Source organism: Kogia breviceps, chromosome 5, assembly GCF_026419965.1.
Source record: "Kogia breviceps isolate mKogBre1 chromosome 5, mKogBre1 haplotype 1, whole genome shotgun sequence".
Taxonomy (NCBI): domain Eukaryota; kingdom Metazoa; phylum Chordata; class Mammalia; order Artiodactyla; family Physeteridae; genus Kogia; species Kogia breviceps.
In genome coordinates this window covers 42,122,511-42,183,458 of record NC_081314.1, presented here as the reverse complement: position 1 = coordinate 42,183,458, position 60,948 = coordinate 42,122,511, and the positions used below count along the sequence as shown (strand labels likewise).

The window sequence follows — 60,948 nt, the reverse complement described above, 5'->3', positions numbered from 1 at the left end:
TTAAGGTGAGAATGATATGGAGAGAATTCAGAGACTACTAAGTAAAAGTCAAGAATTTCCAGGCTTTACAAATTGTATTGAGACAAAATCTTGATGTGTGCCTACTCACATATGGAATTTCCTAGAAGTAAGTATCTGAGTTTAAATCTACCATTTTACTGTTTGCTTCTTATTTGTTTAATCTGTTCTGTGTTTTTTTCTTTCCTTTCATGACTTCTTTTGAAGTATTTTAAATTCTATTCTCTCTCAACAATTAGGTTATTTGTTATACATTCTTTATTATTTTAGCAGTGTTTCAGTTATTTATTGCTGTGAACAAATGACCCCAAAACTTATGACTTAAAACAACAACTCTTGTTTGCTTATGATTCTGGATTCTCTGGCTCAGGAATTCAGTCAGGGCATAGTGCAGATGGCTCATCTCTGTTCCATGATATCTGGAGTCTCAGTTGGGGTGTCTCAGATGGCTGAGGCCTGGCTCAACTAGGGCCATATGTCTTGGGCCTCTGTTCTGGCCCTTGGCTGAATTCCCTGTTTTTTCTCTACAAGGCTTCTTCATGTGGCTAACTTGGGCTTCCTCACAGCATGGACCCCTCTCGGGGTTCCAAGAGGGAGCATTCCAAGAAAACAAACCTCAATATGCAAGCCTTTGCTTACATCATGCTTAATAATGTGTTATTGGCCAAAGCAAGTCACACTACCAGGCTCAGAGTCTATGTGGGAGGGGACTGCTTGAGGCCATGAATATTGGGAGATGCTTAGACTAAGAGCAGATCACCTTAATCCCCAATTAAGGATTAATAATTAAAAGTTACTCCCAGGATGTAGCTCTTTGGAATCCAACTTATTTTTCACCCTCCACTCCCCATTTACTCCCCTTGAGGCAATAGAGAACTCTAGCTAGTTCTCAACCTCTCCATTACTGCTTTCAGAGTGTCAATTGGCCCAAACGGAAAAATGGCACCAGATTCTGGACTCACCACTCTTGGATCTAGACTTCTCAGACTGCTAAAATTTTACTGCTCCAGAAAATGTATCTTCCACATTGTCTGCCTCAGATGTGATCCCTGGAATATAATGGTGTAGTAAGATCCTCCTAAAGAACAGAACCAGGAATTGACTGATTAAGCAAGGGCATGGAATCTTTGCTCTTTCCAACAGGATTTGAGATGTTCTATGGACCAGTGGCCACTGGGTGTTTCCATCTTTGCCTTTCTGAATAGGAGATTTACCAACATCATGTACCCTGTCTATCCATCATTACTTAATAGGAGTATTGAGGCAGATAACTTTTTAAAATTGGTGCCGGTGCATGAGGATCCACACACTTACTGGGGAGTACTCCACATCATTGGGACTCCTGAATCTTGGACTCTAAGCTCATTGCAGAGACTTTGGGATTTTTCTTTCTTTAAGGGAGGGGATGAGTATTCCTTACATGAGAAGAAGGGAAAGAAATTGCTTGTTACCTCTTTCTTATTAGAAAGATCCTGACACTTTATTTTTGAGGAGAAGGGCTTGCAATGTGCCTAGGCGCAAATGCTTTTCCCTAGATCCCATACACTTTTGGGTGGCCATGGGATATAGTTCTAGACACATGGTGAAGATGTCTAAAAAAGAATTTTTTTCCTAATGTTGAGATACCCCAATTCATTTCTTCCTTTTTTTTCTTCCTCCTAGAATACTAACATGAAGATGGAGATGGAACCTCATGACAAAAATGAAGGTGAACATGATGTGGAAAATATGAAGATGGAGTCCATAAGCTAAGGATCCTGGAGCAGAATGATAGGAGGAGCCTGGGTCATTCAGGACATCTTAAAGCTGCTGCAGCAGTCCTACAGTGGCTACCCCTGGACTTAGTAAGTCTGAAAAATAACCCCCAATTTGGTTAAACTGTTTTCTGTTATGTGTAGCTAAACATATTCTTAGCTAATACATAAACTGTCATAAGTTATCTTCTAACTAGTCTTCCTGCTTTCAGGCTCTACCAATTAGACAGCAGCAGCATGACCTAGTATGTCAGAAATATTAAGAGCTATCACAAAGCAATACATCAACTCCTATAGCATTTGCTGCCAATTGCAGATATGCCAAATTAGATGATTAAGAAATACGTGTTTATTAAAGAAAAAATAGAAAGTAGAGAGGAGACATAAGACTACCCATAGTTGAAACTTCTCAAGTCCCATTTTAACATTTTCCTATAGTTATGCTGTCTTATTTTAGTCACCAGTTTCTCACAGTAACATTACAGTGTATTCCTATTTTACCTAACACTACATTATAAGCAGTTTTCCATGTTAACACATGGAAACAAATAGCTTTTAAACAAATAGCTGTTTAACATTCCAAGTAACTATAAGTATTACCTAACTGGTTTCTTGTCACTGAACTTAATTCACTTCTAAAAAAAATCACTGGGCCTCCCTGGTGGCGCAGTGGTTGAGAATCCGCCTGCCGATGCAGGAGACACGGGTTCGTGCCCTGGTCCGGGAAGATCCCACATGCCGCGGAGCAACTAAGCCCGTGAGCCATGGCCGCTGGGCCTGCGCGTGCGGAGCCTCCGCAACGGGAGAGGCCACAACAGTGAGAGGCCCGCATACCGCCAAAAAAAAAAAAAAAAAAAAAAATCACTTATTCACTGAGTATCTACTACATTCAAGTCACTGGATTAAATATTATAAGTACATGTACATAAAGAAGTGGCTCCTATTTGAACGCTCTTCAAAACTACAAAAGACAAAACATAACATTCGACATACATAGCATATGCATGTGCACACTTTCGGTATGTGGCCCTAAGCCATTTAATTGCTTTTAAATATGCTTATAGGATTGAAATATTCTAATTACCTTTCCATGTACTCCTTTTATTGATAATTTCTGTTATCCTTGTCTGCTGGATTTGCTTTAGCGTGACTGATCAGTTCAGTATAGCACTTCCAATGCACAACTTACTCACGTAAAAGCTGAGACCACTTAAAATTTCAAGTGACCAAAGACCTCCTGTTTTCACTTTTATTAACAGAATACATGCTACAAAGTATTAATATCTCTTTCTTGCTTTCTGTTTTCACAATTATCAGTAATACTTAATTCCCCAACAACCTTCTGGTGGAAAGATAATCATTTCTGGTTACCACACCAAGAAGGAAACTGACTAGCATGACTCAGAGAGCACAATGAAAGACCTGAGATTTGAAAGCAGAGGCTTTGGCTCTTAGCAATGCTGTTCTGAGAACACAGCCAATTTGCATAAATGGCAGATTGACAATTCCTTATCTGTGAGTGCTAAGTCCAAGCTATAATTTTTTCTATGTACATAAGGACAACTTATTTCCTAACTCAAAGTGCATGTATGTACTATATTCAAAGTGAAAGAAAAGCCAAATTATTATGCAACTGAATTACTGATGTTTTAAAACATAAAACCTATTATTGAAAATTCTGTCTTGATGTTGTTACTAATGGGCCAACTCCTGGAATGTTTCTGAAGGAAGATTTCCTCGTTTCCTGAGAGGCAGTTCTGCACTCTTGGATCCTAGAGTAAGAAAAGATTTTGGCTGAAATGTATTTACCTCAAGTGGGTCTTAAATATGGTGTTGGTGGGAGAAGATTGGAAAAAGCTACTAGAGAATATGTCACAGCAACTAAAAGTAGAGAATTTCATCAGCATGAATGGTGAATTTAATTCAAAGCTCAGAGGTAGGCTGGTTTAGAGCTTGACATGAACATGCTTTAATAAATGTAAACTGAAGATTCATATTTTCATAAAGTGATAGAATATTCGCTTTGCAGACCATTTCCAAGTTTAAAACATATTTCTCATTTATAATCTTTTTCTTGAAACTCACTTCTTTTCTCCACCTCTGATGAGGCAACAAGGCACCTATGTCTAAGAAAAGTGAAGGCTTACTGGAAAATGATACAGATAAAATATGAATAGGCTGAATTCTAAAATGCTTGTGCCAGATCACCAGCTATTCTGTTTAGCCAAGATTTGTACTTGTAAACTGCCTAATCATCTGCTGGACTGTTCTTATCTTCACAGGATCCATGACAGCCAAGTGTGCTCTTTAATCCCCTTCATTTTGGACCTGTTGAGTGATTCACACAGCACATAATCAAAGTGCTTTCTGATGTAACTGGTTTTGGTCTATATGAAATAATTCCTACAGAGAAGTCCCACATTTTTTCCAGGCCATTCATTCAGTTTATTCATTTATTGGGTGTATATGTACCAGGTACTAGTTATGCAATGATGACTAAGATAATTCCTACTTTCTGTCAGTTGTTTGTGAACTGACCACCCAGATCACCTGGGAAAGTCGGCTGCAGATTCCCCAGCCCCACCCTAGACCTCCTGAATCAAAACCTCAGAGGGCAGAGGATTCTGCACTTTGAAGATGTTCTAGGCACTGCTGCTTTAAGAGTTCAGAGTTTAAAACACTCTGGGGTTGGGGAGGTGGACTTGGAGCAGGGGTAGGTAGTGCTGGGAGGGAAAGGAGATGTGGGGGGTATGGCCAAAGAGGAAAACAAATAAATACACTATAGTGTGGTAAGTGCTAAAATAGAGTTACACCTGCAAAGTGCTAAGAATATATAGTGAGGAAGAATTAAGCCTAACTATAAATTGTCAGAGGAGAGAATTAACAAGATTTCTTGAAGTATCTAGAATTATTATTCCTTAAGCAACTCAATTGTTTCTTCTTGAAGTACTCCTAAATTTAATAAGAAAAAAGTTTACTTTTTAAAAAAGTGAATTCCCAAGTAATTAAAGATGATCTTGAAAATTATATGCAGAGATCACCTGAGTTAACAGCATTTCTACTGTGTAAATTTATCCTAAGGATATAATTAGGGTTATGCACAGGTCTGATTACAAAGCTGTTTCCTGCAGCAAATAAACTGTGTCCAAGTCCTCATTTTCATCAAGTCCCAGAATCTGTTCTCCATGGACAACTTCCCTGTCCCTACTTTTTATATTGTCTTAAGACATTCTGGACCATAAATAGTTCCCAGTCTTGCTGTTTATTAGGCTCTGTAAAACCAGTACTCTATAGTAAACACTTTTTCCAGTGACAAAAACAGAATTTAGGAATTTAATTCATCAGTAGCCCTGGCCAGCCACATGGGCAAGATCATGTACAGAGCATAAATTTTAATGCTAATGTCCAAACTCAATATGGTGATTTTGGCAGATTGAACATCCTAGCCATTCACTGCAAAGAGATGGCTTTGAAGTGCACTTGCCTTTCACCTCTGACTCCTCTACAGGCATATAGCTCGTAGACCATAGGTTTGCAACTTGGCCTGTCTGTGAGAATCACTTGAGCCACTGACTATATATATGTGTACACACACACACACACAGCCCTATATGTATACATCTGTTTCCAGTCTCTACATAAGACTAGTCAAACCAGAGAATCTCTCAGGTGGGGCTGGTGCATTGAATATAGACTGTCTTATTTATCTTTTCCTCTATGGTTCCCAGGAGAGCACTTGACATTATCAGGTACTTAATGTCCTATTCACTCATTCATTCATTCAACACATTTACTGAGTATTTATGTTCTAGACATTTCTAAGTGCTAGGGATACTAGAGAATAGAACAAATGGTCAACTCTTATCAAATATTCTAATGGGAGGAGACAGGTGATATCAGGTAGTGATGAAAGCTGTAAAAATAAGACATGGTAAGGGTGGACAACCACATAATATGTCACACAAGGACACATTGGGAGTAATTATTAACAATTATGTTAAGACGATGCAAATAAAACCAGGACTGTCCTGGATAAATCTAGATGTATAGTCACTCTGGGTAAGATGGTGCTTTTTAAAATGATGTGCTGTTCAGGAAAGGCATTTCCTAAAGGGAAACATTTAAGTAGAAGTCTGAGGAAGGTAAAGGAGCTAGCCATGAGGATATTAGGGGAAGAGCATTCCGGGTAGATGGAATAGCATCTGAGGTAGAGGCAAGCTTGGCATATTAGAATAAAAATCAGAGAGGCCAGTTTGATTGGAGTGGAATGAATGAAAGGAAGTTCTGCTGAAGAGGTCAAAGGGGTGGCCAGAGACCAGATCTCATATCTTTTAGGCCCAGGGTAAGGACTTTGGACTCCACCTTGAGACAGAAATCTATATAATTTACATTTTTAAAGGATTACTCTGGCTACTGGGTGTAGAAGAGCCTTGTAGGATGGCAGTAGTAAAAGCAGAAAGATCATTTATTGATGTAGGCAAGAGATTATGGTAGCTTGGACCAGTGTACTAACCGTGGCAGTGGCGAGATGTGATTAGATTCTGGAAGCATGATGAGGGTAGAACTGAGAGGATTTGCTGTTGAATTGGACATAGTTTATGAGGGAAACTGAAGAACCAGGGATGATCCCTCAGTTTTCAGCTTAGCAATTAGGAGAACAGAATTATCATTTATTGAGATGGTGAAGATTGCAGAAGGCAGGCTTTTGGGAGCAAAGGGAAACAAGAGTGTAGTTTTGGACACATTAAGAGGAGATGGTTAGGGACTTCCCCGGTGGTCCAGTGGTAAAGAATCCACCTTCCAAGGCAGGGGACACGGGTTCGATCCCTGGTCAGGGAACTAAGATCCTACATGCCATGGGGCAACTAAGCCCATGCTCCACAACTATTGAGCTCACATGCCTCAACAAGAGAGCCCATGCACCACAACTACAGAGCTCACATGCCCTGGAGCCTGTGCGCCACAACTAGAAAGAGAAAACCCGCATGCCACAACTAGAGAGAAGCCTGCGCGCCACAACAAAAGATCCGGTAGGCCTCAGCAAAGATCCCGTGTGCCGCAACTAAGACCCAACACAGCAAAAAAAAAAATGAGGAGATGATTAGTAGACAGATAAGAAGACTAGAGTTTAGGAGAAAAGTTGGGACTGTTTGCTATCATATCTAAGAATTTCCCCATTTCTAAACCTACATGGTGAACACATTGGTTCCTCCATTTAACATAAAGGTTAATTAGGAGGGCCTAAATATGTGTCTTTTATTTTAAACTTAGGGACCCTGGTGGGACTAGGGCTAGCTTTTATTTTATTTTTAAAAATATTTACTTATTTATTTGGCTGTACTGGGTCTTAGTTGCAGCACATGGGATCTTCATTGTGGATATTGGATCTAGTTCCCTGACCAGGGATTGAACCTGGGCCCCCGGCATTGGGAGCACGGAGTCTTAACCACTGGACCACCAGGGAAGTCCCTAAATGTGTGTCTTTTAAAAAGAGTACTGGGCTGCATTCTTCATTCGTAGATGAGGGAAATTTATTTTCACAAAGCCTGAAAGTGAGGTGTTGCCCAGTGGTGTCCACTCATTACGTATTTCTCCAGCTGAGGCAGACTGTAATCCCTATAAATCTAAGCTAATTTACAGTTCCTATTACCTAACTTTGTCAATGAAGACACCATTCGGGGAAGCTGAGTAAGAAATTAGAGTCTAAAGAAACAGTTGACATTTGTATGTTCTGTGAGTTTACAGAAAGAAAAATATCCAAGTCCAAGTCAAGCATATTACAATATGAAAATTAACAATTGGTACAGGTGCATACAAGTTTCTAGCAATGTAAGCCTAAGTCTGGTTTTAAAACAGAAACCTATAGTATCAATTAGATTTCCCATTATTTATTGACTTCTTGCCCACAAACTTTAAAAAACAGCTGTCTTTTATTTTCAAATGCAAAACAGATGGAAATTTACTCTATCAGGGAAATCTATATTAAACAAAAGAAAATATGTGCAGCATTATTTGCTGTATTATTTTGACTTCATCATCTGCCCAAGACTCTTTTATTTTTCACTTTCTGAAGACGTAACTAAATTGGAAATCAAGGATCTGAACTGGCTTTTTCTCGATGATTATTGAAACACTGATGATTATTGAAATATAAAATTATTATGGAAAACTCTTGGTTTCAAAGTTTTGTAAAGTCGTCAACTGTGTCTTTGGTTAAAAATAATGTTCTATAGACATGAAATCAATGTGACCGTAAGAGAAATGGAAACTGAAACTGTTTTTTTTAATCAGACTTCAAAGTTAAAAACCAGGAAATTTTAGCTGCATCAACGAAACCCTACGTGAGGACCTGTTGGTAAAAATAAGTGGGCTAATTGCATAGATAAGTGACCCAGAAAAGGACTTGCTGATTGACAATTATTTTTATTCATTCTTCTATCTTATTGAATGCCTGCCACAAACAGTCGCTGAATGTGCAATGATGAGCAGAACAGATGTGATCCCTGCCTTCATATGGGATATGGAAGATGACAGGTATTACTTGAATAATCACTCAGAACCACCTAAAATTACAAACTTCACTAAGTTCTTTGCAGAAGAGCATGGTGCCATCACTGAGACCTACCTAAGCTGGGAGAGCCAGGGAAGGTTTCCTTGGTGAAGAAACATTTGACTGAGCTCTGATGATTAAGTAAGCATTAACTAGCTCAGAGGGAGATGGGTGGGAGAAATGAACAACGGTCAGGAGATGGGAACGCCAAGTGCAAAGCCAGAATTGTGAAGGTGTGGCATGCAAAAAAGAGCGAGTGGGTTTGGAAAGCAGAAAGTGAGAGGGAGAGTGGCTGGAGATGATTTGGGGATGTAGACTTTCAGGCCTAATTAAGAACTCTGCAGAAAGATAGGCAGTCACTGAAGTTTAAATTAGAAAGATGATGTGACCATACTTTATTTTTAAAAGTCAACTCTGGGGTCAGGTGAACTTCCACTTCTAGTAATGGATTAGGTAATTCAGGCTAGCACATTACCCAGAAAACCCACAAAAGCTGGAAAAAAAATACTTTAAAAATTACTCCAAGAGCTAACATAAAGATTTAAGGTAATAAGACCTGAGAGAAGAAAACTCAGAGGTGAGCAGAACATTTCAAGCCACTTTTTCCAAACAGGTGGCTAAGAAGCTGAACAGAACTTTTGATAGACTAGCAGGGATAGGGGTATAAAAACTGAAGTTCAGGGAAGGTCAAAGGAGTGACGCCAGGTTTTGGGTTGGGACCCAAAGGACTACATTGGGAGTGAGGGTAAACCAGAAATAGACCAGCCCTCCCAGCTTCAAATCCTCTCAGGTTCTCCAATTGGATTAAAATGATCTAGGATTGCTAGTGGCCTTAACCTCTTGCCAGAAGCAAACATAACTCCTCCTTGGAGAAAGATAATATTATTGTAGGCCTCAAACTATTTGTACAATTATCCAAATGCAATATCTGGCACTCAATTAAAAGCAACCAAATAAGCATTCCAAACTAATGGGATATGTCAAAAGACACAGAAGCCAGATTAAAGGTCCTCCTACTAGCCAAAACAGGGCAATCTGAAAGATAAAAATAATGATGGCAATTCATTATAACATATGGAATGAAAAAGGATCCATAAGTCAATTAAAATACTCAAAAAACAAGACAGGGGGTGGGGGTAGGGTGCAAGAGAGGAGGGAAAGCTCTTCTTTACAGAAAAATGCCAGGTAATAAATGCAGATGGATTGATGGGATTAGAAAATCTTCATTTTGTAACCTCCAAAATAATAACTGAGAAGGGAAGGATTATCAATGGATGTTAACACTACTGGGTGAAAGGCTGGAAAGTAAAATATTCACATAGTCTCTAAGTATCTCCTTATACAGTACTCATTAATAATTAAAGAAAAGAGGTAATCTGACAAAGAAATCTCACACACCACCTTAACCCAATGATAAAATGTAAATGACTACGAACAGACATTATATACCTTGTGATATGATGAACAAAAGAGGACAAACCATCATCTATGTAGTATTCTTGTCAAATGTATACATCTGTTGAACTTTGATTACAGGTAAGGCATGTGTGAGGAGTCGTGGGAGAATGAGACCTTAAGATATCATAACTTTGTTTTCTTTGAATTCAAGTTTATAAACTAGTTCATGAGACAAGCCATCCATGAAAATTTTATTACAAGAATTACATTGTTTGCCAAGAGTAAAACAACAATATTTCAAAGATTTTCTTCAAATGCCCACCTGGTCATCCAAGACTCTAGCCCTTCTATATGAATTTATCAGTAGAAAGAGTTACCACTGAAAGCAGTGCTTTAATGAAGACAGAGTTTGATATGGAAATCTCTAATTTGCCTGCTGAGCTATACGGCAATTTAATTCAACAAAAAATTAGAGTCTCTATTATGCCCTGGCAACTGGCTGAGCACTGGGCATATATCTCCACAGAACTTTGCTAAAAGGCAAATCTTCCCCTGGGAGATGTGCCTTTGTAAACTGCTGGTAGTCATTTCACTTTGAATGTAAGGGTTTTCAGTCTTTTCTTGAGAGTAGATTTTGATTGGGATATAGAATGTGCAGGCATTTGAGCACCCAAGGGGTGAAAAGAGAGACTCTCCTAGAAACAGAATGAAGGGAATGGATGATGGAATTTCAGTCATTCTTAAGAATGTGTGGCAGGGTTGAGGGAGTTACTTACAGAGTAGTTTGGTTTTGGTTTTTTGAGAGGATTGGTTGGTTACTTGGTTAAAGAGAGAGAAAGGAATAAAAAGGAGAGAAGGACATTACAGAAATTTCACCATACCTTACCATAGCTACCTGGGCACTGGTTGGGAAATGGGAGGAGGGCAAGTGAAGGAAACAAGTTCTAGAACATAAATATCTAGATCGAAGCATGAGAGAACAATCACACAAATCCAAATAGTGGGATACTCTACAGAACTCATTTAAGAATATCAATGTCAAGAAAAGAAAAGAAAAAAAAAAGCAGAACTATTCTAGGTTAAAGGCAACTAAAGGCTATGTTTGGCCTTTATGTAGCCATTGGATTTTAAAAAATGCTACAAAGGGTATTATTCAGACAGTTGGGAAAATTTGAATACATAATGAATATTAGATATGGTATCAATGTTAAAGTTCTTGAGAGTGGTAAGAGAGGTACTGTGACTACCTAGAAGAATGCCCTTGTTCTTAAGAGATAGAGATACATGTTGAAATATTTAGGGGATAAAGCATCATGATATCTGCAGAGTACTTTCAAATGGCTCAGGCAAAAAAAAAAAAAATGTATACCATATATGCAGTCCTCACTTTGCATGGTAGTACAGGACTCAAAAATGACTGTGTAAAGTGAAACTGTGCAAACTTATTTTTAATAATCAATGGGGAAAATTACCACTGTTGCATGACCTTTAAACAGTTTTGTCAAAACACTATGAACTCTTATGGTCAGTTATAAATGTAGGAAAATGAAATACTAGTAAAACTAATTTTTATTTAGTATACTGTAATTTAAACCATTAGAAACATTGCGGATTAAAATATTTTATTTCTTTGTAAAACACTGAGAGTAGTTTGAACAGTTCTTCTGATCATATAACCAACTATATAGAATCTTCTCTATGCCTTTGCAAATTGTCATACTCCTTTCTAAGTTTGGATCAGCTTGCATCCTTTTATCATTTGCACTTACAATGTTGTGAAATATCTCCAAAAGCTCCTTTAACGTGAAGTTTTTGCTAATGTCACTTCCCCCGGGACATCTTCATCCTTTTCATCACAACCACTTTCCTCATTAATCTTGATAGGTTTGCCTTCACTAAGTTCCTCTGGCTGCATATCTAGAGTGTTTCTAATGGTGGCAGTGTCAATATTCCCAGTTCTGTCTTCTACAACTCCATTTATGTTTGATTGGAATTTCACTTTTAGCATTATCACTTTTAATTTCTTTCCTACACTTTCATCTTTTTTGATCAATATCCATTTTTATAAAATGTCATGTGAGTTTATCACTGAGAGACACGGAGGCAACACAATTGCATGCTTTGCTGTCTGTGCATGAACTGAATAACAGATGTGCAGTGACCAATCTGACAGATTTTTGAAAGAAGTGTCGTGGTTGGTCACTGTCACTGATCATCATGAGCATCTGTTCATTATGTAGCTATTTGAAGCTCTGGCAGGGAAGTCTTTATGCAATTACAGTTAGTATACCATGGTAACTGAAATTTGAATCATGTCATTGTGTAACTGCCTCTGTGTGTGCGTTTGTGTGTGTGTATACACTATTTATGTGTGTGAATCTCAATACAGTGTATATAGGGGCCCACTGCACTATTCTTGCAGCTTTTCTGTAAATTTTGAATTTATCATAATAAAAGAGTGGGATGGGGGGAATAAGCAGGTCATGGAGGAGACAAGACAATGAAATAGAAAATCTGGAGAAACAATAGACAACAAAAACAGAACAACAGGGAATCCAGAGAATAGAAAAGGCTGTGGAACCAAACACCTTGGGTTTGAATCCCACTTTACTCATCAGCTGTGTGATCCTGGGCAAGTTATGTAATCTCTCTGAATCTGTTTCCTCTTTAAAAAATGGAGATAAAAATACTACCTACTTCACAGGGTAATATGATGATTAAATAATTTGCATATATGAAGAACTTAGCATAATAGTGATGCACAGTACTTTATAAGTGTAAGCTGTTACAGGTTTGTTAATCTAGGGGAGACTTTAGTATATTTAGACACCGATAGGAATCCAGATGGAAGAAGGGATAGTTAATGGTGTATGGTTCCTAAGAAGGTGAGAGGGAATGAGATCCAAAGAAGAAACAGAGGCATTAGTCTTGGACCAAAGGGGGAATCTCTATTTTAACAGGAGGGAAAGAGAATAGGATGGGTGCAGTTGAAGGTTGGGTGGCAGATTTGCTAGGGAGAAGGTGTTACAGTATAATGACTTCTGTGTTCTCCAAGAAATATAACAGAATTGTTGGCAGTAAGGGCCTAGAGCTAGTGGCCTTAAAATTATAGTCATATCAACTTGCCCTTTTGTGTTTCTTTTTTTTTTTTTTTTTTTTTTTTTTTTTTTTTTGTGGTACACGGGCCTCTCACCACTGTGGCCTCTCCCATCGCGGAGCACAGGCTCCGGACGCACAGGCTCAGCAGCCATGGCTCATGGGCCCAGCCGCTCCGCGGCATGTGGGATCCTCCCGGACTGGGGCACAAACCCATGTCCCCTGCATCGGCAGGTGGACTCTCAACCACTGCGCCACCAGGGAAGCCCCCCTTTTGTGTTTCTAAAGTGTGGTGCACAGCTGCCGAGGTGCAGGCATGGAGGCTGTAGGCTGTTGAGTTCATCCGGGATGGAGGTTTATCCAGATTGATGTGAGGAAAAGATAAGGAGACAAGGAAATTTATGGCATTGGCAAGAGGATTACTGAGAGTAGGAACCATGAAATCTAATCTGTGATGCAGGGAGGCGGGAGAAGGCTAGTGGTGAAAGTAAATGGGACCACGAATTAGGGAAGGGTCCCCTTAAGATCAAGGAATGGTCCTAGTGAAAACTGTTGAACAAACAAACTAGCCATTTCCTAAATTAGGGAGCAGTGTACTATGTAAACAGGACGTTCAGTTGGGGCTCTTTCTGTTTTAGTTTTGGCTGAAGCCCTAAAGACTGAGAAGAAAACAATAGGTGCTATAATGAGGGGCTATACCACCAATGCAGAACTTGTAAAGAGGGGTCAGACTGGTTTTGTGACCTTTAATCTACCCAACTGGAGTTTGTATAAGCACAAGAGTTGGAAAATTGAGAGAAGTTTTCTTTGGAGAATTGTTGGAATACCTTGGCTTCTTCCCCCCCCCCCCACCCCCCACCGCCCAACCCCGCTGCCAGCCCCCAGGTGAAGGGAATGGTTCTCCTCTCTTCTTAAACTAAGTGAGAGAGATACTTTAAGGAAGCAACCTGAAGAGCTTCAAATGTGCCTCCTTAAGTTTGAAAAGTGTAAGGACTGGTAAGAGAAGTTCTGACCAAAGGAGAGAGGGGGGAGCGGTAAGGCTGCATTGGGAGCACCCCTCCCAGCAGTGGGGTAGGGGTGGGTATTTCTCCTAGACCACATGGGGGCCTGTGGGAAGAGGCAGTCTGCAGCTATCTCAGATTTCAAGACGGGCTGGAGGGAGCCGCCACCAGATGGCCAGGGGCTGAGAAAGGAATTGTAGGAAGCCAGTAGGAGGCAAGAGACATTGCTTCTGCACATTAATGAGATAATGCCGGCAAGGTCCAGGGTGTGGCTGTGGACAGGCTGGATCTGAAGGAGTGAGTAGAAGGTCAGTGAGGGTGAAGAGGTCAAGAAATGAAAGGTCTGGTGCTGGCAGAGTCATGTTTGTCTCTGATGATGACGTACCCACGATGTTGGCAAAGGTTGGGGTAAAGACTGCAAGCCATGTGTCCAAGGCCAGTGGTTCTCAAACTTGAGGGAGCCTTAGAAGATACAGAGACAGGCTGGTTGAAGTAGGATAGGGCCTGGACTTCTGTGTATTTTTACCGAGTTCCCAGGTGATCTGGAATATCCAGAAGAGTTTGAGAACCACTGCCCAGTATTTACTGCGAAGAACAGAAGACTGTTCAGTATATAACAATATCTACCAGAAGAAAGGAAGACAGGGTGGTTTAGCCAAATAGCAGGGCCCCCTGGAAGCAATTGTTTGTTAGAAGAGGGTAGGGAAGTAGTGGTCTGGAAACAGTAATGGGGACAACTAGCCTTCCAACTCATTATCCATAACTATCACTTTTCTCCCTTTCCTCCCTCCCATCCCTTCCTTGATGTGAACATGAGTGTTATGGGCTGAATTGTGTCTCCTCAAAAAAAAAAAAAAAAAAAAAAAGATCGGTTGAAGTCCTTATCCCTAGTACTTTAGGCTGTGAACTTGATTGGAAATAGGGTCACAAAAATTTGGAAATGGACATAATTAGTTAAGATGAGGTCATACTGGAGCAGGGTGGGCCCTAATCCAACAAAATTAGTGTTCTTGAGAGAAGGCAGCCACATGCAGACACAGAATGCCACGTGATGATGAAGGCAGAGACTAGTTATGCAGCTGTAAACCAACAAACACCAAAGGTCACTGGCCAACCACCAGAAGCTAGAAAGAAGCAAAGAATACTTCTGCAGGTTTCAGGAGAAGGCATGGCCCTGCCAACACCTTGATTTGGGGCTCCTAGCCTTCAGAACTGGGAGACAATACATCTCTGTTGTTCTAAGCCACCCCTTTGTGGTACTTTGTTGCAGCCACCCTAGGACACTAATTCAATAATGAATACAATGAGATAGTCCTTTCTTGATGTACCATACATCATCTCTATTACATTCTACCCATGTTGTGTCCCTGTCCCCTTTGCATTGAACTTACAGTCTCTCTCAGGACACTGAGGACCCACATGTAAGTCAGTGGATGTCCTATGAACAAGGAAAAGTTCACTGCTCAACATGCTTAAGCTGAAATACAATACACTTTGTGCTTTTGATGGAGCATTCAACCTCCACACTGGCTTCTGCACTTGTTATTGACAAATGAGTCAGTTCATATAAGATGGGTGGCTTATTTGAGTAGGTGTATGTTAAAGTTATTTTGAAAAAAGGAAAAGGAGTCTGTAAAATATACCTGCATGCGACTCTCACAAGAAAGTGTTCCCATGAGGAATCTTAAAACAGCCTAAACCAAAGTGCTGAGAAAAGTTCTCAGTAATCATATATAATGGGTTCCACTTCCAAAAGTCCTCCCACCTCCTCTGATTTTCATAGCTATTTTCTCCTTCCCAACACTGAGAGAAAGTGTTGGGCCATGGAATGGCTCAAGAGACCACACTAACTGACCCAAGAAAGATGAAGTTCTTGATTTATTTAGCAAAGGCTACAGAAACCAAGCAGAAGTAAGGTACCACTCAGAGCAGGAACAGAGAGAGACAGCATATCTCATTCAGCTTTCTCCAACCTGCCACGGTCATGCCTCTGACATGTCAGATCAAGACATATCTTGTGGCCCAGAAATGCTACTTCTAGAAATTTTGCTTACAGAAAAAAACTGAAGGACCATGGAAAGGGCTAAGGTGGTTTGTAGATTCTAGAGAGAGGATGGAGTCAGTGGCTACTAGCTGAGGTGAGTAGTTCAAGCCTTATGTCTGGAAGAGAGGTTAGATGCTAAATCTTTTTTACATCAGGACCTTGATCAGGGACAGTACGAGGGGACCTGGTATGTTAAAAGGGCATCTGGGCCAGAGATGCCTGTCCCAGGTTTGGCTGCACATACATGGTTCCAAAGTTCTCAATTCATAATCCAGCCTCCTGTAAGATATTATCACTCAGATGTTCTGTAGCAACCTGAAGCTCACCGTACTTAAAAACTTAGTTCATTTCAGCCCCATCTCCCTTCCCCAGATCTCTTTTTTTTGAATTTCCTTTTTATATGCTATCCTAATCTCCCCAAAGACTTATCTGCTTGTACTGTCTCAAATTGCTTACCTCTGTCATGCTCTCCAAACTACCTGGTTAAGGCCTCCAGGGACCTTGGTGTTGTCCAATCTAATAGTCACTTTATTATCCTCACGCTCACTTCTCAGTAGCCTTCAAGCTGCACACTTCTCAGTTGACCATTCTCTTCTCTTGACCTCTGGTACATTACACATCCCAGTTTCCTTTCTATTTCCTTTCCCCGTTCCCTCTCTATCTTCTTACACTATCCTCTTCAATCTCTGAAATACGGAGTCCCGCTAACATATCTTTAAATACTATTTTAATTAAAAAAATATACATTGTATATAAATACTATATACGCTGATCAACCACATATCCAGTAGGCTCCAGATTGTAAACATAATTACTAACTTGCCATATCTCTCTCTGAATCTCTCTCAGGCATCTCAAACACAACATAGCCCCAGTCAAACTCTTGATTCTCTCTGAAAGTCTCCCAGCTCCACCTGTCCTCCCCCAGTCTTCCCAACTCAGGCAGTGGTATATTTAGTTTCATGCAATTGTGCAAGCAGCCAGAAACCTCTGCCTTTCCCTCATCTCCTATATCTAACTCATCTGTAAGCCCTATGGTTCTACCTTCACAAAAAATCTTAAATGTATTTCTCTTTATTCCTCTTCTACCACTTTGGTCTAAGCCAACACCTGGCCTCTGTGCTGATTTCTCTGATACACTTCTTCTCACCCTCACCCCAACCACAATCTCTTCACCCAAACAGAAAGTAAAATTTTAAGAACTTCATACCATGGCCTACCAGGCCATGCATGATGTGGCTTTTGCTAGCCTCTTCAAGCTCATCTCATTCCTTCGCCCACAGAGCTTAAACCTCTTGTCCTTTCAGTTCCTGGGACCAGCCCAGCTCTTTCCCCCCTCAGGGCTTTTGCATAAACTGTTCCCTTGTCCTTGAACACTTTCAGCCTACTCCTTTTATGTTTATTCCCTTTGCCTAATTACACTTGACATTGGGTACAGTAGTTGACACGTAGTAGTCTTTGAATCAGTATTCGCAGAACGAGGGCAACAAGTGGATCTGACTAGAAAATCCTACCAACAATCCATTGGTCAATGAGTAGGACAAGGGGAAACCACTTACTCTATGCCAGAAAATGCCTGCTAGAAAAACAGGATGAAGTTCATAAGGATATCTAAGACTGGTGCTTCTTTTCCTTAAGGATTCTATAATCTCATTGGACGTGTAAGAAAGTAACCAAAATATTGAAAGAACAATATTTAGCTAGCATGAGACAGTTTAAATTCTTTCAGAAAAATGTAAGGTATAAATCACAAATTAATAATACTCACTAAAGCAGCAGCAGTATAGAAAGATGACTAATTGCCAAATGACTAGTATAGATTTGTGGTTCCCAATGTTTTCATCACCACGTATTTGTTTCATTATGCTTTTCCCTCATTATTAAAAAAAAAAGTCTAGTAAACAAACTATATTTATCATATGCAATAATATACTTTTCCATTTTTAATCATATGTAATGCCTTAGTTAGACATATATAACCCCTAATTAGAGCACTTAATCAGCATGCTATTAAAAAAAAATGCAAGCCAAAAGTAGAGCCAGGGAGCTTTTATTATCGACTGAATTTTCATTGGGCTTTTTGAAATATTTAAAATATCTTGCAAAACTCCCTTCAGGTATTCCATTCAAAGCTTTAGCCTATGTATTTTGTAAACAAAATAATACACTTTATATCTAGCTCTTTTCTTCATAAAAGTTTCCCTGTGCTCTTTGCTGATTAATAACTGTAAAGTGAATCAGATTCTTTGAGGGAGAGAAACTCATCATTGTGGTATTTTGATAATAAGTTATTCAAGGTTTAGATAGTCTACCAGCCCCCAAATACGTAGCAGACGGCAAAGCATTGCTCTACACCATGGCAGATGCCACCACGGAATCTAACACGCCTCCTCTTTTCTTCAGTATTTGCCATGAAGCAGTAGAGAGAGGAATGGAGAAGAAAGAAATGAATAAAACTTTCCTTTTTAATGGAACTATTGGGTATCTTTTAATTCTGTCTTTATGATAGGAAGTAACACTACATGCTAGTCAAACTGATTTGACCACTAAAACTGTTTTTCTTCTGTATTTGTTATGTAACTTTAATCATCTTAGACACCAGGACATGAATTCTTAAGTAATTTCCACCAAGCAGAGGAAGAACATGTAAGTATTTTATATCCATAAAATGAACACTTCTCCATGTGCTTTAGAAGTGTCTAAAATGAACCAATGATATTTTTCAAGTGGTCATTTTGACAGCATTTCCTAAAGACTGACCACTTCAGCAAAATCAGAGTTTCTATAGAGGTGTTCAAGATATGCAAGCAAATCATATTACAAAATTTCTAAAAAGAGTAATGTTAATCATAAAATTATCAAGCAACTTAACACCGGAACTCAAGATGTTTCAATTCATAATTTTGCTAACAGGTGCTGATTCTTCTATATTTTTATAGCTTTTGTGTGGGAAGCAAGCTGTAGTTTAGTTGGTGGAAGTTTTATGTTACTAGACAAATGCTTGATAGATCAAGTTTTTTGGTTCTTAATGCACCCTATGATGGATCCAAATTTCCACTTTCTTCCTTCAATATGATCACAAACATCCCCATCTTCAGACCTTAAAGGCCTTTACAAATGAACATTTTCCTCCACATTTTAACCACAGACAAAACAACTGCAGCAACTCTTCTGAGGTTATTTGTAGCCTCTGCAAAGCTGGAATCCAAAGCTGTAGGTTCTTTTTCATTAGATATTTAAAATTTTTTCTTTTATTGTGGTAATGTCCATAACATAAAGTATGCCATTTTAACCATATAGTTCAGTGGCATTGACTACATTCACAATATTGGACAACCATCACCACTATCTATTTTCAAAACTTTTTCATTATTCTAAACAGAAACTCTGTATCACTAGGTATATTTTATGCAACATGTTGAATAAGTGCTTATTCATTAAATAAATAGTTCATCCACTAAAAAATATTTATCAAGTTTATCATCAGGTTTATCATCCCATGGTTGATGCTGGAGATGAACAATGAACACGGATGAAGAACAAAAGTGAACAATGGAGGGAGTGGCTCATTTTTGAATATTTGTACCTTTCTGTGGATCGTCCTGTGACCAATGAAAATATCAGTAATAATATTAATATTTGCTGTCTGATCTAAGTGCTTTCTGTATGTTAACTCATTTAATCCCTACAACAATCCTATGAGGTAGATACTATTATTATCATCCTGATGCTACAGATAATGAAACAGAGGCAAAGGGAGGTTAAATAACTTGACCAAAGTACATCACTAATAAGAGTTGGAGCTGGGTTTCCAACCCAGGCTGATAGGTTCAGTATGTGTGCCCTTGAAGCATGTGGGGCGCGGCAAAGCGTTGCCGCAAAGCAGGATAGAAAAAGCTGAATCATCCATCCTGTAGCCAGTGCGCATGCGTTGGAATATGCTAACAAGGTTTTGGAGCAGTAACCAGTCCGAAGGTGACGCGTGGCCATGCCTCCGATATGAACCAGTCAAAGACTTGCACAGTACCCCGAATCTTATATAGGCAGCTGCCGTTAAGGCTGCGGGGTCTTCCTTCCATCTTTCCATAACCAAGCTGTACTCCAATAAAGTGTGATACGAGAAGAATCTAGCGTGTGGTGACTGTTATTCTGCTGGTCAGACGCAGCTCGCCATAAGTGGTGCCGAAACCCGGGAACTCGTTGCACCTCGCATGGAGGACCGATTCAGAACTCGACACACGGAGTGAACCGTCGGAGTGAACCGTCGGTGAGTAGTCCAGTCAGGATCAGGACCCGATTTGGGTGCCGTCAAGATTGACACGGAGCGTGGAAGAGAAACTCGAAAGGGATGCCGAGTGTCGCACGGATGATGCAACAATGGATGATCATGCACTCAATAAAAGCAGAGTGATCGGAAGATTCCTAGCGGGAAATTGGTCCCGAGAGGCGGAACGGATGATACTGAAACGGAAGATTCAAATATTGCGGCTTAATGCTACCAAACTGGAGCCAGTTACTTTCGGGGACTTTACCTCTTGGCTCTCCTCTGCCTTCTCCTTTTTCAAAGAGTGGGTGGGAGTAGCTACGTTTTCAGCCTGCTGCCTGTTTGGGATTGTGCTATGTCTCTGGTTGGTCTGTCGAATTCGTATCCGAGCGCGTCGAGATAAGGTTCTGCTCACTCAGGCGCTTTTGGCTATCGGTGAAGGTGATTCCCCTGCAGCCTGGCTCTCTGCCCTGAATAATCCCAGATGACTGCCCTTGCACGGAGAGGCCTTGCTGCCATTGCACCTCCATAGGGAGCTCTGTTTTAGGTCTCGACAGCCCTAGCACCCTGCAGCCCTATGCTGGCATTGCACGCAGGAGGGTGTCGTAGATGTGCCATAGACAGCCCTTGCACCCTGCAGCCCTATGATGGCATTGCACGCAGGAGGGTGTCATAGATGTGCCAGTGAAAAACTGCCGTTGAACCGTGAGCACACCATGGTGTGAGCATGCGTACCAGCAAAACTTCACTGAGTGCTATAGTAAATAAATAAGGGGGAGATGTGGGGCGCGGCAAAGCGTTGCCGCAAAGCAGGATAGAAAAAGCTGAATCATCCATCCTGTAGCCAGTGCGCATGCGTTGGAATATGCTAACAAGGTTTTGGAGCAGTAACCAGTCCGAAGGTGACGCGTGGCCATGCCTCCGATATGAACCAGTCAAAGACTTGCACAGTACCCCGAATCTTATATAGGCAGCTGCCGTTAAGGCTGCGGGGTCTTCCTTCCATCTTTCCATAACCAAGCTGTACTCCAATAAAGTGTGATACGAGAAGAATCTAGCGTGTGGTGACTGTTATTCTGCTGGTCAGACGCAGCTCGCCATAGAAGCACTTCTGTAACTTTTTTAAAAAATAAGTTTTATTGGGGTATAATTTCCATAAAACAAAACTCACCCAATTTAAGTTATGGTTTAGTGAGTTTAAACAAGTGTATACAACCATACCACAACCACAGTCAAGAAACAGCACACTTTCATCACCCTAACTGTTCTCTTGTACCATTTTGCAGTCCATGCTTCCTAGACCCACAACCCTTAGTCTTAGGCAACCACTAGTGTGTTTTCTGTAACTAGATTAGATTTTTCCTTTCTAGAATTTCATATAAATAGAATCATACACTATGCACTCTTTTATGTCTAGTTTCTTTTGCTCAGCATACTATTTGAGATCATTGATACCGTTGTGTGCACTAGTAGTTCCTTTTAATAGCTGAGTGATATTCCACTGTATGGATTTTCCATAATTTGTTATTTCATCTGTTGATGGACATTTGATTTGCAGTTTGACTATTATGAATAAATCTGCTGCAAATATTCATGTATAGATATATATCCATACATATTTTCCTTTGTCTTGGGTAAATACTTACGAATGGCACTGGTGGATTGTATGGTAAGGGTATGTTTAACTTTTTGAGAAACTGTCCAATTATTTTTCAAAGTCATGGTAGCACTTTCTGTTTCCACCAGCAATGTGTGACAGCTCTAGGTGCTCAATATCCTTGCCAACAGTTGGTATTTTTGGTCTTTTTAATTTTAGCCTTTCCAATGGATATGTTGTGGTGACTCATTGTGGTTTTACTTTGCACTTCCCTGAAGACTTATGATATGAAGCATCTTTTCATGTGTTTACTGGCCACTCATATACCTGCTTTTGTGAAGTTCAAATCATTTGCCCCTTGTTTTATTGGATTGTTTTATCTTCATACTACTGAGCTATAGGACTACTTTGTATATTCTGGATTCTAGTCTTTCATCTAATGTGTATTTTGCAAATATTTTTTCCAGTCTGGGCTTGTCTGAGTTTGTCTAAGAGCAGAGGTTTTCCATTTTGACAAAGTTCAACTTTTTTTTTTTTTAATTTGTCCCTATCCTTGTTTTAAGAAATCTTTGCCTATCCCAACTTCAGAAAGACTTTCTCCCTTGTTTTCTCATCCAGTCTTTTACAATTAAGTATGGTGTTAGTTGCAGACTTTTGTAGAAGTTTTAGCTCAGGTTTAGGAAGTTTCTTTCTACTCCTGATTTGCTGAGATTTTGTCATAAATGAAACATTTGTCAAATGATTTTCTGTATCAAGATGATCATATTGTATTTTCCTTTATTTTGTTAATACGGTAAATAACATCAATCCATTTTTGAATTTCAAATCAATCTTATTTTCCTGAGATAAACCTCTCTGGACTGTGACAGCATCTCCTTTTAACACTGCTGGATTCAATTTGCTAATATTTTGCTAAGGATCTTTATATATACATTCATGAGGAATACTGGTCAGTGATCTTCTTATAATGTTTTTAACAAGTTTTGATATCAGTAATCCTGGATTCATAAAATGAGTTGGGAAATATGCTCCCCTCCTCTCTTTTGTGAGGGAGTTTATATAGAATTGATATTATTTTTCTTTAAATGTTTGGTGAAATTTACCAGTAAAGCTATTCACATCTAGAGTTAGGCACAGATTAGGGCCTAACTTGAATATTTTAAATAGATATTAGGATTCAATTTCTGTAATAGATATGAGGCTAAGCAGGTTTTCCATTTCTTCTCGAATCAATGTTGACTGAGTCTTTTAAGGAATTTGTTCATTTCATTCAAGTTGTCAAATTTATTGACAAAGGTATTCATATTAATTTATTAAGCTTTTGATATTTATAGAATCTGTAACTATGTCCCCTCTTCGGTTTCTAATATTCTTCTTTCTTCTTGTCTATTGATTTTATTAATCTTTTCAAAAAACTAGCTTTGGGTTTAACCGATTCTATTAATTTATGCTCTTATCCTTATTATGTCTTTCCTTCTGCTTACTTTGGTTTAAATTCTCTTCTTTTTGTAGCTTCTTAAGTTGAAAGTTTTGTTGATTTTGCACATTTCTACTTTTCTAATATAAGGCATTAAAGGTATAAATCTCCCCCTAAGCACTGCTTTTGCTGCATCTCACAAATTTTGATATGTTATGCTTTCATTTTCATTCTATTCAAGATGTTTTCTAATTTCCTTGTGTTTCTTCTTTGATGCATAGGTTTAGATGTGTGTAGTGTAATTTCCAAATATTTAGGGATTTTCCAGATATCTGTTACTGATTTATAATTAATTTACCTTGTAGTCAGAGAATATCCTCTGAATGATTTGAATTGAGAGTTGTTTAATGGCCTAGAATACAATGTATCTTGATGATTGTTTTGTGTGCACTTGAAAAGAATGTGTATTCTGCTAGTATTGGGTGGAATAGTCTATAAATGTCAATCAGGTCAAGTTGGTTGTTGTTCAAGTATTCTATGCCCTTGATTTTCTGTCTACTTATTCAGTAGATTGTTGAGATAGTAGTATTGCAATCTCTGACCATAACTGTGGATTTGTCTATTTTGCCTTGCCATTCTGTTAATTTTCACTTCATGTATTTTGAAGCTTTGTTACTAGGTGTCATCAAGGACACTCCACTCTAGCTGGACTCAGATGTCTTCCAGGCCTATGTGAGCACTGGAATTGGTTTACAGCTCCCCAGTCATTATATGAGCTCTTACAATAAGCCAGATACTGTGTTCATCAATGAGCATGGTCTAGATTATTTTCTGATAACAGGCAACCCCCAAAGCTCAGTGGCTTATAACTTACAACAAAGCTTTCTTTCTTGCTCATGCTACATGTTCACTGCATGTTGGCTGCAACTATCTATTCTACATCTTCTTTGAGACTCAACGTGTTGGAGCAGTTGCTCTCTAGAACATTGTTGGGAAAAGAGAACATGGCAGGCAGTGTCCTGGCTCTTAAATCTTCTGCCTCAAAGTGTCATATGTCACCTCCATTCATATTTTATTGGCTAAATCAACCCTCATGGCCAAGGCTGATATCACTTGGATTGGGAAGTCTAATCCTCCCCCAGGAAGGAGCACCGAATGTTTGTGAACAATAAAATAGCCCACCATACTATGCTATGCACTCAAACACTTTCTCCTTTAATTTTCATAACAGCCTTCTAGAAATAGGTACTATTATTGTCTCCATTTTACAGATGAGGAAACAGAGGCTCAGAGAGTAACCCGGCAAAAGTCAAACAAGAATCAAATTGCAGGGCCTGGACCCAGCTTGTTTGACCCCAATATAATAGTGCTATCCTGCCATAAGAGAAAAGGATGATAAGGAGCGGGGGAGTCTGGGAAGAAATGTAGCAGAGAGGCAATGAAGGGAGACACCAAACATAATTGCAAACAACATCCTACGGAACTCCAATCCAGGGATCAAAAAGGGGTAAGGGGAAGGGAATGGGGAAGGCCAGAGACAGGAGAAAACTCTTCTCAGCTCAGTTCCTCCCAGTCCACCCCTCATCTTATGTCCATCCCCTTCCACATACCCCTATCTCACCAGCTCCTGAAAGCCCAGCTCCTGCCTCTCCACATTCCAAAAGGCCCTAACCCTATTACCTGCGTTGAGATTCCCCCAAATCCCAATCTATTTTTTTAAATTTATTTATTTATTTGGCCACGCAGCGCGGCATGCAGGATCTTAGTTCCCACGAACAGGGATCGAACCGGCATCCCCTGCAGTGGAAGCAAGGAATCTTAACCACTGGATGGCCAGGGAAGCCCCCAATATATTTTAACTGATTATTCTGTTTATGCGGTACCCACATCCCCCAAAATGAATTACTACATAATTCAGCATTTACCAAAGATATTTCCATTATTTATGCCTGGCATATTGTAAAAATCCCAACATTTGACACTTTCGTATTATTGTCCGTGGAAGCATGTACGTTAGTGATTTGTACCTGACCTTCTAACCAAAATCAATCTCCAAAGCTTTCTGCAGCAATTCTATGAGAATTGGAGGTGGACATAGCTCATGAGCACAACTTTAGAATTACATTAAAAAGAAAAACTGGAGGGCTTCCCTGGTGGCGCAGTGGTTGAGAGTCCGCCTGCCGATGCAGGGGACACGGGTTCGTGCCGTGGTCCGGGAAGATCCCATATGCCGCGGAGCGACTGGGCCCGTGAGCCATGGCCGCTGAGCCTGCGTGTCCGGAGAGGCCCGCGTACCACAAAAAAAAAAAAAAGAAAAACTGGAAAATATTATTAGCGTGTATTAAAGAGGCTTTAAATCTATGTTATATAGAATGCTCATAAAAAATATTAGGTCCTTATTATAGAATATAGGACCCATCTCAGAAAGAAACAGATGCTACATTCAAAAGGAAATAACTAGTAAATACATGGAAACATATTCAGTCTCACTAATGTAAAAGAAAGAAATGCAAATTAAAACAACAATGAGGAACATTTTACACTTATTAAAGGGGCATACAACTCTTAAAATGTCACTACTTGGTCATGGGGTTTTTTTCCCTTCAGTTAGACTGTTATAATCTTAAAGTGCTGGTAATCTTAAAGTGCTCCTTGTTTTGAACCATGTCATAACAACATATAACAAGCTCATATGGGTTAAAGGTCATAATATTTAAGCTATATTTTCCTGAAATGGACCCTGACCTTGTCCCAGCATTCTAGTGGGGGATGGCAGCTGCTTGATAAACCTCTGATGGAGTACTGTCCATCTCTAATGGAAAAGGTGGAGCCCATGGGCAGGGCTCTTAGAGCCCCTTGGTCACAGGGTGACATCAAAACCTCCTCACATCCAGTCTTCTGACCTTTTATCCTACCTCTTGGAATGTAGTCTGAAGAAACAACCCACAAGGAAAAAAAGTGAAATAAAGATTAGCTGCTACATTCATTATTATAGAAAAGATTACAAAATAGATGCCTGACAGCAGAGGAATAATTTAAAATATGGTATAGTAATTAAAATTTAAACTAGAAAGACTACACAGCAACACGGAACATGCTTCTGAGAGGGTATGAACTGAAAATGGGAGAATGAACTCACTGCAGTTTTTTCACAAGGGCTGGAAGGGAGCAGGGTCAAATGAAAAGTCAGCTCTGCTGAGGCAACAAGATTCTGAGCAAAAGTTCTCTTGCACTTATTTAGATTTATTGTGTAATACAGATAGAATATTTATGTAATAAGAAATCTATTTTTAGAGAAAAGGAGAAATAGGACACTATGACCCTTTTCTACTCTGCTTCTCATTGGAGGCTCCAGGATTTCATTAAAATGCAAAACTCAAAATCATCCTCGTTTCTGGCATATTCTGATAAATATATTATAAGCCTACTCTGAATTTGAATTGGTCATCCTCATGGGAGGGTTTGCATGTGGATAAATAGCTCTTGTATTAATCCAATTAGCTCGGAAGGCAATAAGGGAACATACACCTATTATATTGTCCACTTTTTAAGGTTTTTAAATTTCAGGGTGTGATGCTGAGTGTTTGTAAAGTCAGGAAGCATGGGAGAAACTGACCTTTTAGGGCATAGTCTTTACATTTTAAAAAAATGCTCAATATGGTTTTGTTTTCAACTACATACCAGGTGAGGAATCACTCCCTTTAAAACAGTGGGTTTAATTGTTAATCTGAAAAAAGTACAATAAATACAATTTTGTCTGCGTTTCCAGATTTTTGGATATGTCTGTAGTGTTTTTACTGCACTTTTCAGATTAACAGTTGGGCCTACAGCATTACATTTAAAGATGCTTCACCTGAGAAGGGGTTTGAAGGTTGAAGAAAAACATTCAGCATATTACATGGAAATGTAACTAAAATACTGTTTACAAACAAATTTGGCTGACATTTTGAGAACCTTGTGGTGTCTTACCCTTGGAATTGCATCTCATCAATGGCAGAAATAGAAAAGCCAGACACACAGTCTCCCAAACTGGGGGTGTGGGGGTGTGTAGGGAGGAGGGCCGGGGGAGAAGGAAGAGGTGTAGGGGTTTGTGGCTGTCTTGACGGAGGAAAATTAGGTTTGAACGGAAGTCTTGAAATTAATTATGGGCTTACTGATCAATGGGAATGAGATTGAGGGGAGTGAAGAGAGGAGGGGAAAAGAGCAACGTGCCCTCCATACTTCTGGGAATAGCTTTCTTAGTATCCCACAGTGAGACTGAGGTAAAGTCGCCAGGTAGATGAAGCTATAGATACTTCTCTCTTCTCAGTAGCTCTCCTAGCCCTCAGAGGTGACAGTGGGAAGTGTGTGTGTGTGTGTCTGTCTGTCTGTCTGTCTGTCTGTCTCTCTCTCTCTCTCTCTCTCTCTCTCTCTCGGGTGGGTGTGGAAGCTGAGGCAGTGGTATGAGGAAGGAGAAAAAAATTGCCGAGAAGATAATGAGGCTGCTGAGTGTGGGAGCCCAGAGCAGGAACTATCCTGGGGCTTCAGGGAACAGGAAGCCATGTGTATAAATGTGTGTGTGTCTCTCTCTTTTTAGATCCTTTCATTCAGGAGGCATCTCCCTGGAGACTGAGGAGATGGTAGGAGTCCCCTGGGGTGCTGTCAGCTCCATTTGCTGAACTTGTGGAGAAAGACTGACATGTGAGGTAAAGGAAGTGCCTCCAGCCAGCTACCAGGGAGAGGCAGGGCCGGGAGAAAGGAGTTGGGAGGTGAGAGGGACCTCTGACCTGGGTAAGTTGGACACATTTCCAGACGTGTTTGCCTGCTCCTTCTCCCAAACTCACTGCACTAGCCCCCTGGTCAGGAGGGAAAACTCTACTGTCCTGTGGTGCTCTCCGGCTCTAGGACAGCTGGAGGGATGCTCCCCTAACTTGTGTTCTCCCCCTCCTTACTTCTGGCCAAACCCCAAGGCCCCCAGCCTCAAAGGAGGGCCATTCCTAGGCCAGTGCTGAAGACAAGTCCAGGGAGAGTGGTTGGAGGGCCAACATCTTCCCTCCAGGGACTTCACAAACTCTATATCCTGTCAGACACTCTCCTCCACCAGCCCACCCCACCCTTCTGTCTGTCCTGGCTCCTCTCAAAGGCCTGACTCCCAGAGGTTTATTTCTGACCAGGAGCCACTAGGGCAGAGGAGGTTTGTGGGGTTGATGTGTCACACCATATATTTGTAACAGCCTTCTTGGCTACTCTTTTTCATTGCAAATGTAAAGTAATCCATCTGCAGTGTTGCTTCTGTGGTCCTATTTATATCCCCATTTCTGGGGAAAGTGTGCTCCATGTTGCAAGAAAAACAAAACCCTTATAAACAAACATTTGGAACACAGACTCTTTAAAGAATTTTGTCTCAAAGCCTCTGGAAATGCCACTTATTTACTACAACAAGCATGGTTTGTGTACCTTATGCCAGGTTGGGACACAAATGGGGCCATTGCCACTGGCGCTACGGGATGGTTTTAGGTTGTACACGGACCAGGCAGCAAATGCCACTGGCTCACATAGTGAGAAAGTTATTACCACTTGAATTCTCTTTCTTTCTGATTACACCAAGGAGGAGGTCTTAGTTGGGAGCTCATAGATCTTTAACACCATACTAACACTTGCTTATTGCTATTATTACTATTTTCACAGGTGTAGGCTCAGAGCTTTTGGCTGGTTTGCTTGGTACAGAGGGCAGAATTCCAGTCTGTATCTCTGCAGCTGGATCCAGCCTGCAGACATGATTTGCACTGTACCAAATATTTTTTTAAGCCAACGTTTAAAAACCCAGGAAATTTTACATAAAAATTCAGATTTCTAGCTTCTGTTGAATAATGAGAACATCTGGCACTACCAGGCCCAAATTTCTTCATGGCAACAACTGGTTCTTCTCTTTAAAAAGCACACGTGCTCTCCAGTGTGCCAGTCTCCACCACTCCCTATTGTAGTATACATATTGTTCATTTCTATTACCTTCCCAGCCCCTCTAAGCACTTGAGTCTTAGGCCTATTTTAGGAATTTTATGGCTAAAAGGTAGATCATACTCAAATTTGAGTTGTAAGATGAGGTATTCGGTCTTCATTATATAGGAAATAGACAGCTATTCATTTTTTAGCAGGGTGGCCAAGCCCTTAAATCTACTCTTCCAAAAATGATTCTGTTATTTGACGTCACATCTGACAGAATGAGGGGAGGAAACTGGAGGGGGGTGTGAGGTGCTGGTGAAGAAGTGACTTCAAACCTCATTGCCTGGGGAGATGGGAGCTGGGGCCTCTTGAGTGGACCGAGGTGCTAGGAGCTGGGCCTAGGCGGCAAAGGGAGTGGGCCTGGCCTACGTGGCTTTTAGACTTTTACTTAAGAGCAGGGTTGGGAGCCTTGGGCAGTGCAGGGGCAAGCAGGGAGCCACAGCTGGGCTGGAGACGCAGTGAGGTGAGGCTGGTGGATCAGAGCTGGGGGCAACTCCTCGAAGCAGAGATATAAGGGAAGGGGGTCCTAAACAGAGGCCTGCAGCAGGAAGGGAATCACCAAAGAGGTCAAGCTGGTTCTGGCCAGTCAAGCAAAGGTCATAACAGAGTGGCTGCTGTGAGAATGGAAATAGCTGAAGAGACATAGAGCCACTTCAAAGGCAGATTCAATAGGACTGGTGACTAACAGGAAAGAGAGTCTGAAGGAGGAATGAAAAAAAGGACTCTAAGACTTCTTAACTTGGAAGCCAAGGAAACAGTGATGCTAGTAACACATATCGCGCAGAAAAGTGAGGAGGGGGAGGAAAATTTTAAGTATTGAATATATGAAATATGAGGGGCCGTCCTGTCTACTGGGCATTGGAAGAACTGGTGTTTATAGAGATCTAGCCTGAAAGTGAGCAGTAAGGTATCATCTGCACAGAGATAAGAGATGAAGATGGAGAAAAGCCAGAGGGAGTGAGAGGACAGTAAGCAGTGAATCTTGGGGCGTATTTATATTTAGGGAGCCTGTGAAAGTATTGGGAGCGGTCTGAGATGGAGGAGGAGAAACATTTAGCTCCATGCTGGTCAAGGGGCCAGGCCATGGTGCTCAGGTAAGTCAAAACCTTCAAGGACCAAAGTGAATGAGGGCCAAGAAACAGAAGCAGAGCCAAAGGAAAGTGTTTTCTAGACAGATCTCCACATTCATTCATTCTACAAATATTTGAGAACCTGGCCCTTATCCAGGCCCTGAGCAAACTGAGGTGGGCCAAACAGAGACCCCATCCTCATGGAGCTCACATCCTGCTGCTGGCGCAGATGGACACCACGCAGATACTGACGCCGTCTCCATTACAAAGAACAGTGAAGCAGGGTCCGTGGGGAAGAGAGTGACAGGGCAGCCCAAAAAGTCCTCTCTGAGGAGGTGGCATTCAGATAAAAGCCTAAAGCGAGGGAGTGGGCCATACCAGTATCTGAGGGAGAATATCCCAGGCAGAGGGGAGAGCAAGGGCCAAGCCTGAGTCTGGCACACGCGTGGCGGGTGTGAAAGCAGCAAGGAGGCCAGAGTGGTCTCCTTGGAGGGTTGAAGCAAGATAGTGACATAGTGTTACTTCACTGTGAAAAGGACCAATCCAGGTGTCTGTCTGCCTGTGGCTCAAAGGGCAGGGCCAGGGAGGGGGCAAGAGGGCAAAGAGGCAGTCGGGAGGCTCCAGCAGCTGTTGAGGTTTGGAGCAGAAGACGCATGGGATGGATGGTGGAGGGATGGAGCCATGGGAGAGGGAGACCTCGCAGGAGCTGTGGGCAGGGAGGGGACAGAACTGAGGGCACGGGTGGAGGAGGGAGGCTGTTACACGCAAGTGAAATCATCTACCCTCACGGCTGTTTAGAAGTTCTGAGGCACAAAGACAGGGTACTCTGGCCTCCATTTCAACTGCTTGTTTTTTTTTCTTGCAGATCCCTGTGGAGTGGCTGTGGGAATGGCTGTGGATATTAGGGAAAGATGACTTTGGCGGCTCCCTTGGGGAGGAAACTTGATTTTGTGTTTCTTGTGTATGACAGGAAAATGTTGGCCTCTCCAGACCTCAAATATAGGTCAGAACAGAGGGTGGCTCACCTCAGACTAACTAGAGTTTTTAAAATAACACCTCATAACATCTCCTCCTCAGCCTGACTCCAGAGTTTCCTGGACTCTGGGTACCACCATGTGGTGGCCCCATGTGGCCCATCCTGAGGGTCACCACTCTCTTGTCCTCTCTACAGTAGGCAGCTTGGTCTGTCTGTCTCTCCAGTCTGCACACTGGCCACTAACTCAATGTTCCCAACGTACTGCTTGGATCACATCAGGTTTTTTTCTCAAAAACCTTCTTACTTAGCAAGCTGAAGTAAGTGCCTCTTCTGAATGGCCCCAGCCTACAAATGTGTCCCAATGGTCTCCTATTCAGACCAGGATCCAGCTGAAATGTCTTTGCGTGTTTTTCTCCACGTGTACACACACACACACACACACACACACACACACACACACACACACACACACACACACACACACACACACACACACCGCTTTCCTACCTCCATGCTTTTGTTCCTGCTCTTCCCCTAATACTCTGCCCATCCTTTTCTGCCTCTGGAAGACCTACTTACCATTCAAGATGCATCTCTAATACCACACTTTCTTCTTCCTCTTTTTTTTTGGCCACGTCAAGCATCATGCGGGATCCTAGTTCCCCGACCAGGGATCGAACCCACACCCCCTGCAGTGGAAGCACAGAGTCTTAACCACTTGACCACCAGGGAAGTCCCCGTGCTTTCTCTATCAAGTCTTTTGTATGTGACTAACCTCCTTAAAATCCTTCCACAAGTCACAGGATTCCTGTGGTGCTGGCCAGGACCTTTGCATCGGGGTTATCTGTGTGCTTGTCTCAGTCTCTCCTCCCTCCCCACATCAGTCCGGTGCTTTAAGGGCAAGGGCTCCCTTTTCCTCTTGTTTGCCTCATCTGAGGTCAGTAGCACAAGACCTTGAACACATCAGACAGTCAACAAACACTGACTTGGACTGCTTTTCAGATGAGACAAGCAAGAATTCTGAGAGAACTCAGAATGGGGGGAGAGTGACTGGTGAGCAAACACGAACCAGTGTTGGAATGTGCCTCAGGCGAAAGTGGAGGGGCGCCGAAGAGACGGACGCGGGCATGGTGGGCAGCCAGTCCCCCTCTCCAGCCAGCGGTGATGGTGACGGAGGCGCACGCCTGGAGACAGGACTGCAAGGTCACCCTCCCACACGTGGCCCTGCTGTCTGGGCGGGCCACCCGGGGTCCCCTAGACAGCAGAAACTATGGGTGCTCTCACTGGAGACAGTTCGCTCTCCCACCCTAGGCTCTTGTAGTGGCTGGCTGAGGCCCTCTCACTGGGCATTTTTACACAGCAGCTGCAAGGGCAGAACAGCTGTTGACGCTACTCTCCACTCTTAATTTGTGTGTCTACCTCTGGCTATAAGGGCCTTGGTCAACCAGACTAGTTCAGACTCCCTCCTCCTCATTTATTATGGTTCTCTGTTTTTCACCATGAAATACCCCAAATCTGTGACCTGCAGCTAACCATCAAAATAAGTGGGCACAAAAGACTCCCAATCCTCCAAACAGCCATTTCGGCTGTTAGAGCAGGAAAGAACCTCTATTATTTAACTCAGTGCCTGCCCCCCCACCCCCAATAGGCTGCAATGCAGAATCGGCTGCATACATTTCCTGGGCTTCACCTCTGGAAATCCTGATTCAGGAAGTTATGGTGGGGCCCAGAATCTGAATTTTAACACTCCTCTGGGGCAGTTCTCACAGGGCTCTAGGAATGCTGATGTGACCTCACCTCTCATAAATAAGGACTCCGAGGCCAGAGCACTTGGCCACCTGGCCCAAGGTCATGCTGCTGCTGTTACTAACACTACCCTAACACTTCACAGCGTACCTTATTTCATGTGATCTTCCAAGAACCTGCGAGGGTGGTGTTATCACAGGATCAGCCTCAGTTCACAGAGGAAGGAAAGCAGCAGTGGGACAGGCAAGTGACTTATCTAAGGTCTCACGGTTAATGAACAGATCAAATTTGCACCCACATTTCTTGAGCCCCAGTCCTGCCATCTTTTCACTGAAAAATAAAGGTCCTGAGCCCAAGCAGAAGGCAGACGGGGCTGAGTAGCAAGGACATTCCAGATCAAATTCCACATAGTTCTGGCCCCTTATTGCTTGATGTCACCCAAAAGAAATGAGTAGTATACAAAAAATACATCAACTTACTGCAACGTTTACAATCTTTACAATGACAGTTTAACCTTTTAAACAGATTTTTAACTATGAAACTGTTCAAATATACAAACTCAGAAAGAATAGAATAATAAATTCCTATTTACCCAGACTCCAGACTCAACCACCATCATGATTTTGCCACAGTTGCTCTATCAAGACCCTTTTATTATTTTTCTTCTTTATTCTTTGCTGGAGTTCTTATATACTTTTAAAACAAATCCCAGGGCTTCCCTGGTGGCGCAGTGGTTGAGAATCCGCCTGCCGATGCAGGGGACACGGGTTCGTGCCCCGGTCCGGGAAGATTCCACATGCCGCAGAGCGGCTGGGCCCGTGAGCCATGGCCGCTGAGCCTGCGCGTCCAGAGCCTGTGCTCCACAACCGGAGAGGCCATGACAGTGAGAGGCCCTCATACCGCAAATAAATAAATAAATAAATTAAATAAAACAAATCCCAGACATCATGCCATTTCTTCCCTTCATACTTCTGGATGCATCTCAACAAAACACCTTGGCTTTGTGTTTGAAGGAGGGTGACTTTGCAAACAGCCAGCTGGGCCCTCACAGCACAGACTCCAGCGAGTGCTGCAGATCTGCCTGGGTACGCTGGCTGGGCTGGCTGCCCTCTGGCACCACGTGTGGTTTCTCAGTCATCCTGGCTAGCAAACACTTTTTTGGGCTCCCTCCAAACCCTCTGACACATTTAAGTTTTGATTTAATCCGGTCTCGGTTTGCCAGTGGCTGCTGAGTGCTACCTTGCCTGCTTCAAGACTGTCAGAAAAGGAAATAGGGAAGTAGCCTCGAGACAACAGTTACTCAATTCGTGGTTCACAGGTAGAATTTGTAACTAATCCCCTTCCACAGCGAGAGAGGACATCTAATCTTGCTGCCGTAAATCTGAGACAATCACACACAGAGAGGTCAGTCAGAGTCTCTAGCCTACATCAGACAGGAAAGTGTGGTCATTATTTTTAACAGGTAGCAACTGCTTGTTAAATATTTGCCTGATCGGTGCTGGGGTGCCCACCAGCCACACCAAGATGACAGGTAATCTAAGGCCACCTCTGCAGCAGGAGGGCAGTGTGACAAGAGGGCCCTTTTATAGTTCACTTGGTTAAGGCTGTCCTGCTACAAGCCTCCAGCTGTTGCCATCAGTACTATATCTATGAAATCAAAAGCCAGAGCCATGAAACGTGGAGTGAAACACGTGCATCTAAGCTTTAGTCTGGACCTTTGGCTCTGCCTCGACCAAAGTCATGTGCGACTTCCCTTAGTCTGCCTGGCCAGCTCCCCTACCTCCCTGCCGACCCTAACGAGGCATCCTTAGGAAGCTCCTGAATGTCAGGCCACTCAGACTCGTCACCATGCATTCTGCTGACGCACCATCCAACACAGGCTGCACACAGGAACCGCAACTTTGGGTTAAGTTACCCACACTTCTATTTCTGGGAGACTGCAGCCTATATGTGTCCTAAAATGCTTTCGGGAAACAGGAATAGCCAAGCTCAACACATATTTTTACAAACACCTACTAGTTTCCACTTTTAATTCGAGTAATGGATACTTGACTGCTTTGTAGCTACAGGAGGACCTCAGTCCTGGATTCTGCCACTAGCATGCTATCTGACACCCTTTGACTCACCTAATTAAATTCTTCTCTCACAAGATCACATATCTGTTTTCATGTGAGTGAACAGGGACTGAGACAATCAGTGCTGTAGTTATTTTTCAACTCAGAAGGGAACCGATGTCACCTGACACCAAGATGCAGACCCCAAACTGAAATTAAACTGTATGTGGCATAATTTATAAATAAATGTGTCTGTCTTTATGATGCTAGAACCACCACTGAAAAATTAGATAATTTAGTTGATTTAGCTAATTGTTTTTTATAAAGGATTATTTGGGGTTTCCTCTTAAAGACAGGCATCATCTGTTAAATGTACCTAATCTGAATCAGGGTGAGGCCAAATGACATGCCTAGGGCACAAAATTTAAGGAGGCACTCACTCTCAGGGGCTTGCAAGTGTAGGATCCACAGCTGCATGACACTGAGAGTGAGTGTCTCTTTAAAATTTGCCCTTAGGCTCCTAACTAGCCTCATGCTAGTCTCAGCCACACCTAGACTGGGGCCAGCAGGGAGCAAAAGTTACCTTGTTAAGTTGCAGTTTCCCAGTACAAATCTGGGCGATTCTAATTCAGAACATCTGGGGTGAGGTTCAGGAATCATTTAAAATAAGCTTCCTCATGTAGTACTGATATGTAGCCAGGTTTGGAGTCCACTCTTGCAATATTTAGTATACCACAATTAGAAGGTGACATTCCCTTAAAGTTAGCATTAACTCCAACTATAAATATTGGATCCAATTCTGAGTTTTCTCAGTGTAGAAAGTACTGGGAGATCTGATTCTCTATCAGTAAGGATAATGTTCTGCTGCAACCAACATAAAATCCTACTAACAGTGGCTTAAATAAGTAGGGATTTATTTTCCCCATAACTAGAAGTATGGAGGTAGGTTACTGATGGTATTGGTCAGCAGCATGCTATAATCAGGGTCAAGATCTCTGAGATTCTCTTGGGTTTGCTTGTCTCATGGCCCCGAGATGACAGCTATTTTTGAGGGGACTCCTACCTTCAAGATGGCGATGGAGGAAGAAGCAGAAGTGCACTGCGAGCCTTATCCCTTCTCCCGTTACAAGAAAGTAAAAGCCTTCCCAGAAACCGCGTCTTCCCAGATCTCTACCAGGTCTCATTGGCCAGAACTGGGTCACATGACCACCTTTTGTTGTAAGGGAGGCTGGGAAATCAGGGACCAGGCTCACTGTAATGGGCGTAGACTAGTGCTTCTCAAAGTTTAGCAGGCGCCGGAATCACTTGGAGGGCTTGTTAAAAGACCTCCAGAGGGCTCCTGGTGGCACAGTGGTTAAGAGTCCATCTGGCGATGCAGGGGACACGGGTTCATGCCCCAGTCTGGGAAGATCCCACATGCCGCGGAGCGGCTGGGCCCGTGAGCCATGGCGGCTGAGCCAGCGCGTCCGGAGCCTGTGCTCTGCAATGGGAGAGGCCACAACAGTGAGAGGCCCGCGTACAGCAAAAAAAAAAAAAAAAAACCACAAAAAACGAAAAAACCACCCCCAGAGATTCAGATTCAGTAGGCCTGATTAGAACCTGAGGATTTGTATTATTTAGAGTTCTCAGGTACAAATGTATGGATACCAAGGCGGGGAAGGGAGGGGTGGGATGAATTGGGAGATTGGGATTGACATATATACACTGCTATGTATAAAATAAATAATGAGAACCTACTGTATAGCACAAGGAACTCAGTGATCTGTGGTTCCCTAAATGGGAAGGAAATCCCCAAAAGAGGGGATGTATGTATACACATAGCTGATTCACTTTGCTGTACAGCAGAAACTAACAACATTGTAAAGCAACTATACTCCAATAAAAATTAATTAAAAAAACAAAGTTCTCAGGTGATGCTGATACTGCTGGTCTTAAGAAAACACTTTGAGAACCACTGACTTCTCACCAATGGCTCCCAACCCTGGTGGTGCATTAGAACTAACCTGGAGAGCATTTTTAACAGTATAAGTTCCCCGGTGCCACCCCCTACATGTTCTGATTTAATTTGTTGGTGGGGTCCAGGCATTTCTAATGTCAAAGCTCTACAGATAATTCTAACGGTACTCAGGGATGGGAACCACTTTTCCAGGTCAATTATGATCCCTAATCTGGGGCTGTTAATTAGGTTCTAGTAGCAAGGAGGAAGGAGGGGAGTGTGATAGGCCGGTAGCAGGTTCAGACAGGGGTTCGAAAACTTGTCCGCAATTTCAAATCACTTGGAAATCTTTTTAAAAGTCCAAAATTCAGAACATACCCCAGACAGTTAAATCACAATCTCTGGAGGTGGGACACAGGCACCAGTAGTTTTTTTTGAAGCTCTCCAGGTGATTCCAATGTGCAGACAAATTTGAGAATCTCACAAGTTTAAGAACCACAAGTTTAATCCCCCAAGTTTGAAAGCAATGTAATACGTAGGTGTGAAGAGAGGTTATTAGATCGGAAAAGAGAAACCTGAAGATGTATTTAATTACAGTTTCCAAGTATGTGAGAAAATTTCACAAAGGATGCTGTTGCCCATCTGAAGACCAGCAAGGAGGAAATAGGATTAACCTGGTTAGAGCCTTTGGCTTCGATGCAAAGAAAAATTTCCTAGCTGCAAATTATTTCAATTACAATTACAATTATTACAATGAAATGTGGTACAGGGAGAATGGGGTTGTGCAATCCTGTCATTTAAGAGCTATAAAAATAGTATAGATTCTCATCTGCTTGGAATGTTTTAGTGTCATTCTTTCTGAAGGGGAAGAGGTGGATGAAATGACCTGTCTAGATTTCTTCTTTGAAAATTTTCCATTTTACTCCTCTTCTCCTCCTTTCACACCTCAACTTAGAAAACAGGCTTCCACATTAACAATTCAAAGAAACATAACCTTTGCCCACCTAACTGCTTGAATGGATAAAATATCTGACAGCTAGTAATGGTTTGAGATGCCACTAGCTCAGGCTGTTTGGATCTCTGAAGTGCTGTTTTGAGCTTCTAGATGACAAACATACCGCCAAATAGAGAGGGTCATCTGAATTTGATTTGAATGAGTTCTTGTGTTTGAAATATAAATGGTCAAGGATGATGCACCGTCATATCTGAGCCCTGCCACACACACACACACACACACACACACACACACACACACACACACACGAGACCAGAATAGTTACTTTCATGCCACACAGAAATAATACGTGTGTTTAAATATAGCTACAATAAAAATGTGTTTTCCTCTGTATGTGAAAATGGCACTGGCTATTGTCAAGAGGACATGCCCTCTGAATTGTCTTTTGCAGGGCTGGTAGTGGATTTACCCCGATCATACCTAACCCTGTTACCAGTAATATGTATCAGTCCAACTGCTGGGGTTTCAATTCAGAGGAAAAAAATAGAACGAAGCAAATCCACATGCAGTGGATCTTAGTTTGACGATCAAAGATTTAGGAGTCTTGTTCCCACACTTCGCTGCACCTTAGAATCACCATGGGGGGCCGCTGTGGAAGCCAGGCGTCAGTAGTCTTTAAGATCTCCAGGTGATTCCTATGTGCAGCAAAGTTTGAGAACCACTGCCTTAGCCACCTTCATTATGGGATCTAAAATTTCTCATAGAAAGAATCTCTTAGGTCTCATGTCAAAAGTAGAGGTGGAATTAGGTAAATTTTTCTCTTTGCTGGGTGTGACAGAGATTAATTGTCCCAAATACTTACTCTTCCTAATTCCTCCATCATAAAAGAACTCCTAATAGTTCTCTGACTACATGGCCACTCAAAATAAAGGCTGCTTTTCTCAGCCTCCCTTGTAGCAGAGTGTGGCCGTACATCTCAATTCTGGCCAATGGGATTAAGCGGAAGTGGTGTGTGCATATTCCTGGACAATCCTTAAAGGGAATGTATGTATTCCTCTCCCCTTCTACCATCTTGCTAGCTGGAATGCAAACATAATAAATGAAGCTCCAACAGCAAGTTGGACAATGAGATGACTTTGGGAAAATGGAAGTCACACAAAGCAAAGAGATGGAGCCTGGTTCCCAGCACTGCAGAGCTTGATACCCACCCTAGACTGACTGACCATCTCTGGGCTTCTTAATGGATAAGAAAAATAAACTTCTAAGTTGGTTATGGCACTGTTTCTTTTAATTGCAGCTGCACTTAATTCTAACAGACTCAGTGGTTCTCAAATTTTGGTTTATATCAGAAACACCCAAAAGGCTAATAAAGCATATTGAAGTTGGTCATTCTAATACCTAAGTTTGAGAACAACTATTCAGGTATCCCTGGGAGCGAGAGAGAGGCATGGTGAGGGTAAAACTTTGAAAAGTAATGAGTGATAAGATTCATTTTGGAAGGCAAATCTACTGAATAAAATATTTAGCAGTATAGTGTAGTGATTAAAGACTTCATTTCAGGGGATAAATATACCTAGACTTAAATCCTGGACTTGCCACTTACTGGTCACAAAGTCAAGCCAACTTAGCATTTTTAAGCCAGTTTCCTCATTTATAAAATGGGCCAGTAATAGTACCTATTGCTGGTAGTATCATGAGAATTAAATGAGATCATCTAAGACAGTGCTTAGTATAGTAAATGTCACATAGTAAAGGCTCATTAAGTGTTTGCTGCAGGGAAAAAAATTAGGGTAGAATTTATGACCTGGCTTTGAATTACATTTTAGTACCTGACTATTTGGTTCTACTTTGTCCAATGTGGTTAGCCACTAACCACATATATCACCACTTCACACTTACTAGAATGACTACGATTTAAAAAGATAACAGGTGTTGGCTTGAATATGGAGAAATTGGAACCTGTATACATTGCTGTTAAGAATGTAAAATGATGTAACCACTTTAGAAAACAGTTTGGCAGTTCCTCAAAATGTTAAACACAGACATCACATGACCAAGTGATTCTCCTAGGTATAGATCAAGAGAAACAAAAACATATGTCCAAACAAAAACTTGTACACGTTTTTGTACCAGTGTTCATAGCACCATTATTCACAATGGTCAAAAAGTGGAAAAAACCCAAATGTCCATCCACTGATGAATGGGTAAACAAAACATTCCATACAATGGAATATTATTTGGCCCTAAAAAGGAGGGAAGTATTGATACATGCTATAGAATGGATGGACCTTGTAAACATTAATTCTAAGTGAAAGAAGCTAGTCACAAAACCTCATATACTGTATAATTTCACTTACATGAAATGCCCAGAATAGACAAATCCATGGAGATAGAAAGTAGGTTAGTGGCTGCCTAGGGCTGGGATGGGGGAATAGGAATGACTGATAATAGGTATGGGGTTTCCTTTTGGGGTGATAAAATGTTCTAAAATTAGGTAGTGGTGATAGTTGCACAACTCTGTGACTGTACTAAAGACCATTGAGTTGTACCTTTAAATGGTTGACTATTATGGTATGTGAATTATATCTCAGTAATGCTGTTAATGCTGTTAAGAACAAAACATGGCATGCCCCCCAATATTTTTAAAAACTAGCTTTGTAGGAAAATAAGAGAAATACAAAATTTGCCAAGGCATCATCATATAATGGAAAGAACATTGGCCAAGAGTCAAGACCTAGATTTTTGGTCTGTAGTCACTACTTACCAACAGCAAGGCCTAGGGCAAATCTCTTAACTTCTATCTTCAACCTCTTCATTTATAAAAGGATGAGGTTTCCATTTCTAATATTTGGTGGCAATGTTATCTTTCCTGTTGACCTGATAGAGCAGCTGTTGCATCAGATTCTCAAGGGGCTTCATGATCCAACGCACGTAAGAGCTGCTGCTTCTGGCTTCAGCCCTGTAAACTCCTTACTGGCAAAAATCTGATTAAATACCTGCAGAAGAACCCCAGGTTGCCAGGCCAATGAAACATCCCTTTCTCAGCAGGAACTGCATTGTATATTCCCAGATGAATCCTGCAGAGAGAGCAGGGATTGTGTTCTAACTCAGTTCATTTTTTAATTTAATTTTTATTTTATATTGGGGTATAGTTGATTTACAATGTCATGTCTAACTCCGTTTTGATGGAAGCATTTGGTTCAAGCTATGTCCTTCTCTTGCAGACCAAGATGGGTGTGAGGGAGATAAATAAAGCATGCTTCGAGTCACTTCTGCTCAAAATTAGCCTTCTCATACTATATCAAGAACAAAACAAACAAAACAAGAAATCTTACCAATTACAGACTCATCTCAAAAAAGAATAACTATGGAAGGGGAAGGGACATTTGTTCCAATCCTCTCATCTCACAGATGTGGAGATCAATGACTGGGGGTTTAAGTGACTTGCCCATGGTCCCATTATCCGCAGACTGGGACTAGAACCCTTAACTGTAAACTCCAGTTTCGATGCCTTTTTCTTTGACCTAATATAATACATCTTCTTAGTTGAATTTCACAGAGTGGGAGAGGGAAGAAAAAGCCTCACACACACCTTAGTTTTATTTAATTTAATTAAACAATCAGGACAATTAAATTACAAGGGCATGTTGAGTGAATTAAATCTCAGCCTTTGTCTGAAAGAATTACCTCAATCAAGTATTAGGCCAGAGTTTCCAAACTCTTTTGTTGAAAAGTTGGTATGCCTCCTGCCCCAAAACTTGGTCCTCTTCCCTTCTCTAGGTTCACTTTATTGGTCATCTCCTGCTGTTTCACTACTTTAAAGAGTAGTGCCTCTGCCTCATTCTTCTTCACAGCCCACAGTAACTCGATCAGGAAATCCTGTTGACTTGACCTTCAAAGTATATTCAGAATCCAGTACTTCTCTGCTATCATTGCTGCCATACTGGTCCAAGCCACCATCAACTTTCTCCCCTGGATTTCTGCCATGGGCTCCCAACCATTCCCATGTTTCTGCTCAGAATACCAAGCAAAACAATGCTTTACAGTGTATATCAGATAACGTCACAACTCTGCTCAAAACCCCCAACGGCTTCCCGTAGAAATCAGAGTCCTTACAGTGGCCTCCGAGGCCCTACATAATCTATCGCCTTCTTCCCACTTCGTCCGTTCATCCTGCCCCTGCCACAGGGGTCTGCTTGCTATTACTTGAGCAAGGCAGATGGACACCTCACAGGCTTTCTTCTAACTGGTTCTTCTGTTGGAAATAATTTTCCACAGGATTAAATACTGAAATATATGCAACTTTGTAGACCTTTGTTAAAAAACCACAAAAATAAAATTAGATGCAAGTCCCTAAAGGGGCCCTGCAAGTTAGGGATCTTGAAATTTCAGCTTCACTAGCTTTACGGTAAATCCACTTCTTTTTCTTTTTTTTCCCTCAGATGTCTGCTTGGCTGACTCACTCACCTCCTTCAAAGTTTTGTTGTAATCTTGCTTTCTCGCTGAGGCCTGCCAAGACCTCTCTGTGTAACACTGCAACGTGTTCCTCCTCTTGTCAACGTTTTTCCCCACAGCACTTATATTTCAACATACTATATAATTAACTTGCTTATTAGATTTACTGCTCCTCCTGCACCCCCTCGATAGACTGTAAGCTCCAGGACCCCCGGTCCCCAGAACAGTCTTGGCATAGAGTAGGTGTTAATAAACATTTGTAGAATAAATGAATTGCTATTTCTCTAACGCCATTTTAAAAGCAATTGAAACTCCTATGCCTGACATAGTCTAGGTACTCAGCCATCATCTTGAAGAATAAATTAATTTTAAATAGCCATCATTGGATAAACAACAAGATCCTACTGTATAGCACAGGGAACTATATTCAATACCCTGTGATAAACCATAATGGAAAAGAATATGAAAAAGAATGCATATTTTATATATATATATACATATATAACTGCATCACTTTGCTGTATAGCAGAAATTAACATAACATTGTAAATCACCTCTACTTCAATTTTTTTTTTTTTTTTTTTTTTTTTTTTTTTTGCGGTAAGCGGGCCTCTCACTGTTGTGGCCCCTCCGGTTGCGGAGCACAGGCTCCGGACGCACAGGCTCAGCAGCCATGGCTCACGGGCCCAGCCGTTCCGCGGCACGTGGGATCTTCCTAGACTGGGGCACGAACCCGCGCCCCCTGCATTGGCAGGCGGACTCTCAACTACTGCGCCACCAGGGAAGCCCTACTTCAATTTTTTTAAAAAAACAACAACAATAAAAAAGTCATCGTTGCTACTATTCATCCAGTATATCGCATGTGCAAGCTCTTTTTTGCATTCTGACAGTCCCACTAGGTAGGTACTGTTATTATTCCATTTTACAGATGAAAGAACCAAGTTTAAATACATTGCCCACGGTCACACAGCTCAGAAACAACCAAGTGGAATTAAACCCAGGTGTGTCTTATTCCAAAGCCTGTGATTTTTCTATTTTACTGGTAACAAATGACATTAAAAATTCAGTTCCTGGGACTTCCCCGGTGGCACAGTGGTTAAGAATCCACCTGCCAATGCAGGGGACATGGGTTGGAGCCCTTGTCTGGGAAGATCCCACATGCCACAGAGCAACTAAGCCCGTGCGCCACAGCTACTGAGCCTGTGCTCTAGAGCCCTCGAGCCACAACTACTAAGCCCGCGCGCCTAGAACCCGTGCTCTGCAACAAGAGAAGCCACGGCAATGAGAAGTCCGTGCACCACAACGAAGAGTATCCCTGGCTCGCCGCAACTAGAGAAAGCCCAGGAGAAGCAACAAAGACCGAACGTAGCCAAAAGAAAAAAAAAAAAAAAGAAAAAATAATTCAGGGCTTCCCTGGTGGCGCAGTAGTTGAGAGTCCGCCTGCCAATGCAGGGGACACGGGTTCGTGCCCTGGTCCGGGAAGATCCCACATGCCGCGGAGCAGCTGGGCCCGTGAGCCATGGCCGCTGAGCCTGCACGTCCGGAGCCTGTGCTCCGCAACGGGAGAGGCCACAACAGGGACAGCGCGTACCGAAAAAAAAAAAATTCAGTTCCTTTCTGGCACGGCTGAGCGAGGCAGTAGGGAAAATGGCCTGAATTTGAGATTAATGCACAACTCCAGTAAGTACTTACTTTGAGACCCTGAGCAAGTTTCTTAACCTCTGAGTTTCAGTTTTCTCCTCTGTAAAATGGGTCTCACGAAGCCTACTTTGAAGGATAGATAAGAGAAGTAAAGGAGATAGTGTTTGTATCAAGGCTTTAATGAGCATTTAGTAAATATTTCCCGCGAAGGATTTGAAAGAGTTTATGATTAAACACACACGTTCATAAATAGCATTTGGAAGAGCGTGCAAGCCAGTTGCTATGGGAAAGTCAGTAGCCGGCTTTTCTGGAGCCAAGCACACAGGGTTGGGCTCAGGAGAGCACTGTGGGTGTGGAGCAGTGAAGCCCAGCGTTGCAAACCACAAGGCAACGAAAGAGACGCTCCTCTGAAGTTACATTTTGTCCTTGCCTCCCACAAGCTGGATTGCTCACATCTTTCCGTAAGACCCTGGAGTAGGTCTTTTTTTAACACTGCACTGAACAAGTGTCACAGGATGTCTGAAGTTTCCTGGAATTGAGTCATCCCATACAACTTCAAATATTTGAAGTGCTAAATAAAAGAAAAGCTCCAACCTCTTGTTATATTTCCGCCAAGCTTCTTTAGGAACAATGGATGAGGAGAGCCAATCTGGCAGTGTGAGGTGTGGGAGAGGTAGAGCCAAAGGCTATAGGAGGGCCCGTAGGTGAGGAGGGACAAGCTCGCACCCCCAAGACTCCAATTAACTCGGCTGAGAGCCCAGGGCTTGCTTCATGCACCCCAGAGGGGCCCACATCTTACACAGACCCTGGAATAGGGCAGCATTGATTCAGGCTACTTATTTTCTTCTGGAGACGTTTTAAATATTTTTTAAATTAACAATTTAATCTTATGAAAGATGAATTAGCATCTGTAAGATATTATGAAAGAAAAATTTAAAAACCTACAACCCTAATGTGGCAACAATGAAAAATATGTATTTTATTAACACTGGGTCCATGTATCTAATATATGTAACAGTCTTGGTTTTCCAGCTCATAATGCAGGGTTCGGTTATTGAGGAAGGTGGGGCAATTGGATTAAGTCCGGCTATGAGTAGCAGAGTCCTGAAAAATAACAGTTTAAACAAGATAGAACCTTATTTTTTTCATTTAAAAGAAATCTTTAGGAAGACAGTCCAGGAGTAGCATGGTGCTCTGTGGTCACCAGGGAACAGAACTCCTTCCAGCTTTGTGTGACTGTCATCCTTGGGCTGTGGCACTTGATGGTTGCTGGAGCTCCTCATTTGAAGCAGCAGGAAGGTGACAGGGAAACTGAAGGGTGTACCCCTTCCTTTTAAGGAGGCTTCCTATACATTATACTGTTGCACCTTTTTTCTGCTTCCATCTGATTGGCCAGAACTTAGTCACATGGCCACACCCAGTTCCAAGGGAAGCTGACAAATGTAATCTGTTAGCTGTGTGTAGGGTGGCCAGAGAAAAATTAGGTTTTGTTATAAGGAATGGGAGGACAATATTGGGAGGCTATTCACAGTCTTCTTCCACTTCCTTTCTAACTGTAAATTGTGATGAATAACGGAATACTCCCGGTGTTCTGAATATTCAGTAAGAATGTGTATTAAATAAATTAACATATTTAATCATCATATAGTCAATAAAATGCCACAGGATGGGAGTCAACAGACATCTAAAATTATGAAACAAAGCGGGATACAATAAAAACCCAGGACGTGGGTTCAAATTCTGATTCATTTTCAATTGAGTATCTCAGCTGAACTACAGTGGTAGTGAGTAAAACCCCAGAAAAGTATTTAAAGTTTTTTAAATCTTTGAGTTAGTGATACTTTTGTGTAAATTGTTTAGTAGCAAGTTTTAAAAAAAAAATCCTTGGGCTGTTTTCTATATATGATTTTTTAAAAGATATTTCATAAGCTTAGGAGAATGTGATGATTAAATGTTTAAGTCTGATCTATTAGATAAAGAATTGTTTAAACTCTGAGAAAGATTTTGCTTGTGAGATTTATAAATCTGTACTGTTAAGTGTTTGAGAGAATAAAATGTAGTAAACTCATATTTGAAATGTCTAAAGGAATCTCATTAACTATGTAGGAGGTATTGACTGTTTAAGAAATTCTCATTTATTAAATTTATGAATGAACTAAACATTAATCAAAGAATGAGTTCATTTGATTTTTAAAAAGATATGTACTGGGACTTCCCTGGTGGCACAGTGGAATCTGCCTGCCAATGCAGCGGCCACGGGTTCGAGCCCTGGTCCAGGAAGATCCCACATGCCGCGGAGCAACTAAGCCCATGTGTCACAACTACTGAGCCCGTGTGCCATGACTACTGAAGCCCACACGCCTAGAGCCCGTGCTCCACAACAAGAGAAGCCACCACAATAAGAAGCCTGTGCATTGCAACAAAGAGTAGCCCCCGCTCGCTGCAGCTAGAGAAAGCCCGCATGCAGCAAGGAAGACCCAACGCAGACAAAAATAAACAAATAAATTTCTTAAAAATATATATATATGATCTAATATATAGCAGCAGAAAAATATAAAAGTACTATTTGCAAATAGTGTTTAATGGCTTAAAAATGAAAACTTTCAACATAGTGAATATTAGTTAAAATCCAAGTAATTGGGAGTGTTCTTTTGCACACAAAAAAGCCCTCTCTATCATTAAAAGATCACCAGCAGTAAATGTCCATCAACGGAAGAACAGATAAAGAAGATGTGGTATATATGTACAATGGAATATTACTCAGCCATAAAAAAGAATGGAATAATGCCATTTGCAGCCACATGGATGGACCTAGAGATCATCATACTAAGTGAAGTAAGTCAGACGGAGAAAGACACACGTATCACTTATATGTGGAATCTACAAAAAAGATACAAATGAACTTATTTACAAAACAGAAATAGACCCACAGACATAGAAAAACAAATTTATGGTTACCAAAGGGGAAGGAAGGGAGGGATAAATTAGGAGTTTGGGACTGACAAATACACACTACTGTATATAAAATAGACAACCAACAAGGACCTACTGTATAGCACAGGGAACTCTACTCAATATTTTTTGATAAACTATAAGGGAAAAGAATCTGACAAAGAATATATATATATATATGAATCACTGTGCTGTACACCTGAAACTAACACAACATTGTAAATCAACTCTACTTCAATTTGAAAAAGAAAAAAACCACCAGCAGGTATTATTTCCCCCATTTCACAAATGAAGGAAGTGAGGCTCAGAGTAGTTAATTAATTTGCCGTATGTCCCACAGTGGGTTTCATAGCTGGGATTCAAACTGAACTTTCCCGTCCTATCTCAGGCAAGGCTAGAGTTCTGTTTCCAGGAGGGAGCTCAGGGCCTCCTGGCTCAGCAGCAGCTAGGAAGCTGAGATTCAGGTGGACTGTCTTTCTGGCTAGAATTGAGGTACCTGGCTGAATGCCTCTGCACTGTGAACTTCCAGGATCCCTCACATGAGTGATAGAAACAAATGCCATATTTGTATCATTTTGAGTTAATTTAATTGAAAATTAATATATACACATAGTAAAAAATCCAATAAAAATTTAGAAAGTACAAGAGTCTATGAAAAGTAAGCTCTTCTAATTTTCCTCACTTTGGACCCCTGTAGTTCCCCTCTGCAGAGGCAACCACTGTGAATAATTTCTTGGGCATCTTTCCAGAAACATTCCATGCATATGCTAACTCATTCATAGCCACGTGTACATACTTCCCACTTGAAACTTTTCACTGTATACTCTCATATTATTTGAATATTTTTTTTTATCATGTGTATATATTACATTTTCCAAAATAAATAGGTAGTTTTGCCCAGTTTATTCCATTGGGTAGGAAAGCATCTTTCAAACTCTGTTTTTTGGATCACAAGACAGTTCATGGAGATTCTCTAGGCATATCTGGAATCACACCACAGCTCTCCAAACTGCTCACTGATAATGCCAATCCAGAGGAACAGGCTCTGTGAGGGAGGAGGTTGTGCCTGGGCGTGCCTTTGAGATAGTTTATCTGTGGTTATTCGTCCTTCTGTCTCTGGTACTTTGTTCTCAGCACACAGTTGGATCACGGATGGATCATTGATGGAGGCTCAGATAGCTCTGGTTGGCTTCAGGATTCCAGACCTTTACAAGGTGAGTTCCTCTGAGCTCTGCTGTAATCATCGATGTACAATAACTTTGAAAACCGTGAAGCTCTGTAACTGGGCTTGAATACCAGGGAGGAGAGAAATCCCTGTTGAAGAATCAGTGGGAGAACTCTGAGAATTAACAGGAAAGTTCAGGAAAATGGCTTGTCATGAGAGAATCTTGTAGGAATTGTTGCCTAGATACTAGCAATAATCAGTTAAGCCAATGTTTCCCACATGGTGGGCATTAAAATACGACCTTTATCGTTTTGGGCTATATTCAAGTATGACTCTGCTATTACTTACTAATTTTTCTTTCAATAGATTTTTATTTAAATTAAATGTATGAAACTATTGTTCACAAAGTAGCCAGAACGTTATTTTTTAAATGTCAGTCAGGTCACATCACCCCTCTGCTCAAAATCTTCCAATAACTTTGATCTGCTTTAGAACGTACATCGTCTACAAGGATCTTTGTGATTTGTGCCTCTACGTGCCCTCCTCACCTCATCTACATGCTCCATCCCCATCACTTAGCTTCATCCACAGTGGCCCCCCTGCTTCTTCCCCAACATGTCAAGCTCATTCCAGACACAAAGTCTTTGCATTTGGGGGTGGCTCTGCCTGGAAGGCTCATCCTCTAGAAGAGCATTGATATATTGCACAAGCTTGATACATGCTGGTCAGAAATAGCTTTCTCAGAGAGAGTGATCTGACCAAACTGCCCCAAATGACACTTGCTTGTCATTTTCTGCCCTTTACCTTGGTTTACTTTCCTTCTTAGCGTTTATTACCACCCAAAATATTATACAATTATTCATGTCTTTAATTATTACCTATCTCCCCTGGCTAGAATGTAAGCACCAAGAAATCAGGGGGCTTTATTTTTAGTTCACTATTGTATTCCCAGAACCTACCATGGAGCCTAGAACAGAGTAAGTGCTTAATAAGCAATTGTTGAATGGAGGGACAGATAGAAAAATGGAATAGATTTGATTTCTGAGGAATAGACCCTATTATTTAATAAAGGAGGCTTCACAAATAAATAGGATGAATGGATTAGTCAATAAAGGTTATAGAGAAAGCTGACTAGCCTTTTTTTAAAAAAGTGAATATAGATAACTTGTCACCATCATACAACTAACTAAATATGGATTAAAAATGTAGATAATTTAGAGAAAATAATTTTTTTAAAAAAACTAAAAATATAGCTGAATTTTCTTCTGATTTCTCATTGGGAAAGAACTTTCTAATCTAAAAAACAGTGGATAAATAACAAATGAAAAGTTCACTACATTTGAATTCACAAAGTTAACTTCTTTAGGATATTTATTGCATTAAGCATTATTTATTTGTTTTTGCATTTCTCAGGGAAATGCAAATTATAATCACAATGAAATACCACTACACATCTATTACAATGGCTGAAAAACAGAACCCCAAAACAGGGAATTCCCTGGCAGTCCAGTGGTTAGGATTCCACGTTCTCACTGCGAGGGCCTGGGTTCGATCCCTGATTGGGGAACTAAGATTCTGCAAGCCTCGGGGCATAGCCAAAAAACAAAACAAAACTGGCAATACTGTGGACCAGCGAAGATGTGGAGCAAAGGAAATTTTCATGAAGTTTTGGTAGGAATATAAAATGGTAGATCCATTCTGGAAAATAGTTTGGTGGTTTTCTTATAAAGTTAAATATTCACTCACCTTATAGCCCAGTGACCCCACTTTGAGGTATTTACCTGAGAGAAATGAAAATTTACGTTCAAACACTTGTATGTGAGTGTTTATAGTGGCTATATTCATTATTGACAAAAACTGAAAATAACCTAAATGTCCTTCAACTGGTATTTGGATAAACAAAATATGGGATTCCATACATATTACTCAGCCACATATACAATAACATGGATGAATGTCTCAAATGCCTTATACTAATTGAAAGAAGCCAGACTTAAAAGGCTATATGCTATATGATTTCTTTATATGACATTCTGGAAAAGGCAAAATTATAGGGACAGAAGAGAGATGGGTAGTTGCCAGGGTCTACAGGCAGCAGAAGGGAGAAGGGTTGACTGCAGAAGGACATGGGGAAGTTTTTTTGAGGTGATGGAAATATTCTATAAATTGAATGTGATGCTGGTTACCCAACTGTATGTGTTTGTAAAAATCCATAGAAATTTACATTAAAAGGGTGAATTTTATTACATGTAAAATATATCACAATAAACCTGACTTTTTTTAAAAAGAGCAATTTAGAAGGTAATCAAACTGGAAAATGTTTTTTTAAAAGCGTGACAAAGACTTTGTTATAAAGCAGAAAGTAACACACCATTGTAAAGCAATTATACTCCAATAAAGATGTTTAAAAAAAAAAGCATGACAAAGTATGCATATTGTTAATAGATAAACAGTACATAAAATTGATGAGAAACACTAGCTGCTAAATAAAAAAGGAAAAAAATGTTCATTCTAGGGCTTCCCTTGTGGCGCAGTGGTTGAGAGTCCACCTGCCGATGCAGGGCACACGGGTTCGTGCCCCGGTCCGGGAGGATCCCACGTGCCGCGGAGCGGCTGGGCCCGTGAGCCATGGCTGCTGAGCCTGCGCGTCCGGAGCCTGTGCTCCGCGGCGGGAGGGGCCACGACAGGGAGAGGCCCTGTGTACAGCAAAAGAAAAAAAAGTTCATTCTAACTAGTAATCAACTAATTGAAATTAAAGCACATTGACACCGTTCCCCACATTTATTCTCTCCCTCCACTGCCTTTTTTTAAGGTTAATACAGAATGTGGGTTACGGTGTGGAGGGATATATATGCTCACACAATTTCAGTGAGAGTGTAAATTGCTTCATATCTTCCTGGGAAGTAGTCTGGCAGATCGATATCAAGAGATGAAGAAGAGTTCATGATTTTTATTCCAGTAATTTTACCTCTAAGAATCTGTCCTAAGGAAATAATAAACCGAGGTGTGAGAATAGTTCTCTGTATAAAGATGATTGGCACAAATTATTTACAGCAGCAAAAAGTTTGGAATAACCTAAGTGTCTATATTAAGGTAATGTTCAAAAATATTATAGTTTATTCATATGAAGAAATAGTATAAGGTAGCCATTGAGAATGATGTTTTTGAAGAATTTTTAACAGAAAAAGTGCTTATGAAATAATGTTAAGAATATAGAATAGTATAAAAAGTATAAAATCTCAACTGTGTAAAAGTATTCATACATTAAAAAGTTCATACATAAAAAAGTTCAAGAAGTCAATTTGCTAACATGTTGACCATAGTTATCTGGGGTAACTGACTTTATTTTCTTTCTTATTGGCTTCTGTTTTTTTCTTAAAAATACCCCAAAAAATGTTCTTGTGAAAGAAGCATTCTAATGCTAAGGAGACTCAGCAGACATCCCTGACCTTTGGTTCCAGCTACTTTGGTGTTACTCTGGTGTTACTGTTCTACAGAAGCTTGAAAATTTACTATGTTTGTAGGTTTTGCCTCCAAAAATCATAAGCCATAACATTTTGAAATAAAATACAGGGAGTTCTCTGGTGATGCAGTGGCTAAGAATCTGCCTGCCAATGCAGGGGACCGGGTTCGATCTCTGGTCTGGGAAGATCCCACATGCTGCGGAGCAGCTAAGCCCGTGCACCACAGCTACTGAGCCTGTGCTCTAGAGCCTGCGAGCCACACCTACTGAAGCCTGCGCACCTATAGAGCCCGTGCTCCACAACAAGAGAAGCCACCGCAATGAGAAGTTGCAACTAGAAAGAGCCCGCGTGCATCAATGAAGACCCGATGTGGCCAACAATAAATTTTAAAAAATAATACATTTATTTAAAAAACAAGAAATAAAATACAATAATGTTTGGGCTATATTAGAGGTTTTCTCAGAAATTAAATTATGGCTATTTATACTTCTGTAGTTAGAGTTCAAACTTTTGTTTTATTTTTTGGCCACACCACGAGGCTTGTGGGATCTTAGGTCCCTGACCAGGGATCGAACCCGGGCCCTCGGCAGTGAGAGTGCGGAGTCCTAACCACTGGACCACTGGGGAATTCCCAGAGTTCAAATTTTTAAATACGAGATTCAAGACTCTCTAAGACTTCACTGTCCATTATGGTAGCCGCTAGTCACACGTCACTAGTGAGCACTTGAACTGTGGCCAGAATTAACTGAGAGGTTCTGAAAACCTCAAATGAGGTCTTCAGAACACCACATTTTGGAGACTTCAAATGAAGAATATAAAATATATCATTAATAATTTTTTATATTGATACACGTTGAAATGTCATGTTGTATATGTAGGTTAAATAAAATGTATTATTAAAATTAATTTCACCTATTTCTTTTTACTTTTTCAGTGTGGTTACCAGAAAATGTTAAGTTATATATATAGCTTGCATTATATGTCTATTGGGAAGAGCCGTTTTAAAATCTGTTCTCAGTCTAGCCTTTGAGCCTCATTTTCTCCCTCATGTTTGCACAGGAATAAACGATGTAGACCTCCTCCTTCACTCCCATAAGATAAAATGCTATTAGTTGGGCACTTTTTTGCTGCTGTTTCCTCAGGCTGCAGTGCCTTTCTCCATCTTAATTCATGTTTAAATCCTATTCATCCTTAGGCCCAACTAAAATGCTGCCATATCATTGAGGCTTTCTGCATTAAATAGGGATCCTATTCAGCTGCATGCAATAGAAACCAGTTAGATACCTCTATCAGCTAGGTGTTTTTCTTTCTCTTGTGTCCAGAGGTGAGCAGTTCAGGACTTGTGCAGCAGCTCTGTGATACCATCAACCTTCAGGTGCTTTCTGCCTTTTTATTTTACCATAACCTTGGTGTGGGGCTTTTCTATTCATGGTCACTTTATGGTCACAGGATGGCTGCTCCACCTCCAGCCATAGATCTGCATTCCAGGTGGGGAGAAGAAAAAGAAAAGTAACAAAGAGGAAGGGAGACATCTATAATAGGAAAGCAGACTTTTCCAGAAATCTTCAGTAGACTTTCACTTGTTTCTCATTGGCCTGTATTATGTCAAACAAAGATCCCAGTTTGCAAGAGAGAGAGGAATTACAGTTCTTTTGGTTTTTCCTGTTGTTACTGCCCTTGTTGTTGGCTTTGTTTTTTGTTTTTGTTTTTGTTTTTTGCTGGACACATTGCTGCAAGGACATATTAGTAAAGAAAAGGGGATTCTAGTAGTACCTGCCCACATCTTTGATTTTAGTGGTCAAAATTTATTTCCCTGGATGGTGCTGGATACACACTGCAATTTTTTTCTATTTTTGCTTCCCCCTTCCTGAGGGATTTTGTTTCGCCCATAAACAGTTTTCCTTCAGGCAAAGAACGCAATCTTTTATCACATTTTTGATTTTCTTAATTACCTTCACATTCTAGTCTTGACTCTGGGGCCTTTTTATTTGTTGTGCACGATGCCTAGAGTCTGAGAGCTTTTCAGGGGTCTGAATATTTTAAACCTGAAAAAATGTATTGGCTTCTAAATGCACAAAGAAAACAGTGATATCAAAACTCATTAAATATTTAGTTAAGTGTCTCTGAACTATATAGTTATATTCATACATTAATTGTTAAATTTAGTATTCACAAAAATGTTATTATGCTTGAAATATATTTGCAGATTATGGTGTCACTTTCCTGAGTATGCATACTGATTACACAGAAATCAAAGCCAACCAGAAATTAAATGATTTACTCCGAGCTTTAGAGGACATTACAGTAGACTCTCCACATCCTTTCCAGCCAGATGATCAATCCAAGCCTTTCACAGGACCTGTAATTCTGAGTGAGTGATTAAGTTGGGAATGGAGAGGTCTAAGCCATTTGGGCCGATGAAATATGAGTAGAAGGGTACTGGCCTTCTCTCCCCACTTCTAGTTGTGAATAAGGAAGGTTTTTGCCCTTATTGCTGTGGACAGCCATCTACCTGGGAACCATAAAGAGACTTAGGCTTAGGACAAAGCCCACACTTGTGGTGTGCGGAACAAAGAAACAGAAAAAGATCTGGGCCCTTGAAAACATGGTGACTCCACTAAATCAACAGCCCTGAAGTCTCTGACTGTCGTCTGGACTTCCAGGGGTGTGTGCTAGTGAAGCTCAGTGTTCTCTTTAATACCAGTCTCATTTAAAATAAATGACATATTTAGGTTTAGGAATCATGCAGATCTCGGAATCTCACCCCCTAGTTTATTGCAAGGGCACTCAGGCTCATGGATTCAAATCATTTACTCAAAGTTTGCTGCATTCGTTTGCTAGGGCTGCCATAATAGAACACCACGGACTTGGTGGCTTAAACAACAGAAACTTATCACAGTTCTGGAGGCTGGAAGTCCAAAATCAAGGTGTGGGCAAGTTTGGTTTCTTTTGAAGCCTCTCTCCTTGGCTTGCAGACAAGCAGCTTGTTGCTATGGCCTCATGTGGCCTTTCCTCTGGGGTCTCCCTGTGTGTCCACAGAGAGGGAACCACCTGCAAAGCCTCATTTTAACATAATCACCTCTTCGATGTCCCTATATCTAAATACAGCTGGCGGTACTGGGGGTTAGGGCTTCAACATGTGAACAGGCACGGGTGTGTGTGTGTGTGTGTGTGTGTGTGTGTGTGTGTGTGTATGTGTGTGTGTGTGTGTGTGAATAATTCAGTCCATAATGGTTGTGCTGAACTTTCTTTACCCAATGCCAGATGTCAGACTAGGATCCATGCTCCCTGACTCCTAGGTGTGCTTTCTTACCACAGTGAAAGGAATATCGAATTTCTGTGTAATATCTGTATGGATTATGATGAAAATTGTTAGAAGGAATCAGAGTAGCAGTTAGAAAAGGGTGGAGGTGAGGTTTAGCAGGAATGTGGAGGCTCCAAAAAGTTGGTCTGATCTGCCAGCTCTAGAACCCAATTATACAGAGAGGGCATCTTGATTTTATGATCCAGAAAAATGGAACATTTCCACACTATCTAATAATAGAGGATTGATTGGCATATCCATCCACTTGCAGCCTTAAAAATTATGAAGTAGATATATGTATTTCTTAGCATGGAAATATAAGCATGATGCAATTTTTAAAAAATTTACAAAGATCACACAACTATATGGTATGTTCTGCTTTTAAAACATACATATATGTACCCATGTAGCTACTGGAATATACACATTAGTGTATTAGTATTGGATACCTGGATTATGGAAAAAAATTTTTCTCTTTTGATTTTTTTTTTCTGAAAAATTTTAAATAAATCTGGAAAGTTTGTATATTGACTACTGAGAAAGGTCTCCATATCTACAGGTCACATGTGGGGACTTTTTTTTTGGCTGATTAAGCTGGCAGCAATGAGCAGCAAAGCAGATAAACTCTGGGCACAAAAAACTGCAAACCAGTTGCTTTCCCCAGAGCTCTCTCTCCATTTGACACAGAATTCTCATTTCAAGAGGAATCATTTCTGCTTTTTCTTAGGAGCTTGGCACCCTGCCTTCCCTCTCTGTAAAGGAGGGAAAAAAGTCTTTTATTTTGTACTTCCGCCTTTTCCAGTTGCTGTGGGAAGCAAAGCCCATCCTCCTTTGGAGGCAGAGGCCAGGAGCTGCCTAAGCATGGAGAGCCCCGCTCTGGAACTGACGCATGCGTGGTGCGCAGCTAAGACATCCGCGTGTGGAGCCTGCAGAACTGCCGAGTACACGCACGCCTGGCCCGGTTGGCTCTCTCTTCCACGTGCCAGAGAAGTGTTAGACACCAGTAGTGAGCCATCGGGGTTCTTGGGCAATCTCTCTTCCTTGTCTGCTTCCCCACCCTGAGCGCATACCCTTGCCTCTGGCAATAGCCTTATCGTTATCACGTGATCAGCACATGAGCATCACCGTATACTGAGTGTTTCACCCATGCCATCCGTGCTGGACAAGGAGCAGTGAAGAGGCTGAGAGCAGCAGAATTTTAGGCACGTGCCAGGGACAGGCATTAGAGAAGGGCCCTGTACTTGGCTTATGGTTTGAAGCTTTCTGGAATTGTTTAATGACCATTTTTCCGATAGCTTTTGCCCCCTGGAGTTTTCCTCTTGGCAAGCTGAGGCTAGAAAGCGAGTCATGACATGCCCAGTGTGGTGGAGGAGTGGTACCAGCGTGGACCTGAGGTTTCATTGTCCTTCCTGATCCCTCTCAGAGCCTTTGTCCCTGAGTCACCAGCACTAGCCAGAGGAGAGGTCTGGCAGAGCCCTCCTCATGGGGGGGGGTGAGCCATGTAAGAATGAGTGTGAGTTGGAAACTGGATAGGAGAGCTGCTGGCTGTTGTGCATTTGTTACCTGCTGCTTTAGGATAAGCAGGAGCCCTCGGAAGTAAAAACATGTGTCTTTTTGTTGTTGTTGTTGAACCTTTGGAAACCCAGTGATAAAATAGCAGAATAACCAATGAAACCCTCTCTGAAGCACTAATAAGCTTAATGCTCACTGCAGTAGCATTCCTGGAGGAAGATGCTATTTGATTTTCAGTGCCTTCAGTGTTGCCATTTTTGCTTACAAAGAAGTGAGATAAATGAAAGCAATGGCGCAGATTAAGTAAATTCTTTTGTGGGAAAAGTCGGAGCTCTCATATGCTTTCAGTTATTTTAGTCTCTTGATTATATCAACTGATATTTAGCATCTTGTTTTCATAAGTGGACAATGTTATAGTTTATTTCTATTAGCAATTAGGAATTACAATGTAGATGCCAGATCAGTAGTATAGAAATTAAGTACAGATTTGCCCTAAGGCAACTTTACTTTTATTGGTCAAGGACATGGTGAGTAGTAGAGAAAAGATTGTTTGAAATATATTTAAGTGAATGGAAGCCATTGCTGTATGATTCTAATGGCTATGGATTCTTTGTAGGAGAATAAATCTGTCTTCATCTACAGTGAACATTTATTTAATTTCCAGTCTCCTAACTGGGGCTAGGAACTTCACAGAAGGAAGATCATGGAATCAACACAAAGTTGTTGAGTGCCAGCTCTGTTTAGGATACTGCTCTGATCACCTCCCATTCACCCCAGCATTGAAGGAGGGATTCCTCACCCGAAGTACTATAAGATGGCCAAATATACCACACCTGGCCCCGGAAGCATGAGATGGACAGCAGATTATTAGTCACATATACTCACAGCCTGTGGGAAGACATCACACACCATGTAGGGCCACATGGGGGTTTCTCTTGGGAGTTGAGTAAACTAGCAGGGGTGGGAGGAGGTAGGCTTCCTATTAACCAGAGGGTAGGGTGACCCCTGGTTCCGGTGGGAGGATGTGATTGGCTAGTTTGAACAACTGCACGGCTGACAGGGAAGTAATATCCATCAGGTTGAGGACCAGGGGGAATGAAGCTGGTGGGGTTAATAGGGGAACTACCCAAGTGGGGTGTCTTACCCACTGGGTGGGGGACATCTGGCAAAAGGAGGAGAACTTATGGTTAGGCTTCTGGGGCCCTGTGGGGCTCGGAAGATGTCAAGGTAGCCCATGAAATCTTAGGCCTTACACTATAGATACAAAAGAAGAATAAGACATGTTTCCTGACTGCAAAGAGCTTGAATTCTCCAGGCTGGGCTGGGAGTTGGGGATGGAGGTGTGGGAGCGTCAAACTGTTGTAAATGGTTCTGACGGTAAAAGTGCGGGAGGACTTCTGAGCATATCCAGGAAATACGGTACAGTGACTGGGACGGGTAGACTTCATAAAAAAACATGGAGCTTGGGACTTCCCCGGCGGTCCAGTGGTTGAGAATTCACCTTGCAATGCAGGGGGTGTGGAGTTCGATCTCTGGTCAGGGAGCTAAGATCCCACATGCCTCGTAGCCAAAAAACCCCCAAAAACATAAAAGAGAAGCAATATTGTAACAAATTCAATAAAGACTTTAAAAATGGTCCACATCAAAAAAATCTTAAAAAAAAATATGGAGCTTGGCTAGAACTTCAAAGATGGGTAAGATGCACAGTTGGGAGCCAAATCAGGAGGCATTTCAGAAGAGGAATGAGATTTAAAAGTTCTTGCTTATGTTTAAAGAACATTCAGTTCATGTATTTGACATATACTTACTCAGGGGGACAGACAGCACAGAGGATAGGGTAAGAAAGAAGCTCTAAGGACAGTGTGGGCCTTGCCTGTCAGGCTCTCTGGTCCGAGTTGGGCATGAACTATAGGCAGTGGTGTCCCAGGAAGGCCAGAGCCTACCATTCCCTGAGGGCCTCAAATGTAGACTTTGGCTATAAGCTCCAATGAGGTAAAACAACCCCAGAAATACAGCAATGGGAAACAAAGATGTTCAATTTGTAGTTGTAATTGTTGCAAATATTTAAAATATGCCACAATTTCAATTCCTTTTTCAGCATTTATTTTATAATACACCAGGACCCTGAAAAAAAATGGAAGTGGGTCTGGTGTCCCTCAACTTCAGAAAGGCCCTACCGGCCAGATGGCTCCCAGTGGCATCCAGACCACCTTGGTCAGGGCCCATCTCTGCGCTCCGTCCCCTTGGGTCCGTGCCAGGCCCCGGAGAACTCTGGGCCTGTTCTCTCCTGTGGAGCAGTGGGTACTTAATGCTCCAGCCAACTGAGCTGCCCAGTGCGTACAGGCTGCCACAAACAAAGACTGAAGCCTCTAAATTACTGAAGGGAGCACTATGTTCTTCCCAGTACAAGGCAGTCATTTTGGGGTTGTCCAGTACGAGCGTGTACCCTCTAAGATATTTATCAGAGACTCATTTCACCTCTTGTACTTGGCAACCAAAGCACATTGATGCATGCTAACATGTCCTCCGGTTTGCTCTAATTTTATATCCTAAACACCCCCTGAGAGAAAAGATAAAGGGGTGTTCTTTGGCTCCAGGAAATTCAGCGGGACTTAACTTTCTTTTCCTGAATGAATGACTATGTGCTATGTGTTATTTATTTGTGAAACACCAAACAGTTTAGCTGGGATGATATAAAGAAAAAGAAACCTCACCATATCTTCAGGAATCAACAATGACAACAACAGAAAACTTCAAACATGAGAGAGAGAAGAAAAAAACCTCTCATGGATACAATTATCCCAGTTGGCAGCAATGAAGTCCAAAAGCTATAATACAAAATAGCTCAAATTCTCGTGGCAAGAAATGAACTTGTTCCAGAATAAATGGATGTACAGATGAGTCCAAAGAGTTCCAGCACAACCAAATTAATAGTTTGAGTTGGGGAAGGGGTGTGTGTGTGTGCAAACATCACATTAGCCATTCTGAGAACTGTTTGCAGATTTCAAAGACAACTGTTAACTACTTTCACGATGACCCCATGGGTGATGATGTTCTCAGATCTGGACATCAGGAAGTCTTTAAGTATGTACTAGATCAGTCAGAAGGAAGCCACGGTGACCCTAAATGCAATTATGAGTTCAGTTGACACCTCAGTAGGAAAACAAAATATCCAAAGTCTGTTAAAGACTCACTAAAGCATATAATGTCCTGGAACAGGGAATCATTGTACTGTACATTCTTGCAGGAGGTATAACATTTCAGATGTGTTGTTTCAGACGAGATTATTTGGGAAATGAGTGTATAAGAATCGTAAGACTGAGATAAATGCCCACTTAAATCCTGAAAAAATTCAGATTTCGTCTTTGGATTGTGGTTTTCTTTGGAAGCCTGAGTTGCTTTTGAACTACAGTGCATACTTAAAACTGATGAAAGGGGCTTTCACATGAATCTTGGGGAGATATAAATGTGAGATTAGAGGATACTAGACTCTGAAGTCATGTGGGAATTGCTAAAACACTAGTTGAGGCCCTAGATCTATTAGTGTCTCTGCTCCTGACTGGCCTGGTGAGCTTTTGAGCCGTTCCTCCTGACTCAGGAGGTACTATGGTTTCCTCTTTCTCTCTCACTCATAAAAATGTATTATCTGGAAACTAAGGTAGCCATATGAAAGAGGAAAGAGTAATCACACAAACAAATGCAGACAACTTCATTTTGAGAGTACCATAAGGTTCATTTGTAAATTAGTACTTGTATATTACACATGCACAAGCTCGCACGCGTGTGCACACACACACAGACATTAATTTTTTAAATTAGAGTATTACATTTGCAGAAATGCATTTGTTTTAAATCCAAATATCTTATTTACTTAATGGCCCTGTAAGTGGGTACTTTAGTGTGTCTGATGAAAAATACATGACCATACCTGAAAAAGCTTACGTCAGAAAAGAGCCCAGATTACTGACACAGCACCACGCTCAATGTATATGTATTTAAAGCACATAAACAGATAAACTTCAGTTTTTTGTTAGAAATGTTCATTGAATAAGTAGAAAGAGCTCAAAACAAATATAAACAAAGGACCTGCCTTAAAAAATCATCTATGTTCAATCCAGTTATTCAAAACTGCTTATCTTTAAGTCAGCAGTATTTAATTTTAATATGGAAAATGTCTTAAATTTTGATAGCATGCCTGAGTGAGAAAGTGCAAATCATATACAATCCCCATGGAGATGACCTGGTGACCCTTGCATTTTATTTAGGTCAGTGTGGCCAGCAGGGCCTGCTCCTTCCTCCTCCATGCAAATGCTGTGAAGAGAAGAAGAAAACTGCAACCAGGTAGGAGTGGGGAGCGGGGACGTAGGAGAAGCCCAGCAGGGTGGGGAGCTGGGAAAGCCTGCCCTGGGGAGCCCCAAGGCTTTCTGGGCTTGAAGCGGTGCAGCCACAGACAGACTGTTTAAACACGGTCCGCGTGCCTGGGTGGTACGGTGGGTCCACGTGGCTACCACCTGCTTCCCCAGCCTCATGAGTGGACATGTGTATCACCCAACATGTGGATTCATCAGGGGGGTAGAAATACAATTCTAGTTTTCTC

At 41.4% G+C, this 60,948-nt stretch overlaps 1 long non-coding RNA gene across 1 annotated transcript; it reads left to right on the top strand.

The window, feature by feature from the left end:
- The first annotated feature begins 8,236 nt into the window (after positions 1-8,236).
- On the top strand, positions 8,237-31,440 carry LOC136794233 (uncharacterized). The gene is made up of 3 exons (XR_010840646.1): positions 8,237-8,306; positions 27,716-27,824; positions 31,057-31,440. It is a non-coding gene; the product is annotated as an uncharacterized lncRNA (long non-coding RNA).
- Positions 31,441-60,948: the final 29,508 nt, after the last annotated feature.